This window comes from Castor canadensis, chromosome 5 (genome assembly GCF_047511655.1).
Source record: "Castor canadensis chromosome 5, mCasCan1.hap1v2, whole genome shotgun sequence".
Classification (NCBI taxonomy): Eukaryota; Metazoa; Chordata; class Mammalia; order Rodentia; family Castoridae; genus Castor; species Castor canadensis.
Window position 1 is genome coordinate 96,619,358 of NC_133390.1, and position 72,089 is coordinate 96,691,446.

A 72,089-nucleotide genomic window follows, 5' to 3' on the forward strand; every position below is an offset into this window, starting at 1 on the left:
AATGGAAGGAAGGAAGGAAGGAAACAAGAAAGGAAGGAAGGAAGGAAGGAAGCAAGAAAGGAAGGAAGGAAGGAAGGAAGGAAGGAATGAAGGGCTGATCTCACAATGGGTTGGAAGTTAAATTCTTTTGTCTTTTAAGGAAATTATTATTCTAGAAAAGAAGAAAACAAGAAAATTTTTATTAGATTGCTGAATGTAATCAGATATGATTATTCTCCTTTTAAACTGTTTCATAGGAAACAGAAGAAAGGCAGGTGAGCTGACAGAATGAGAGCTAAGTGCTCACATTAGCTTCCTGGGAGCTCCCAAACAAAAGACAGAAGGGTAAACATGGTGATATTATCATCATGACTGATCATTGTTTGTCAGTCACCTCAGACTTAGTTCAAGTCTCTGTCCTTTAGTGAGGCCCTTCCCCAACTGGGCAGGTTTTATGAGTGCTTCTCCTGTGAATTCAATTACAGTCTGCTTACTCTGGTTTGGCCTGGAATTCATCTTTCTAGGACCGTGATTTACATCTTTTGTGTCTGTTGCTTGGTACTGCCTACCTCGCGGACTGCTTGGCTAATGTCAACAAAAGAGTGTATATTAGCCCAGACTCTAGATTGGAAAAAAAAACAAAAAACAAAACCAAAACTGACTCTGGAGAACTTGGTAAGGAAAAAAAAAAATCACTGGGAGCATCAAAGTCAGAGAGAAGACCAGAGCTCCAGATCCCAGCAGAAAACAAAGGAGGCACAGCAGAGCCAAGACCTTTTCATGAAAGGCCACCATCACCTCTGCTGTCACCATGACCACCCACTGCTGGCCAACTCTGTTCCCAATGTTGCTGATCTGGTGCGGACTCTTCTCCTCTGGGTCCTGGGATCTTAACTGCATGGATGCAGCTACAATGACTAATAGTCAACTGACCATATCCTGACAGACAAGAACTGGGACAGTCATGTGCTCAGCCACTCTACTACTCTAGCTGCTGGCACCAAGGCAATGTAATACTCATCTCCTTTTTTTAACTTTTTTTTTTTTAGGTATTCTGAAATTTTATTTTATTTTATTTTATTTTTCTTTTATTATTCATATGTGCATACAAGGCTTGGTTCATTTCTCCCCCCTGCCCCCACCCCCTCCTCTCATCTCCTTTTTTTAACTTTTTTTCCTGGCAGCACTGGGGTTTGAACTCAGGACCACATACTTGCTAGGCAGGCACTTTTACACTTGAGCCACTCCACCAGCTCCAATATTATAGAAACTAAGCTTCTAACAGGAGCTGAAATGTGACCTCTCACAATTGTTGGGAGTCTCCTCAAATCAGGGTGTTTGAATGGTAGGCAGCCAAAATGTCAAATACCCATTATGAATAGTGATGATGACATATACCATTCCTTGTCACTTGGTGGCAAGTTGATTATAAGCAATCCCTTCACCTTAGAAAGGGCGATTTTCCTTCTAACTGGGTAAGGAATTGTCTTCCTTGCCTATAGTGCCTGAATGAGCATCACTACCCAATGGTTAATTTACCAAAATACAATTCCACAGAGTAGACCAAGGAACCCCATTATAACACAGGAGATGAGTTGGTAGAAAAACAACAATGGAATCCATTGACCCTACCACTTATTGAACCATCCACAAGTGCACCACTGATCATTAACAGTGGTAGAATAAGCTTCTTTTTTTCTTTCTTTCTTTTTCTACCCCCTCCTCAGAGCCAGGGTCCTTCAAAGGTCCCAGGGGTACCATGTCCTCAGGCCAATATCAGAGCCCAGTGCTGGACATCATAGAATGGCTTCTTGAAGGTGTGGCACTAAAGTAGAGCTAATACCCCACAATGGTGGGGAACCAAACTTCAAGGTATAGCACATATATTAAACCAATGGTTGGTATACAGTGCTGAACTTAACAAATAGAATACAGAAGTCTAGGAAGCAAGAGACAATAGTCAAAGTCCCATCAAACATCACATTCAATGGTCCTTTGGAGAACTTATACTTCTTGTTTCCACAACTTTAGCCTTTGTGGGTCTTAATATCCTAGTTCCCAAAATGGGGTTAACCACCATGTACATAGAGCATCACCATATTTAAAGCTATGGGTTCCCTCTAGTAATTTTAGGCTACTTGTGCTAATAGACCCACAAGCACAAAAGGAATTGGCACACTATCAGGACTAATCAACTAATGATCATGAGAAGGTAGAGTTGATGTACAGAATGGGATAGGGAGGCATATATTCAATTCTTGGGTAATCTTCTGAGCATATATTAGCACCCCCATGCTCAGTTTTAGCCATAGATGGGCAATCACAGCTTAATAGCCAGTAGCTCAGAGCTTCCCATAGAAGGATGAAGACGTGGGTGACTTAACGAGGCAAGCCAAGTAAACTAGCCTAAGTACTGATGGAAAGAGATGGCAATTGAGAATGAGTGAGGGGGATGATGATAAGTATCAATCACCACCTCAGGACCAACTGTAGCAATTCATCCTGTAAGAGATGCTTAATCTGCTTTTGCTGAAAAGCACCAAGGGCTCACAAAATAACTAAAAGCAGGAGAAAAATTTGGTATCTCTGCCTTCATTTTGTATTTGTCTTTGCCCTAAGTCATTCTCTTTGCAGAAGTTCAGTGAACCCCAAACCATAAAACCATACAAAACCAATCACTATTTTGTTTAGGAATATATACATACACATACATACATACATACTTACATACATACAAACAGATAGATGATAGATAGATATAAAACAATAAATAGTAAAGGCATAATTTACCAAAATTCAGGATGGTAGTTATATCTGGGGAGAAGGACAAAAAGCTTCAAATGTAGTCATAAATTATTTTATTCAAGTGAGCTAAAGGGTAAATAAGTATTTACTATTCTTTAATTGCATATATACAAAAATGTGTTTACGATGAATATCACATAATAGAAAATTAATGAAGTTCATCCACTCTTTTTCCATTACTTATAATAACACAAGCCATTTCTAATAACTTTTATAGTAACCCTTCCTATACAAGATCATGACCTCTGCAATGGCAGGGGCCTGTTTTGGCCACATTGCTCACTCTGATTCCTTGCCACATCCATTTCTTGACAAGTGATGGGTCACTAACCAGAACTGTCACCTTTCATCCCATCATCTGGCCTAATGGCCCTACCTGCAGAGTTGTGTTTGAGCCGGGGAGGGGGGGCAAAAGATAGAGACCAACCATGGCCCACTGAACCCAAGATGACCTGCTCCATGGAAGGGTTTAGTGCCATCCTGGGAATAAAAAAGATTTTACCAACCCCAGACCTCAGTCCCTGGAGTCAGTGACTAAGTAATAAAGGATCTCTTTGTGTTTATTATTTATTTACATTTTGGGTAGTTCTTGGGTTTGAACTCAGGGCCTCCTGCTTGGTAGGCAGGCCAAATGCAGTCACATTTGAGGCACCAGAAGTTAGGACTTCAACATTTGAATTTGGAGGGAGAGTACATTTCAGTCCATAATAGGTATTAATATGGATCAAATATAATTTGACACATTGCTGTAAGTTCTGTTTTCTGAAAAATGTTCATTAGCCTTGAATGCAAGTCACTGAAAGAGTTGTACCTGGAGAATTCAAGAATTTGGGAAATTATTGCTGAGTTTTTTTCTGCTACAAAAATAAAACCTCTGTTTTTTTATTATTGGAGAACTGATGGTTTTCCAGCATTTTGAATGTAACAATGTTTATAAAGATTCAGTTTAAAGGGATTGTTTGAATTATTTTTCCTCATTTTCTTTCTCTTCAGGGTACATTCTCCTGACAAGTAATTTGTAGCAGTGACTGTGTTGATGCTGGTGTTGGTAGCTATGTTAAAGATGAGCCATTTGGTCTTACTGAAGCCAACCCAGATCTTGTTGCTATTTGCCTTTCAGAGATAAACAAAATATCAGAAAACACTGAAGGAAAAAAGACAAGAAACTTAATATATTAGAAAGGGCATTGGACCTGGAGACAGAAGGGTCTACTGAATATTCTAGGCCACCTAACAGTTCAGACCTGAAAAGAGCACTGAAGCAAAATAGCAGAAGAGTGCTGCCCCTTCCTGAGTCTTTTTAAGTTCTCTGGGTAATAAATACCATTGAATATTTTTGAAGTCTGTGAATGCTTAAGCTCTATTACATTGGCCAGACATCAAGTTTTTTCTAAGCACCACTCTTCATAACATCCTTTAATGTCATCATCCCAGCAACTCTATGAAGTTTGCGTTCTTACAGCTGGTTTACAGACAAGAAACCTGACACTTAGGTTAATTCCTGCCTAGGTTCATGCAGTCAGAAGGGGAGACGGTATGGCACAGCTTGTCAGGCTTCATGTGCAAGTGAATCCCCTGGGATGTAATAAACTGCAGAAGCTCATTAGGAGGCCTGAGGCCTGACAGCCTGCATTTGTGACTGGCCAAGGGCTGCCGGGCTCCCTGTAGCCACCCTGAGCATGGTGGATTCCAGAGTTACACTGCCTGGAACGATGACGCCATCAACTCGTAGTTCTATGTAACAGGACAAAAACATTATTTTTCCTCGTCTTCCTATTTTTATAAATGAGAGAAATAAAGACTTGGATCATAGAGTTGTTGTGATATTTAAAGTTACAATATTCATTCAGTGTTAAGAAGAGTGTCCGGCGTTTAGTTAAGCGTTCAAAATTATTAGTTATTTTTAGAAAACAACACACAGCTATGCTTCTAGTGAGAATTTGTTACTAAAAGGAACTAATAAATTACACCAGAGAGCCATCAGCACAAACATTAACAAAAAATATTGTATAATGCGCAGCAAGGAATACTGCCACTCTCGTTCTTTATGTTGCATTCATATGTCTTGCTTAACGTTACAGAAAAACAGTTGAATTTATATGGAGGAATAACCTCCCATATCTTTTTACAAGCCAGTTGTACTATGTAAGAAGAGAAAAATTTTTTGTAGAAAAACAGCTAAGACTGAGAATCCATTGAATTTTTTAAAACTGCTGATCAAATACAGACTGGTAAATACTTCTGAATAATAGAAGCCATTTTTAATGATTGTTTTCCCCCTTTCCTATGCATTTTGAAGTCAACATGTTATGCTAACAAAGTCATTGGCTGAAGATATTTTGGGGGAATTGTAAATGATAAATCATTGTTTTTTCTTTTTACAGTGCAGGGGATTGAACCCAGGACCTCCTGCATGTCAGGCAAGCGCTCCTTAACCTTTTGTTTGTATTTTTGTTTTTGAGATAGAGTCTCACCAACTTTGCCCTGGCTGACCTTGAAGTAGAAATCCTACTTCCTCCTCCTCCCAGGTAAATGGGATTATAGATGTGAACTACCACATCCGGCTGGGAGATCTTATTACTGCCAAGTTCCTTCTTCCCTAAACCCTGCCACAATATTGCTCTAAGTCTAATCACTGAGGTTAAAGCTACACACAGTCTTTGTGCATCCTCTTTTTAATCCTCTTTCTTTGTCATTTAATCAATCCTAAGATTAAATCCAGTGAGTCTACAAAGGATCTTACATCACTGGTAAGTAACCTTGGCCTTTGGTCTATGGACAAGCTGATTGCAGCAGTCATAAACACACTTTCTAAGAGAATGTATCACCTAGTAGGAATTAGTCTTGTTTCATAAACTATAGTTTCATGAAATCCAATTTTAATTAAAACAAAAGTTTCTCTTAGTAGACATTATTATAATATGCATAAAATAGGGACATTTTATGTCTTTTTTTCATTGGGGACGGGGTTGAGGCAGGGTATTGCCATGTAACTCAGCTTGGTTTTGAATTCAAAATCTTCCTGCCTCAGCTTACCAAGTGTTGGAATTATAGGCATGTACCACCACACCTGGCTATTATTTTTAAAAGAAATTAATATTTATGTACTCTATTTATTCTTTCTTTCTATTTATTTTTACTTATTTTGTAGTACTGTGGATTGAACCCAGGGCCTCACTCATGTTAGGCAAGAGTTCTACCACTAAGCTACCTTCCCAGCTTTATGTACTCTTTAGTGAAAACACAATACAGAAAACTTGAGAATTTTTACCTCTTGTTTTTATACAGCATTATTTTCTTCTACTGAAACTGGGGTGAATTGATTATTTCTGTCTTCATGGTAAATATATTCTGCAGTAATGGCACAGTCTTGATCTTGTGCAAAGAATGGGGTTTTTACCATACTTAGACCTATTTTGTCACCAAATCTAAAAAGATTTGATTTTATAATTACTTTATTATCTGTGTGGATGATAGGTTCATTATAATCCAGTTATATTAAAAAACAATTCTTTTCAAAGGACTCAGTCATCTAATATTAAGGGGATGGCTGACAAGTAATAAAAATCAAACTCAGATATTACAGAATCCTATTCCAATGCTTTCATTGAAAAGTTTACTGCAACCAGGTGAGAGGACAACCCAGTAACAGTCTTGACACTTGTTTTTACCTCTCCCATTGCTAGCAAAGCTCCTGGTGCTGCCACCCTTACGTCTGCTAACAGCCAGGACCACACTATGACATTCATGGGCCCCAGGTACTCTTGCCTCTGAGGCCCTTTCTCCCATGAGAAATGTTAACAATTAAATTTGTGACTACATTGGTAAAAATACAAATATAATTCAAGGTGGATTCATTATCGTATACTTATTATGTTCATGTTTCTTCTAATTTTGAAAGAAATTAAATTTAAAACATTTCCTTGGATCCCTAAGAGTTTTACGAGCCTCAGGTACTTTGCTGTGCCTAATAGGTAGGTTGGCCTTGCCAAAAGCTTTTACTGAGCCCTGTAAGGCATTGTGTTAAGCCACTTTCGTGCATCATCATGACTGACTACCATATAACTCTTAGACATAAACATTAGAATTATTTTCACTTTACAAATGAGGAAACTGTAGTCTGAAGAAGTCTAAAGAACTCACAGAGTAGCTAACCACAAAGCACAGCCCTTACTGATTCCCAAGCCAGGTGGACTTTATCATTGCACCGTGTTGCTTCCAAGCACCAGGAGCTCAATAAGAAACTGGAGAGTGACCTGGATACCTAGATGAACAAGATCTGGGCCTAGATGAGTAGCGGAGACACCAAGTAAGCCATTTATTTCTGAACTACAAAACATTATCATAACTTCTTTACCAGCTAAAAGACCTTACGATAACAAAACACAGATGAATTCCAAAAATGCAGAGAATGGATGTGAGTCCCATGATCATACTGACCATTCACAGCAGAACTCTTCCTTGAGAAATAAAATCTAGAGTTGTTGGAATTTTTTAAATCTAGAATTGTTAGCATCTCATAAATAATTGCTCCTTAAAGACTTTCTTAAGTTCAATTCACTTTGGACAATGAAAACATTGTCAATGTGCAGTCATCATTTCTGGGCATTCTCTTTCCTATCCCACATGTAAGTTCTTCATGTCATCTCTGGCTGAGTGAGTCTAGTCCAGAGACTGACCAGATGACAGAGACACTGAACAGAAGAGTTATCTTACAGGTACAGTCCCGAAAAGGGCAAAAAAAGTGCAGGAAACCACTAGAAAATAATAAAACGGCTCCCATAACTCAAAGGAAAAAGGCCAACAACTCAATTAAGTTCAGGCATGAGAAAAACAACTTAGCCTGAGTACCCCCAGTACAACTGTCAGAATGATTAACTTTAGTCCCAATCAGACACAGTGACCTCCATTAGTTAGATAATGGACGAGCCTTTATTTCCTGGCCAATTATACAGCCCTATTTTCCCCTGAATTCAATAGAAATGACCTAAAAGCTTTAGAGGCACCAGTCAACATGATGTTTAGTACTATAACCCTTCAAAAATTATTTTGTTCTCACATTTCTTTGTGGGGAAAATATTCTGCCACTAAAGGGTTGTGCTCTATACTCTAAGCAGAGGTTTTTAGCTTTACCAGTTATAGGGAGAGAAGGAAAATTAATCTACTTGCTGGCACTTGCAGTTGTACTTCCTCTTTCAAACAATGACTTGGAAGTGAGCCTGGGCTCTTTGGGAGTGGGACTTGGTTGTTTTTTCAGTTAAAATTCTACCTCTTGCAGTTGAACTTCCTCTTTCAAACAATGACTTGGAAATGAGCCTGGGCTCTTTGGGAGTAGGACTTGGTTGTTTTTTCCGTTAAAATTCTACCTGTGAAGGTCCCATGAAGAGGGGACAGGGACATTGTAGCTCCCTACAAAGAAGCCCAGAAGAGAATCTTCTTTCCTGAAGAAAGAAGCCAGGTTGAAAAACCCATAGAAACTTAGGAGAAGCATTTGTGAATTTACAAATTTTACAAATACTGTTAAACACTAGCTTAGTACTCAGATGCTAAGTTACTGAGATAAACAGAAAAGGTCCCTACTCTCCAATATCTAACCCAGACTAGTAGCCACCATGACTTGGTTTTGCTCTTTTTGTGACAACACAAAAAAGAAACAATTTGGGCAAGAGAAGAGATTTAATAATTGAGAAAACTAGGCTAGCCCCAGACTTCCTTCCCTGCACTGGGGTACATATCACCAGCTTAAGAAAAACTCCTACCACTGTTAGATTCGCTCCATATTTGCCTCTGTCACTTGCCAGATAAGTGGCTGTGGTCTCCAGAACCTGGCATAAGTAGCACTGCCCAATGGAATGAGTTATGGGAACCTCCCACCCTCTCTGGCACCACCCCCATTCTCTGGCTTAGACATTTCAGAATTGCCCTAGGGCCAGGGCCTGCCTAGAGGCATCCACCCATGTCCACTCCCTTCCTGTACCAATGCTACTGCATGGGACTCCTGTGAGTCCCCTCCAACATCCTCTCCTTCCATCTCCTCCTACGCACATACCCACATCAAGTGCCAGGAACTCAAGAGCACTAGACATCAGTGCCTGTTAGGAGAGCAGGCCTGTGGGAGAGTACTCCTTATAATAAGATTAATTTTATTATACTGTCACAAGTTTCTTGAAAAAAAAGGGGGGACAAGGAACAAAGTGGTTCAAAGGATAGTGGTGTGAAGAGAATGACAGGAAAATGTCCCCCAAAGTGGTTACACTTGAATTGCTTCTTCCTTCCTCCCTCCAGTAAACTTCCTGGTCTTTTTTTATCATTCCTTTGCTACCTGGCAGCCCTGTGCTAATGACAGAGGGCCTGGAGAAAGGGAAAGATAACTTAGTCTTATCTCATTTGCAGACTATTAGAATTCTTACTTTGTAGAAGAGAAACATAGGATCAGATAAATTTACTGGCCCACCCAAGATCACATAGGTAGCTCAAAGATCTCATGCTGAGACATGCTACAAATCTCAAATGGTCTTACAAGGCTCCTTGATTGTTTTCTACTCTCAAAGCTCTTTTACTCTACCATAGAGGACAATTTCTGAGAAGGGGAGAGAAGGGAGCTGCAGCCAGTGGAGCAGGGCATGAGTCAGTTCCATCTTCTGACAGCAGAGAGCCTCTGGCCAGCATAGGGTCCAGCCTGGGATCTGTACTCTGCTTAGTTGGGAACACATGGCATTTCCTCAGAAGGCCTGATGGCCTCACTTTTATACCACTTCTGCTTGTATCTTTTAAAGGATACTGTATTAAGGTGTAATGTGCTTCCTTAAAATTAGTGTGAAGGTGCCCCTTGCAGAAGCTGTGGTCAGGAAGGGTCACTGTGCTTCCTGTTCCCCATACACATTCCTTTCTGAGCTTGTCTCAACTTACTTCATGCAAAGGAGAAGGATGTCCCCATGTCATCCAGAGCAGAGCAGCTATTAAGGACAGTGAGGGAACGGAGCCTTTCACTAACTCTATTTGTTGTGACCCCAAGAGCTGATACAGGACTGTCTTCATCTCTGTCACACCCCACCCCCATACATCACAATAAAGCACATCTTACTGAAAACAGAGTGCTTGATGTGCAACTGCAGCCACCCGACTGCACTATTCCCATCAGAGGCTGTACAAACCACTCTACAGAAAATCTGTGCCACCTCTACCCTCAATGCCAAGCTTTGTTTCCTTTAAGAAGGCCTTTCTTCTTTTCTTCTTGGTTGAAGTGCTAGCTGGTGGTATCTTCAGGTGTTTCCAATTATTATTTCCACTTAAAAATAAATTCCCATTCATCTCCTCACCCATTTGACCAAGATTATTGGTAGGGAGACCATACATCCTAGCTTACCTAGAATGGTCCTGTTTTACACCAACTGTTCCAGCATAGTGTTAATAATAGCATCTTTTTCATTATCACACATAAAAAAACTAAGTTCAGGAAATAAATTTTATGGTCACTTGGTGAATTAGTCACTGATGAGTGACCTCTGAGAGACGGTTAAATAAAGTTACTTGTAGCTTGTCCCTACCATGAAAGTGGACCACAACAAGAATAAATAGCTGTATTCTGATGCAGTGACTAAGGAAGTAGGCTGGGTAGTAGTAGGGAAGTGATGGGTCCATGTCTTTCTTCATTTTTTTTCTCCTTTTGGAACTACCATAAAGTGAATATTTGTTTACTCCATGTTCTATAGGTCTCATAGGCTTTCTTCATTCTTTTTCATCTTTTCTTCAGTTTTTCTGTGAATGCCTTCAAGTTCAGAAATTCTTTCCTATGCTTGACCAATCTGTTGTGCCTCTCAGTTGTATTTTATATTTCATTCATTGAATTTTTCAGCTGCAAGATTTCTGTTTGGATACTTTTTTATGGTAAATGACTCAACTGAATTTTTCATTCTGATCATGAATTGTTTTTCTGATTTGTTGAATTGTTTGCCTATATTCAAAGTAGTTTTATTTATAATTTCCTCAAATTGAAAATAATGCATTGGCCATCAGTAGGATAATAGTTTGCAAATTACTACTCACTAATAAAAGAGAACAAACTACTAATATATGCCAAACATGTATAAATCTTAAAAACATTATATTAAGACAAAAAAGCTAGGACTGGTGGAGTGGCTCAAGTGGTAGAGCGGCCAGCCTAACAATCATGAGGCCCTGAGTTCAACCCCAGTATGAAAGAAAGAAAGAAAGAAAGGAAGGAAGGAAGAAAGGAAGAAAGAAAAGTGCTAGAAAGTGATTGCCTTGAGAAGGCTACTGGAAAGGTACATAAGGGAACTTTCTGGAGCAATGGAAATATTGTTTATCTTCTTTTGATTAGTAGTTACACAGATGTATACAAATATTCAAAACTTACCTAACTGACCACCTAGATCTGTGCCTTTATTTTAGTCTTATTGACACTACACACAGATACAAAGTCTCTTTCTCTCTCTCTCTCTCTCTCTCTCTCTCTTTCTCACACACACACACACACACACACACACACACACACTCACATACCTTGGCCAAAACAAGCTAATCATAAGAAGAGTACATACTGCAGTACTTAATTTATATAAAGTTCTAAACCAGAATTTAATTTGTGATAATAGAATTTAAAAATTGTTGCCATGGATGTAGGGTAGAGAGTGACTAAAGGAAAGATAACCTTCCAGGGCTATCATGATGGTATACATCTTGATACGAGTGATGATTACAAGATTTTATATGTCAGACTTATCAACCCATATGTGTCAACTTGGCTGGGCCATGATGTCCACTTATTTGGTCACATGTTATTATGAATGCATCTGGGAGCGTGTTTCCAATGAAATTAGCATCTAAATTGGTGGACTTTGAGTAAAGTAGATTATCCTCCACCATCTGGATGGGCCTCATCCAAGCAGCTGATACTCTTAATAGAACAAAGACCAAGCCCCACCACTTCAGGCAAGAACAAAGACTGACCCTCCACCCCATTCCAGTAGATGACCTTCAGACTTGAGCTACAATATCAGCTCTTCCCTGGATCTCCAGCCTGCTGGCCTAACCTATGAACTTCAGACTTGCCTGCCTGCACCATCAGAAGAGCCAATTCCTTAAAAATCAACACCTCTTCGTCCCTCTAATATACACACATACGTTTTGCACATATGCATACTTACACACACATTCTATTGGTTCTGTTTTGCTATAGTTTGGATCTAGAATGTCCCCCAAAGGCCCATGTGTTAAAGGATTGGTCCCCTGCCCATGGTACCACTGGGAGATGGAGGTACCACTAGGGCCTAGTGGGAGTTTTGGGTCATTGGGGACATGCTCTGAAAGGGGATTGTGGGACCCTGGTATCTTCCTCCCCCTCTTTCACATCCTGGCCATGAAGTGTATGTCCTTCCTTCACCACACACTTCTGTCATGATGTCCTTCCTCATTGTAGCCCAAAAGCAATAGGGCCAATCGTGAACTTAACATCCAAAATTGTGACCAATTTTATATGTGGATTTTCTGAGGTGTTCAATAGAATACCAGAAAACTAATTAACATGTTTCTGTCCAGAACTTTAACACAATTCTTATTCTGAAAACTTTCACATTTCAGTATGTGTTAATTTGATTATAAAAGAGAAAAAGAAGTAGGGAAGACTGGGACCATGCCAGAAGAAGCATATCATTCTGACTTTCAGATATGAACAAGAAAGTGTATACTCCAATTTTTTCTGGTGTCAATTGTACTACTTTGAGGTGAGCAGCCTGAAGGTAAGGTTAATCTGTGGAACAAGAGTGTTAGAAGACAAGAATCTGAGCCTGGATGAAACTGGGTTTCCGGGATAAAACAAGTCCTATGTCCAGATCTACCAATTTATGAGCTATTAACTTCCCTTGCTAGTTGAAGTGAGCATTTAAACTTTGTGTTTTTTAGCCTGCATGTAACTTCCTTTCTATATGAGATTTCCCACCTTATAAGACACGGCCCACTTCTCAACAGAGAAGCAAAAAAAAAAAAAAAAAAGTCAGATACTCACTTTCTATTTCTCTAGAACCTAGGGTGTGACATGATCTAGGCTCTGCCTAGAAAAAAAAAACACACATGTGAAAGAGAAGCTAGTGATGAATGATGAAGGTTTATGAATCATGAAATAGAAACAGACACCAGATTCTGCTCTGAAGGTTTTGGTTCATTTCCAGAAACAGCAGTATGACTGGTTCTAGTAAGAACATCTAATGTCTAGGTTAGGAAGTAGCTGTGGTGCAGTTGTGACATATGTATCCTGTGGTACCAGTTATTGCTACCAGAATCACGATGTGGATAGATTTTGGTGCTGTACCTAGGCTTGACAGCTCTGTTTCCAGCAACTTCAGTCCTTACCAAGAATTGACTCCTTTTGATAAACTGCTTTTTTTTTTGTTCCCATTTATCTGAGTTTGGCCTCAGTTGCTCAACACTGAAACACCAATTGAAGTTTTGTTGAAACCATCTTAAGTTGTCTGTTAACTGTAGGTCAAAGTATTATATGCAGTATATAGACCCAGTATGTGGGTCTCTAATTTACCTATTTCCACAATAATGGTGAGAAGCCAATAACTCAGGAGATTAAAAGAACCATTATTTGTTCTTGTGATCTTTGGGTTGCTTGAGAATGAGTTAATCTAGGCTGTGTCTGGTTGACCTGGGCTCCAAAATGTAGCTTGGGTTAAGCTCAGTTCTACCTATCTCTCACCCTCCTTAGAATACCCAGGTTGTGTTCTCATAGAAATTAAGATTTGGCAAGATCAAGTACACAATTTTAATTCAATTCTTCCCATGTTAGGTCCACTGATATCTCAATGGACAAATCACATGACCAAGTTCATCAGCAAAGTGGAGAAATATATCCTGAGAAATATACTATGAGATGAACTGCAAAACCACATGACAAAGAGTATAAGTAGAGAGAGGGGTAAAGAATTGGGAGAAATAATAAAATATACACATCAACTTATACTCCATCCCTATGCCACCATCTAAACAAAGTATTATTTATGGCTGATGATGATATAATTGTTTTTATAACTTTTGAAGCCTTGTCAGAAGAGGTCTTGGACACAATATCTTCAGGTAAAGAAATGGATCTCTATTTCCTTTGCATGATTAGGCAAGAGTAGAATCATAAAATAATTGGACTGTTAGGCATCTTAAAGACACCACCCACGATGAGCCCTGTTGTTTGATTGATAAGGGAACTAAGGCAATGAAAGGTCAATGACTTAGTGAAGGTTGCACAGCTGCAAATGGCAGAACAACTAGGACTTTCATATGCTTGCCTCTGAATCTTACCTATTTTACCCACATCTTATTGGGGCCAAAAGCTTTTTGTATTCCTCAAATCATTTACTCCTTTTTCCTGTCATACTAGATATAAAATTGGATATATTTGGCTATGTGTGCCCATTCATCCACATTCTACCACTGTAATGGCTACTAATTCAGGCTACAAATCTCATAGATTTTGGGAAAACTGAATTTCCAGAATGAAAATGGTGAACTTTTGCAGATGAGTCCTCTTAATCATTGGTCCTTTATTCACAAATGCTTTGGAAATTATAGCTCTGATTATTAAATCCTTACATAGAAAGAAAATTTTTAAAAAATCTTTTCAAATCTTCCCAGGGCACTAGTGATAGCAACAGCTTCTGCTTCTCTCCTCTGTTTAAAGGTAAACAAGACTGACCCATAGCAAAATAAAGGGCTGGAAATACAGAGCTTTCACAGAAATCCCCAGCCCTGCATTCCTGGAAACATTTTACTGCATCTCTCTTTGAGGACTAAAAACTCTTTCCTTTGTCTCCTTTGCTTCCTGGTCTGATCAGGAAAAACAATCTGACCCCAGTCCTGTACTCTGATTAATTAAAGTTATTTCAACATTTACATTTGAAATAGCATCTGAGTCACAGAATGAAAGATTTGTCATTTACTTAAGGGATTTCAGGCACTTAGGAAGCAATTAAGAGATTTCTTTCTAGGCTTTGGAAGGAGGACTTAAAAACCCCACATTTGTGACCATTCTGCAGGTGACACTGCTGCATGCCAGGGAAAGAGCCAGAAGGTTCTGGAGATTTTAAGTGCTCATTCATCCAATCAACATATATAGCATGCACACTGTGCCAGGCTTTGTGCTAGGAACTGGCCCCAAAACGTGGCAAAGTCACCACTCTCATGCAACTTACATTCGTATAAATGGGGTAGTTATTTATAAACTACCTATACATTTATAAATAAATATTTAAATAAATAAGTACTGAAAATTTCCTATACTATTTCCTCTAAATTGACTTACAGTGTTAACCTCAGCTCTCCTCTGCTTCTGCACTACATACAGGCTGACAGGTGAATTCTCCTGGCTTTAAAAGTTACAGAAGAGCTAAAAAATTAAAGTAGATCATAAGCCTGAAGGAATTTTGCAATCAGGTGGCTTCAAAATATTCTTTTTGTTTGTTTGGTTTTGTTTTTTAAGATTGGTCTTTCTCTGTGGCCCAGGCTAACCTGGAACTCTCAACCTGAGCTCCTCCTTCCTCAGCCACCTGAGTGCTAAGATTATAGGTGTGACTCATCACATCCAGAAAAATATATTTTTTAAAGTTCTTATTCTAAAGAAACTGAAGTGCTGACTTAGATCTATGTTAGGCATTGTTCTATTAAAACAAAAATGATTAAAGTATATGTATATATATAAATATATATATATATATTATGACTCAGATTTTAATCACCTTTCTTGACTAACCAATTACTGGTTCTAATTAAATTAGAAGTGAGGCTTTCCTATAGTTCTCTAGGAAGTTACCTACCAGACCATAAGGGTTCTGGCCTGGGGTGATAACAGGGTTGGGGCTGAGGAAGCCAGAGGCCTGTGACACACACAGGCATTGCATGAGATTGTGGTACAGATAGGCCTTGTGGACCTTGTTTGGGCTTGATATTTTATTTGAGGTTGAGAGGAAGGTTTTTGGAGATTTTTAAGGAGAGAACGTCATGATCTTATTCACATCCAGTTCAGGGTTCTTCAGGTTTCCCCAAACACGGAAGAACAGGAGTCTTCCTTCCCAGGCCGGTGACTGGGGTTAGCCTGAGGGCCATGAGGGTCAGGACAGTGTCAGTCTTGAACCCCCCATTCATAAAGGACCTCAAACAGAACTTGCAATGTCATTTCCATATAAATCTAGATAACAGTCCTTCAATTTTCTTTCCTCTTATATATGCTAAGTTATATAATTATTATTTAATATGCACTCCCATTTGTGAAACTCTTTTTAGCCTTAAACGTAAACATAGTTGGTTCACTTACAGCTGGAAAGGCAGGGTGGGAAGTGAGGTTCACTGGTGACCATGGGGCCACCTGACTGAACTCAGGGCAATATGGGGACTCACTCAAAACCAATGTCCAAAATTTAGATCCTGCTGTACTTTGAAATGCAACCCCAAAGATTCTCATGTTAAAGACTGTGGGCACGATTGGAGGTGGTAGACCCTTCAGGAGGTGGAACTTAGTGGAAGGAAGTAGGTCATTGGAGGTGTGCCCCTGAAGAGATATTGAGAACATTGACCCCTCCCCAACCTTTCTCTGCCTCCTGACTGGCATAAGGTGAGCCTTCTCTTCTGCCCTGTGCTCCCACCATGGTGGTCTGCCTTGTTACAGGTCCAAAGGCAATGGGGCCAAGCAGCTATAACCTGAAGCCTCTGAAACTGTGAGCCAAAATAAACCCTTTCTCTTTTTGTTTTTCTTCTTTTTGGTGTTAAGTGGGAGTTAAACTCAGGGCTCTGCATTTGTGCTCTACTGCTTATGCCACATTCCCAGCCCTTTTCGCTTTCATTATTTTAATAGTAGAGACTCGCCTTTATGCTCTGTCTGTTCTGGACCTTGATCTTCCTACTTACACTTTCCTTATAGCTGGGATGACAGGTGTGTACCACCACACTGAGCTTATTGGTTGAGATTGAGCCTCACTACTTTTTCGGACTGGCCTCAAACCTGGATCTTCCCAATCTCCATCCTCCCAAGGATTGAAGGCATGAGCCACCACACCTGGCTACCTTTCTTCCTTATAAGATGTTTACCTCAGGCATGTTGTCATAGTGATGGGAGTAACTAACACAGGCTCCAAAGAATTTCTTGGAATATTAGCTGAAAATGCAGATTCCCATTCCTGCTACCAGAAACTCTGCTTTAATGGGTCTAGAATTGGTCACAAAATGATAAACAAAATATAGAGACTATATATAGCTTGGTTAGCATATGGTCCCTACTAGCTGAGCACTATGGGGCTGAGACCTCAATCTAGGGTAATTACGATGTGATTCTGGACAGGGAAAGGACGAGGGAACTTTCTGGCTTCCCTAGTCTGTAACAGAGAGATAGTTGCACTGAACGTGGTGGGATCAATATTTTTGAAAACATCAGTGGATTTTTCTCCTTTGCCTTTGTTAATATGTTGACTACTTCCTACCTCTCCATCCTTCCCCAAGGGCATATTGGTAAACTGAAAAGCACAGAGAGATAGACAAAGAGTTGTTTCACTGTCAGCATGAGTTTATTTAAGAAAAGACCTGTGGATGAGTCTCCAGCAAGAGAGGTAGAGTCCACTGCCACTTATAGACTGGGGGTTTTATGGAAAGGAAGGACCTGGTAAGGGGTGGGGGAATGTTTTCATTGTGGCTTTTCCATTGTCTGTTGCTAAGGGTAGTCAAGGAACTGGGTCTTGTGTTCTGGCACAAGTGTTAGGAAAGAGGAGTTTCCCTTGGGGAGTCCATCTCTACTGGAGTCAAACAAGTTTATGGGCAAACAGAATTTAAAGTGGCATAAATGATGTCAAATTGAGACCTAACACATATTATATTAGTGTGGGTGTGTAGTGGGAGAGAGATTAGAACTTGTTTCAAATGTTTGCAAAGAGAAAGAAGGAATTGGTATTTAGATTCTACATTGAAAATAGGGTTGTGCCAGGCACCAGTGTCTCACGCCTGTAATCCTAGCTACTCAGGAGACATAGATCAGAAGGATCCTGGTTCCAAGCCAACCCAGGCAAATAGTTCTGCGAGACCCTATCTTGAAAAACCCTTCACAAAAATAGGGCTGGTGGAGTGGCTCAAGGTGAAGGCCCTGAGTTCAAACCCTAGTACCCACCCCTTCCCAAAAAAAGGAAATAGAGTTGTGGTTGTACAGAAGTTTCGTTGCTACAAGAGAGTACTGCTACTTTCTATTATCCACTCCCACACTCATCCTTTTCCTCCACCTCACAGTCATATAAGGAAAGCCATATATGGAAGTTTCAAGTCATAGAAATTTTCTTATAATTTAGAAATAACCCATCTGCTGATGGCAGCCAGGCCTTGAAGCTGGATCTCTGGTTGAACGAGAAGGTGTCAGGAAAATGAAAGACAATCCCACTCTTCTTTGGCTGAGGGAATTGTAAAAAGGAGAGAACGAAAGAGAGGAGATAAAGTGGGGTTGAGTAGAGAAAAGGGGTTCATGGGATAGAGAAGGATCTGTAATTGGTCCTTGTGGTTTGGATGTGAAATGTCCCCCACGGCTCATGTGTTGAAACATTGGTCCTCAGCTGGAGAAATTATTATTATTATTATTTGGGGGTGGGAGGTACTGCAACTTGAACTTAGGGCTTTAGGCTTGCTAGGTAGGCTCTCTGCCACCATAGCCACAACTGTAGCCCACAAACATACATTTAGATACCAATCTCTTTCTTTTTTCTTTCTTTCTTTCTCTCTCTCTCTTCCTTCCTTCCTTCCTTTCTTTTTCTATCTTTCTTTTCCTTCCTTCCTTCCTTTCTTTTTCCTTTCTTTCTCTCTCTCTCTCTCTGTCTCTGTCTCTGTCTCTCTCTGTCTCTCTCCCTCTATCCCTCCCTCCCTCCCTTCTTCCGTCCCTTCCTTCCTTTCTTCTTTTTCCTCCTGATGTTGAGGATTGAACACAGGGCCTTGTACTTACTAGGCAAGTGCTCTACCACTGAACCATATCCAAGTCCCCTGGTGGCACTAGTGAGAGGTTACTGGATCATGAGGGCATTGACTTTATCAACTGATTAACCCATTGATGAATTCATAGCTGAATGAGGAGCATAGAAGGTGGGTCTAGTTGGAGGAAGTAGGTCTCTGGCGGCATACCTTGCTCCTGGTCCCTCTTGGTCTCTGCTCACCCGCCACCCTGAGATGTGCAACTTTCCTCTGTCACATGCTGCCTATGGGATGTTTTACCTTACTATGGGCCCAGAAAAATTGGAACCAAGTGACTATGGGCTGAAATCTCTGAAAACATTAGCCAAAATAAATCTTTCCTCCCTTAAGTTGATTTTCTCAGAGATTTGGTCACAGTGACAAAAAGCTAGCCCCTCTCCTTCCCAATCACCAACTTGAAACAACCTTTATCTCATGCTGTCTTTGGGCCTTGTGGGCATAAAAGAGGGTCAGATACAGACTCAATAGATGTGGGCTGAGCCCAGGCAGCAATACCTTTTAACAGCCTTCCCGTTGATTTTCATGTTTGTTGCAATTGAGAGTTACTGGACTAAGAATTAAACAAAGGCGTCTACTCAGGATCTTGAGTTCGAGGTCAGTCAAGCTTAGCAAGACTTAATAAAGAAAAAGAAAGAAAGAAAGAGAAAGAAAGAAAGAGAGTGAGGAATGAGGGGGATGGAGGGAGGAAGGAAGGAAGGGAAGGAAGGGAGAGAAAGAGAGAGAGAGAGAAAGAACAAGGGCTGTGGCTCAAATGGTGAGGCCCTGGGTTCAATCCCTAGTATGATTTAAAAAAACAAAAAAAGAATTGAATAGAGATCATTCACAGCTTCTTCTTCTTCTTCCCTTTCCTTTTTGGCAGTACTGGTGATAGAACATAGGGCCTCGTGCTTGCTAGGCAAGTGTTCTGCCACTACAGCCAGGCCTTATTCTGTTTTACTTATTTAGGTGAGATGTAATGATTTTGCCCAGGCCAGCCTTGAACTGTGATTCTCTTCCCTCTGCTTCCCAATTAACTGGGATTACAAGTATGCACCACCACACATGGCTTTTTTGAGATAGGATTTCAATAACTTTTGCCCATCCTGACTTCAAACCAAGATCCTCCTAGCTCTTCCTTCTGAGTAGCTAGGATTATATGTAGCCCAACCCTGCTTCTTAATATGAAGCCCTTGTGAGAATATACAGGTTAATTATAGACAAAAGGAAAATGTTCATATTTCTCATAGTACCTGAGCACAGCATATTCATTTGGCACACTAAATAAATGAATAAAAAATACTCTACAAACTGTAAAGAGCTCTTCTTTAAATATTGTTGCTATAGGCAGTTTGCAACCCAGAGTGGAACAGTAGTTCTCTGGCTAAGACTCCAGGACCTGGGAATAGACAGAGAAATGAAATAGATTAACATTGTAATGCTAAATGTACACAATGTATAACAATCAAACTGGTAATTACCATATTCATGATCTCAAACATTTTTTCATTTCTTTGTGATGGGAACAGTCAAAATCTTCTCTACCAGCTACTTTGAAATGTGCCATAAATTATCACTAGCTATAATCACCATACTGTGCTACAAAACATTACAACTTATTCCTCCTTTCTAATTGTATTTTCTTACCCATTATCTAAGCTCCCTTCACCCCTCCTCCCCTTCTGCTCCAGTGACCATTCTTGTACTCTCTACTTCTATGCAATCAGCATTTTTAGTTTCTACATATGGAGTAAGAATACATGGCATTTTCCTTTCCATGCCTGGCTTAGTTCACTTAACCATTCAGGCCTCCAGTTCCACCCATGTTGTCATAAAAGCCAGGATTTCATTCATTTTTATAGTTGAATAATGCCTCACTGTGTATATAGACCACATTTCATGTATCCATTCATTGGCAATGGCCATCCCAATTGATTTAGCTAGGGAACTTTGGATAAAATACAGTACCTGTGTCCTGCTCCCAGAGTTTCTGATTTAACAAGTGAGGGGTAGAACCCAGGCACTGATGTTTTGAAAGGCTACCACAGGATTCCAAAGTATGGTTGGGGTTGAGAATCACTGACATGTGACCACACATAGGTGGTATGTGTGTCAGTTTAAATTACCCCCTAAATCCAGTTGTCCTCACAAGGTACTGACACCCACAGGTGGTCTGTGCGTTCTAATTCCAGGGTTTAGCTTCCACAGGGAGAGCCATCACGATTTCTGTATCTGTCCATGCTAACTATGATTAGCATAATGAAGGTTAGAAAATGGCTTTTCATCAACAAAATTAATGACTTGTCAACCATGAATATGAGAAATGGTGTCTCTTTTTTTCCAAACTGTTGATATTATGTAAACTGCCCACATGATTTTGGAAGAACTCACTTTCTTCCATAAGAGGGTGCAAGAACCCAATGAAGCTGCCAAGCCAGGATTGGCAAACTCTTCCAGGTGTTAAATATTTTCAGTTTTGTGGGCAAAAGCAAATCAAGTGATCATTGCACTACCAAGATGTACAGTGCAGTAGAAAGAAGTGACCAGAAGTGCCACAAGCTATCTCTCTCGCTGCTGCTAAGATTTGCCATTGCTGCAATGCTAAGTTCTCCATATTGCCAAATAGCCATAACCAATAGGTGAGCAAATGAGCAAAGCTATTTGGACTGATATCATTTTTACACATCACAAACATTATTCTTCTTTTGATTTCAGCCATTGAAAAACTGCAAAAAGCAAAATGTAAAAATATTTCTGAACACTACAACAGCTTCCTAACAAATGATGGGGGCCAGACTGCTGAACTGATGGGTGGGGGTCATAGTCCCACCTTTGGGTAAATGCCAAGGGAGGCTTTTTTGGTGCAGCCAGTGTCTCCAGACTGGAGTGATCTCAGGCTGCAGTCAGATCCACTGTCTGTTCCTAGTGACAGGCTGCTGGCCTGACAGATGCCACATGGTGCCTGCGGAGGAGGCCCTCCTTTTAAGAAAACAAAAGCAAGAACAGATGGAAGGTAGGGTGGATCTGGCTGCTGGAGTGGCCCAGATGGAACGCGGAAGTGAAAGCCAAGCTTGCAGAGAGGTTTCCATGCGCACTAGAAATTCAAACCATAGTCGCAGAAAGAGACAACCAATCAGAAGGGAGGGCCCAGGGAGCCAGCCAATCAAAAGTGGCCTGACCAGAGGCGTGAAACCTATTCCTAACCCTATCTCTGCGTTATGCACTTTGCATAGCCACCTGCCATTCGATCCGTTTTTCATGAAGTTCTAATAAATCTTGGCTTTCTCCTACTCTGATTGGGTGAATTCTTCTACCCAAACCGCAGCTACTCAAATCCTAGGCAGTGCTTAGGAGTTGGCATTTTTGCTGGGAGCAGCACATGCGTAGGACCCAGAAGGCCACGCAGGTTGGCAAGGGAAATGTTTGACTTAATCGCCTCACAGTCCTATCCGTGTGAATGGTTTTTAAGGGCGTATTTATCTCCTCACCCTTGACACAGATATTGAATAACACCTCTGGGGACGGTATGCTGATGGACTTCCCTGGCATGCTCACTCGCTGGGTGCTAGGTTTGGTTTGGTTTGCTGTGTGTATGTGTGTGTGGTGCTGGTCATTTCCTCGTTGAGAGGGAAAGAGAAACCAAAGAGGACTCCGCCCCCCTGCTGTGGGCTCCACAGTAACCTGCCAGAGTGACATGGGCAGTCAGACCAGAGAGGACCATGTCCTACACGCAGCCCCCAGGGCGCCCCAGCCCTGGACAGACCTGCAGGTTGATTCTGGTCTTCACCGTGCTCCTGCAGGTGGCCCTGCAGTCCTTCTCCGGGGCTGTGACTTACTTGTACTTCACCCACCAGCTGAAGCAGGTCAGTCTAAGGCAGTCTCAGCAACTGTCAGCTTCTCTGTCTCTCTTTTACCTCTTGGCTTGCTCCTTCTGGAAAGCTTTCCTGTGGACAACTGCTAATGCACACAATACCAAGGACTTCCTGAAACTGTAAGTTCCAAAGCCTGTGGGATCAAGTGCAGCTATAGAACTGAGTCCACAGCTCCTAGCACACGCAGGCAGCAACATTCCTGAGGAATTTAGATTTTTTTCTTACAGTTATCAGTATTTTACAATACTAGCAATTGCTGGCCTTCGTGAATGCGTTTTTGCTAAATGATTTATAGCTCTTGCCTCACGAATGCCTGAGGTTGAGGACAGCTGCGTCTGCTCACTGCACCTCTGCCATCCAGCATCTGGCTCCCACACATGCGGTCTGTAAACACTTGCTGAGTGGACATCACTACTACAAGGCAGCAAGAGCAGAGTCAGGCCTGTACCCGAGTCAAGCTGGAAACCAGTGAGCATTATTGGTCTGAGCGCCAGGTGTGGACTCTAGACACACATGGCAGAAACTTCAGGCTTGGGCTAATGTTTTTTTTGTTTTGTTTTTTTGGCAGTACTGGGGTTTGAACTCAGGGCTTCACACTTGCAAGACAGGTGCTCTACTGCTCGAGCCAAACTTCCAGCTCTTTTTGCTCTGGCTATTTTGCAGGTAGGTTCTCTCTTTTTGCCTAGGCTAGGCTGGATTAGGATCCTCACATGGTATGTACCACCATGCCTAGGTGTTGGTTGAGATGGGGTCTCAGAACTTTTTTGCCCTAGCTGGCCTGGACCCACAGGCGTGAGCCACCAGCTTTAGGTTGCACTAATGTTCTTTATGTCCTACTTTCTTGCCCTCAGACTTCTTGCCTGCCACTTTCTCTCACTACTTTCTTTAAAATATTTTAAATAAGTAGATGAAAAGTCTTCACATAGACAAGTCAGACTTTCAGAAGCCAGCAGGTGGGATAATGTACATTTGGTCTAAAATCAGAACCAAGGTTTGGAATGTCAGGTTTCATGTTCCTCTGAGACTGAGGGCTGGGAAGAGGTAAACCAGGTCTTTGAAATATTGTTTCAGTTTTAGATTTCTGTGTTGACAAGAAGTGAGAACACAAAGTCCTGGCTTTGTGCCTTTTCCTTGGACACAGGCATGCTGTTTATAAAGTTTATAACAATAAAGTTATCAGATGGGCTCAGTATTCCACTGCTCATGGGGAAATAACTGAAAATAGAATTGACACTCTATGCCCCTGGGATAGTACAGGCACCAATGAAGGTATGAATGCAGAGAAAAAGAGTTAGTGTCAGTTTAAGTTACGTATTTCTCAACTATTTGAAACTACGAATGCAAAATTGCTGAAAATAAACCAACTCAGCTTTTTGCTCCTTATGTGTATTTTTGACTAAGCACAAATTGCATAGTATTGAGAGTTGGAAGGGACTTTGGACCCCCAACTCCAAGCCCCATTGCTATTTCATAGGTGAGGAATCTAGAAATCCACAGAAAAATGTGTCGCTCAAGCTCAGGCAAGGATTTGGAGGCACAGTAGAAGCTAGCAGCCAGGGTTCAGGGTTCAGGGTTCAGCGTGAGTAATGTTCTACCTTCCACAGCAAGGCGCCCATAGAGTCCTGAAACGTCAAAGCTGCATACTAGCTAGCTAGGAAATGCAAGGGTCTCAGAAAAATATAAATTGTGCAAAAGCCATAGAGTGTTAATATCTGCTAGAAAAATTCAGTTTGTATGCTTTGTGGAGTATGGATTTAGTTATCTCAATTGCTGAATGATTTTCCTTTGAAAATGGATCGTCATGGATTTGGAAGCCTTGGGTTGGTAATAGAATTTACTGAGACAGGGAGTAGGAGAAAACACCGGACCTGGAGTGTGGAATCCCAGGAGATTTGGCCTGGAGTACAAAACTTCAGCTTCAATATTTTTATGCATAAATATTGATTTCTGAACAAATAACACCCAGAGAGGGAGCCTCAACTACCCGCCTCATCCTCACATGTTTCTTGCATGATGGTGCTTGGCAGTTTCTTCTGCAGACCTTGACATTGCTGGTGACTGACTGTGCGACAGGTTGTGTGCTGAGGTTATTTTAAGAATGATTAATGATGATTAATGTTATGTGTCTCTCCCCCTCCTTCCTTTTCAGCTCAAAGTATGAATTTCCTGCAGTATTTAGTGGGCTGAGATCATTCTCTAGCTGACCAACATGTGGGTGCTGGGGGAGGGGAGTATACAAGTGCTGTTTTCACTTCCATGCTTCTGGAGCATTTCACACTGGGTACTGTTCTTCAGCTCCAGAAGTCCTTGGTTCTGAGACGAGGGTATCCATGGTGACTGTGCTTCATGCTGTCTCAAGTTGTCTAGGCTAAGGCTGACCAGTCCTTGGTGGGGCACTTGATATCAGCAGGGTAGACTCCTTTGGTGACGCAGAGATTTTGGATGACACCACTGACTTTTTCTGCTGCCCAAGCATTAGTCTCTGGCAATCATTTGGTACACGCGTGTAGTGCTGGCATGGAACCCAGGGCCTTGCACATGCTAGACAAGCCTCCTGCTACATCCCCAGCCCTTTCTGACATCATCTTCGGCAAAGCACAAATAGCATATAGGAGCACTTGTGAGGCTTTATGGAGAAGGGTCCCGTTCTTCTTCTTCTCCATCTGTGATGCCACAATGACAGGTCATTTCCTTGTTTGGAAACTTTCTCAGAAAGATGCAGACTTCAGAGTTCATACTTCACGTTTGCTGGCCTACCGGCTTCTTGTGAAGGTTCAGTACACATAACTGAGCCTTTCTTAACCCATCCTCCCTGCAATTCTTACAGTACAGTCTACAAGTTTCCACAAGCCAAAGTAGAACTAGGGTCTGTTTCTGGAAAATATCATCTCTGTTAAACATGCTTTTTCAAACTCCACACAGACAAGGAGACTCCTTATGTGTATTTTTGACTAATCACAAATTGCATAGTATTGATAGTTGGAAGGGACTTTGGACCCCCAACTCCAAGCCCCATTGCTTAGGAAATCTAACTAAGAGGATGACGTCTTCAAATGACCTTTCAATAACAATTTAATAAGCAACTACTGAATACCTGGGTTCAAAATTGGGCTTTATCATTTGCTAGCTTTGCAATCTTGGAAAAATCACTTAACTTTCTCGAGCCTAGTTTGTGCAGCTATAAGACAGTGTAATTATACTGACTTTCTGGGATTGTTATGATGATGAAACAGCAATAGTTACCCAAGTCTCTAGCATATAAGAATTGTGGGGTGTCTGTTAATTCTCCTCCCTTTCTAGTAGTCAGCCAAGACACATGCATAAGTGGGGAGATGTTATTTGAAATTTCCTTTTTTTTTAAGTAGAAGAAAAATACAAAACTTGATTATGTACACAGACAATTACATTAGTCAGCGCAGCAGAGGATCAGTTCAGTCTTAAAATCAGGCCAACTTGTAATGTGTGCAAATTACTGGAACCACTTGTGTATCGAGAAACAGCCTCACTCTGTTTATGCTGCAGAGTTAACAAAGATGAGACTATGCTGGCTCCATGTGAATAAACATAGGAGTGTGCCAATCTCTTACTAAAAGTATGATTATATTTATGTTGATTTTTTCCCTTAGAAATTTTCCTTCTAAACAAAGACCTTACAACAAAGTTTTCTTTACAGGCCATTCAATGGTAGCCATAATTTTCATAATTACTTGTAAATAAAGCAAGAATCTTCCTCCATGTGGAGAAGGCCCCCCATTTTAAGGAAATATGGCAGACAAAAGGATACTAAGGAACAGAAGGAATGGGGGAAGAGGGCGGATACAGCCCCCAGGGGACCCAGATGGCACAGAGATGTTCCAGAGCATAAGATATTCAAACCATGATTCCAGGAAGAGACGACCAGTGAGAAAGGTCCACAAAAATGGAAATAACCAATCAAAAGTGGCCTAACCTGAGGTATAAAATTTACTCTAAACCTGTCTTGAAATGCTATACCCCTTTCCATAGCTGCCTGCCATTCTATCCCCTTTCAGTGGCATCTTATATATGCCAAATAAAGAGACATGGTGAAGGGCAGAAAAAGGAGGTTTATTACACAGTCCAGCACATAGGCCACATCACAGGAAGAGGCAAAGTAAGTAAGCACTCAGTCCATCTTCAGCTATCTTCAGGGTACAGACATGAGCTATCCATTTAAATAGATAAAGAACTGAAAGCAAAGGGAGAGAGGTAAGATATGCATAAACAGTCTCAATCACAGATGTGGTCAGGCTAGTCATTATCTCAGTCTTTATTCTGGAAGAGGTTCAGGTGTTATCCAGAGACATTGTCATCTGGCAGGTGGTCTGTTCTAAGGAGGCTCTGCTGTTAAGGGTAGTCTAGGTCTCTTGTGTAGAAGATAAGTTCTGTCTTTCCTGAACTCCAAGGTGATTGCAAAGTGACTACAGAGAGAATGGCTTAGAGCAAAGAAAGATACAAAATGAAGGAGAGATGCCATGCTTTTCTCCTGCTTTTAGTTAATTTGTGGGCCCAAGTATGGAGTCAGTGCTTTTCAGCAAAAGCAGATTAAACACTTCTTACAATATCTGGAAAGACAAACAGCAGAATGTTGACAATTATGGTATCTAGATGGTAGGATATGGGCACCTTCCTTTTTATTTTTCTACACTTTATAAATTTTCTACAGTGAATGTCATAAAAATATCTATGGTGTCATATATGGTCTCATACAGATTTATGGTAGTGTTGTAGTCTCTGAGAATTCAGATCAGAAGATTTTAGTTCTTGTGCTCTGGTGAGGAAGAATTCAAGCAGAACACATGGACCTAGTGTAGGAAACAATGGACTTGACTTTAGATAAGAGGGGAAGAAGTTACAAAAGGCCATAATGGGCCGGATATGAGGTGGAGGCAGAGAGAAAAGATTTTTGTCTTAAGACATTTTTATAGCATCCTTAACTTGGATGTGGGAGGGACAATATTCTGAAAATATTCTTTTGTGGGATTGTTGAAGGGGGATGGTACTGTCTTCATTATCTGCTTCGGAGCTGACAATGGACTACAGACTTTACCTAATAGGAACATTGTCCCTCTGAAATGGGAGATTTGTATAGGACCGAAAGCCTCTGCTCAGCCCTGCTGGCTTAGGTGTTTAGCTAGAATGAGGGTCGGTATTCTGGGTTTTTGTCTCACAAAGCTGAAGAATAAACTTCACGATCAATGAGAGTCAGTAGAGTGGGAGAGTTTATTGAGATAGAAAAATAGCAGAGTAGAGCCTCCAGAGTTGGGTGTGTGTGTCTCAGGGGTGGGTTGCCACGGGTTGGTCTTTCTCTAGATGTTTATATTGCTGTAGTGGAGGAACTTCTAAGTTAACCCCCATTATTGGCCAACAACAATCCAGGTGGCCCGACAGGCCAGTTAGTTGTGCACTTGTGCTGTCCATGCATTCCTGGCCCAGTGAGGCTTTTAATTATGCACCATGTGTTCACATGAATTTCCTGGAAGGCCTGGTCATGTCTGTCATGTTCTTCTATATTAAGGAAAGGGTTTCCTATCACGCAACTTCCACAGCTGTTGTTTTGCACCAGAACTTGAATGTTCTGTGGGTGCTGTGCTCTAACTGCCTGTGTTTATTCTACCTCCTAACCTTATTTCAGTCCCTCCTTCTGAAGGGTAATGAGTCTCTGGTTCCATTTCCAATATCAATTGAAGTTTCACAGATTTTAGGCGAGAAGAAATAAACTTAACAAATAGGTTAAAGACGCATGGACCTAACAGAAGGATTGTAAGTAGGCCCATAGAGGGTCCAGGAAAGGAAGTAGAAAAGATATTTTCTCATGAAAGTCATCCTCAGGTGGCTCATTCCTGAAGTTGAGAGGCCTGGTGGGTTAGTTTCTGAGTGTTAGTTTGAACTGGTCCTGATTTATTAACCCTAAAACAGCAGTTTTCCCTAAGCATAGTACAGGTTTCCCCTTGGATAGCAGTAAGCATATGTAAGGCCCTTCTGTTTTGCAAAACTTTTGCTGTTAAGGAGTTATCTTATTTCTGTATGTTGATGAGTTTGGGCTAAGGTATCTGAGGCATCAGTCATCTCAAGTGACAGATTTTTGTGGACCAGGGAAAAGGAGATAATCCCTCCCATTCCGTTCCCTATTCCTAAAGTGATGCCTAAGTCTGATAGGACTGGTATGAGTTGAATGGCCCATTTCCTTCTGTAAGATTGTACAAGTTCATACATAGGGAGGAGCATCTGAGTTTCTCCTGTACCTATGGAGATGGCAGGATATAGATATGCAAGAGTGCCTGTCCCTGCCCAGTTGGAAGGTAGACAGATAAGTTTTTCTTTTCCACGTACAAAGTATAGCCCTTTTCGTTATATGCAGGAATATATATACAGAAAGAAATGAGTTCTTTGCCAAAGAAAGACTGATATCCTGTGGAGCTTCCCAGGATTTAGAATTCAGCTGACAGTGTGGTGGTAGCCAAGGGGGCTAAGCATGGAGTCTGAGGATGAATAGGGGAAGCAGTTCCATTTTCCCAGAAAAGCATGGCTCTCCTTTAATCTACCCAAAGGATCTAGGGAAAGGAGGAAAAGTACCCTGAGGTGGATCCTCATATGCATATGTCCTTGCATTTGGGAGATAACAGCAGTTGAATCGCATATGAGGTGGATCCTCATATGCATATGTCCTTGCATTTGGGAGATAACAGCAGTTGAATCGCATATGAGGTGGATCCTCATATGCATATGTCCTTGCATTTGGGAGATAACAGCAGTTGAATTGCATCCTGAAAAGCAACCTAGACAGAGCCGAGCAGTTCCGTGAGTCCGCGAGTGGAGAGTAATATCTAGAGTAAAGGAAAACCTCACTTAGCTAGAGGACTGGTGGTGTGGGTGAAGAATTTTTGATAATTATCTTTAATAGTTATAGTCACATTGTCAAGATTATTAGGTAAGGTTCCCACCTGAGTTCCAGAGGGATGTACAGTCTTGATACAGGTCAGAGCTTGACTTATGAGTTCTACAGAACTAAGTAGAGGGCATAAGATAGGGGGAGCTTCCCATAAAAGGCTCATTTAGTCTGCTGAGGTAGTATAAAACTTCAATAGGGAGCTGATTTGCAGAAGGTCCCCAGTAATAAATAAAGACAATTCAGCTTTAGAGGGGACCCTCTCATGGGGAGTAGCAGGGTATACCTTTCCAGAACCATGAGGGGAAGAGCCCACAGCCTACATTTAGAAGCATATGATGATTTTGCATGTTGTGATAATCTGTGTGCAGTCTTCATAGCTCCAAAACATGGATGTGGGGTGAGAAAATCCTGAATTGGACCCTTCCAACGGAAAGGAGAATGGAGAGAGCGCTAGATAAAAGAGGGGAAATATATTCATGTCTGCTGGTGGGGAAACACTGTAGTGACTGGGATCCAGGTATAAATACATATGGGGTGGCATGAAGTTCACTGGGTCTCCATGAACCCAAAGGTCCATTATAAATTCCAAGCATTGGGGAGGGTCTGGCATAGCTGTTTGATTTTGAGAGGCACACCGCAGATATTCTCTGGAAAAATGTATATAGAGAGCTCATAGGGGCAGAATCTTTTTAGATGAAGAATAGCCCCCCTCCCAAACAGCTAGAACGAAGAAAATAGAAAGGCAAAGAAGGAGTTTTTCTGTAATTGTCCACTCAAGAGGGCTTACAGAATATACTCCTACCCTGAGGACCAGAGATAGAAGGATCCTAAGGAGGCCAGTAACCAGTATAAACTTATAGTCATTACTTATCTTGAGATGGAGAGGTGTCTTTGGTTTAAACAGAAATTTAAGATCTTCTAGTGGCTCACAGGTATAGGAGTCAGGGTTCTTCTCCTTCTCTGCATCTTGATTTTAAGGATTCCTCTCCTTCATTCCATTGTTTGACTCTCAAGTGGTGAATCCAGGAGTCTATTCCCATCCCTTTTATAGCCACTGAGGTGGATGGGATCACAGTTTAAGGTCTGTCCCAGGTGGGACCTGAAGAAGGGAAGAGAGATGGGAGAGAGGTAACCAATACCACATCCATAGAGTGTAATATGGGGCACCTTCACTGTCTCGGGTGGGCCTTTAGTAAATTCTGTAAGGTTTGTTGGATTTTTCTTGGTGACATTATATCCCATATTTGGTCAGAGGAATCTTTGTCTAATAAAAGGTTGTTGTTAAGGAATGGGTATTCGTATAACAACTCATAAAGACTCAGGCCCATAATAAGGCAATGGGGAATAGAGTGGGCCAGGATAGGTGTGTCTCCCAAGTCTCCGAAGATGTGTGTTAAGAAGGTCATTAACCTTTTCTACTTTTCCTGAGGACTGTGATCTCCAGACACAATATAAGTGATATTGGATTCTTAGCGCCTTGGAGACTCCCTGAGTAATAGCAGTTTTGAAGAAGAGACTATTGTCACTCTATAGACTCCTAGGAAGTCTAAATCTAGGAATGATCTCAGAGACTAAAATTCGTGCTACTTCAGAAGCTCTCTCAGTTCTACAAGGGAAAGCTTCCACCCAGTTAGCAAGTGTGTCTATCCATACCAGGAGAAATTGTGTTCCCTTGGTCTTCAGCATGTGAGCAAAGTCTACTTGCCAGTCTTCTACAGGGTGTTTGCCCTTTCTTTGAATACCTGGAGGAAAGAAAACTATATTAATTTAGAGTACTCCAACCACAGGTTGATTTAAAGACAAGAGAGGATCGACCACGTGTCTACCATCCCTAGGGAATGGCAAGATGGCACTGACCATGTGGCTGTCATCCTTATACAATTGTAAAAATGACTGTCACAGGGTAGGACCACCTGAAAAAGGTATGGTGGTTCCATCATGGCAGCAGCATTTCCTGTGACTATATGATCTCTCCAGAAGGGTTTTACATGAAATATACAGCCATGTTATATGCAACATACAAGCTTCACATAGAAATCTGTTATAGGAATAAAAGACATCTCCCACTGACAGACAGATGTTACTGTCCATATAAGGTAGACATTAAGGCACCTCAGGTCATCTTTCTATCTCTGGCAGTCAGGCTACAAACTTTCCCCCTAGAGACTGAGAAAGAGGTAAAGGGGATTTTCCTGGAGGTTTTGGAACTCCCAACAATCCTAGAGAGTGTCTTCAGTTTGGATCTGTAAGGAAGTTTTCTGTATCCAGACATCTTGTCTTTAGAATTGGCTTAGCTACATGTAGCCTTCCTTCTGTATGACATTCCTCTAGCAGTCATGTCTCTGTCCCTGTATAAGGAGGTTTGGGCTGGATTCAGAGTCCAGACTGCCAATGAATGCCCAGGGCAAATTAAGGCGGGATAGGTCTTTGGCTTGGAGAGGTGCCTGGCAGCTGAAGGGGAATTGCCTGAAGAACAGCTAAGAGATGGGGGAAGAGGCTGGTTTGTAAGTACAGCCTCTGCTTCTTGGTTTGTCTGTCCTGCCTCTGAGGTCTGGAGGGAGGGAGCTGTTTCTCCATTGCTGCATGAGAAGCCTTTCTGGGAGGGAGGGAACCATCAAAAGGGAGGCTGCATGGGCTGCTGTAGCTTTACAGAGAGGGAGAAAGAGAGAGAGAGAGAGAGAATGAGCATAAGCATTTCCCAGATGTCTGCAGGCCATCTGGAGGCATGGCTCTCTCTCACAGCAAGAGGCAGTGGAAGGAGGGAAGTGAGGCGTGTTTGAGAGAGGTCAAAGCCTTTGCTTCACCTTGGTTTTCCTCAAGAAGTGTCAGTGGACACCACAGCCTAACTCACACAGCTGGGACATGCAATTTTGGGGTCTTAGGACAGACCCATATGCCAATGTGGTACAAGGTGCCTTTCCTGCCAGCAGAGTGCAGCACAATCAGAGTTGCAAGAGGACAACTGAATCTCAATTTTCCAAGTCCACTGATGGCATTTAACATGGAAAAAAAGAATGAGAAAGAAGGTAAAGAAAACAAATGTTAAAAATGACACTTTTAAAATATAGGGTCTGAAGAACTTCTGGCTCAACTTTGCCAAATGTTGTCACTGACAATGTCACTGACAAACAGAAAATCCAGATTCTTATATCCTACATGCATGCCATCCATGCAGGGTATGTAGAGGTAGTGAGGGTGATGATAAAAGTGTTTGGTTTTTTTGTTTATTTATTTATTTATTTATTTATTTTGTGGTACTGGGCTTTGAATTCTCAGCTTCATACTTACTAGTCAGATGCTCTAACCCTTGAGCCACTCCACTAACCCAAAAGTTTATTAAAGGTTAGGGGAAAAGTTCCAAAGCAGTCATGGTGGGCTACTTCCAAGATAGAAGCAGAGACAGAGGCTGTCTCCAATAGCTTTCAAGCTGTGGGGAGAATCTGGGTGTACTTTCGCTTACACTTAGCTAATTTTCAGGTATGCTAAGTTCATTCAGGAGGAAATTTGCACTCTTTCTAGTTTAACAAAGGATTTGCAATTGAAAAGGAGTTCTCCGGGCTCTGAGGATGGGAGTCTAACCTGAGATTCTCTAAAGTAAGCTACACAGTTTGAAAAGTCTCAAACTTTCCCTAATTCCTATCTGCCTCAGCAGGAGGTGGGGCTAGCTGCTCTACCTTTTCAATTTCTACTTCCTAGTTCCAATGTCTGAGTCTGACCCTTTTATATTTATTAAAATAATAAAATTTCCCTGTCTCTTCATCTATCTGTCTTGTCTCACCCATCAATGATGACTAACTGCTACCTTACTGTATCACTGAGCCATGTTCACAGCTTCATTAACTTTTGAGTTACGATAGAATTACATTGGTTTGTCAGCCTCTCACACTTGTATAACCAGAACCTTACTCAATTTTCAAGATTCCCCCTTCTACCTTCTGAAAATTGCCAGGATATCATAGCCACTAGTCAGCAGTTGGTACTAGTCTGGGCTGCCTGTTGCTGCTAGAGTTCTACTTCCACCTGTCAAACACCACCTCAGGTCATAAGTTGCTGCTAGCTGCCATCACTGCCTGATCCTCCTTTTCTTCTTCTTCTTCTCCTCCTCCTCCTCTTCGTCCTCGTCCTTCTCTTTCTCCTTCTGCTCTTCCTCCTCTTCTTCCTTCTATTTCTTGGGGGGTTGGGGCACAGGGTCTTTCTATGTAGCACAGGCTGACCTGGAACTTGAAATCTCCTCCTCAGCTTCCTGACCACAGGCATGCTTCCTTCTGCTATGGCCAGCGTGACTCTGCTCAGAACCTCTCATAAACATGAGGTTGCTTTTATTCAAAATGAGATCTTTTTCCATAGGAAATAATTGATTGTGATTAAATATGATCCCTCCTTCAAGCTTGAGAGTACCCTAAGTGCAAATAACACATAAAAATTATTATTTTCCCATTTATTTCCCCAGATAAAGGCACTTTAACAGATTTTTTTTGGCAAGGAGGAAGCTAATCTTCCTGTTCAATAGAATGTCCTAAATCCCAGGTGTTAGGAAAACAAAAGCAAATGAGAAAGAAAAGAAAAACAAAAACAAAAACCTGTCCTGTGGGGACTTACTCATTTTTTTTCTTAATTTAATAACATCCTGACTATTCTGGATTGTTCAGGGTATCTAAATGTGTGTGTGTTTAAACCATTAAGCAAGGATTTGTTGACAAGGGTGAGGACTTGTTGGCTAGTACACGTTTACTTTCAACCAGGAGCAAACATTTTCAAATGGTGTTTCTGAAGTCTCTGCAGTAAGTTCCTAGGTAGCATGACAAATGAGGCACCATGCGAATTTTTAGTGGCAACATGGCCAGATGCTGCCATCCAGATGAGGAGAAAGCAGTCAAAAACTAGAATCTACTCAGCTGCCAGTCTGATGAAGAAACGAACTCTACCCCTACAGCAAAGGGTTTGGCTAGTTGGTATTAAGGATCTCTATTTAAACTGACTCCATTGCCTAATTTGTATCTAGGGAGTTTCCACACTCATCAGAGCTGGAAGGGACCTCAGACATTGCCACAGGAACCTTCTCAAAATGCAGAAGAAGACAAGCAAGGGGAACACACCTGTTTAGTGACAGGGGCAGGAAAGTTACCTTACGTCAGGATACCTGACCCACACCTAGTCCTTTCCATCAAACTTAACTGCTTACTTCTAGTCAAGCAGTAAAGGACAGCATGTCTACTTTTATTTAAAGCAGGAACTTACCCAAGGTGCCAAGATATCTCTGAATTTGTCATCAGTTTTGTTTTGACTTCCAGATGGGTAAATACCAAACACTCTCATGCATAATTCTCTTGTCCGTACCCAGATGCAGGACAAGTACTCCAAAAGTGGCATTGCTTGCTTCTTAGAGAAAGATGACATTTCCTGGGACCCCAGTGATGAAGAGGCTCTGAACAACCCTTGCTGGCAGGTCAGACGGCAAGTACGGCAACTCATTAGAAAGGTAAGTGGTTTCAAAGGCAGGTTAAATCTCGGAGGAGAAAGAGTTTTTAAAATCTCCCCCATTCTGCTCATGCACATCCTGTTGGGGCCCAGAGTGTGTAAGTAATTTTCCACAATTTCATAGGCCTGCACAGTGGCAAATGGCAGGTCCTGATTTCGAGTCCACTCCTGTACCCCAGACAGCCTCCTCCTCTAGTCTGACCTTTTCACCTTATTTTGTGGAAACTGAGGCACAGACAGGGCAATGTGTTCAAGGTTTCACAGTAATAAAAGACATGTGTGATTTTCACTTTCACTCAGAAGACAAGAGGACAAACTGATGTTTTATATTCATATTCTTTCTACTTTGTTGATCTCTGGAATTAAGTGTATACTTATTTTGGTATATGCACAGAGATGAAGAAAGGGGAAAGATGAGGAAAAAAGATAACTTTGAGAAACTGAAGGAGATGGTTTCTCAGTTCACAGTCAATAGATGACAAATTATAAAAATGTATTGGTGTATGGAAGCTGCTTAAGCAGGATCTCTGGCAAAAACTCTGCATTGGATCACAGATCATTTTGCCCAATGTAATTAACTAATTGTACTTTTAGATCAAATAAAATCAGTTTCTTCTCCAGCTGCTTCCTTCTTTGTAAAATGAAATTTTTACATATTTGCCTTTTACCAGTCTGAAAAGACAGCTCAGATATTAAAAATACTCTGTAAACTAAGATGCCCAGTATATATCATCATTGTTTAAAGATGTACTAGGGGAACTCCCAGGTAGGGAGAGGCTGTTTTTAGCACGTTTATAAAGTTCATTGTTTGGTGCTCAGCTTGTCCACTAGAAAGGGAAATAAACTCCAGTGTAGAACTTTGAGTGGCCTCCAAGTAGAGCTAAGACTTTACCCGTGATGCTGTTTCTATGGAAAATGAACTTGAACACAGTTGCTCCAGGGCTGCCCTAGAAGTGGGGCCAGGGCTCTGGTGCACAGTTATACTGAAGCAGCTATGGCAGTTACTGTGTGTGAACAGCCCAGGCTTTCTGAGGAAGGTCAGACAACAGAGCTCTGAAGTCCTTGTGCTAGGGGTGAGGACTGGGAACAGCAGGTAGAAGACATGGAACTAGGGTAGACATCTGGAGGCTGAGGAGTGAACCAAATGCTAGGCCTCAAGGTGGGAGATAAGAGACATAGGGGGGATGGATTTTACAAAGCACTTACCGCAATATTTCTCTCCTTCTTTTCACATTGTGGCCAACTAGATAGGCTGGGAGAGGACATGCAGGGGTTGCATGAGTCTGGGTACAAATTCTCCCATTCTGCTCCTAAATATCTCATGCCTGTGTGTACATCATCTCAGCGAATCCTCACAGCAGCTTCAGGAGGGAGGAGTCATTGCTATCCTCATAGATACTCTGTTAAGCACATGAAGAAACTGAAGTTCAGATCAGGTAGTAATCTGAGCAGTCTCACAGAGCTAGTATCTGTCTAGTAGTCTCTCTTTCATTCTGCTTCCCATTCTGTAGGAATGCCCTTTCTTTCCCTCCCTCCCTTCCTTTTCCCCTTCTTCCTTTTCTCCTTCCCTCCCTCCTCTTTCCCTCCCTCCCTCCCTTCTTCAGGCTGTCCCTTCCTCCCTCCCACTTTCCCTCCCTCCCTCCTTTCTTTCCTTCCTGTCTCAAAATAAGAGAAAAAAAAAAGGAAAAAAGAGGAAGAAAGAGAGAAAGAGAAATGAGAGACAGGGAGAGAAGGAATACTCACTTCCATTCTCACTTTCTTTCTCACCTCCAGAGTCCATGGAACTGACACTAGCCAGTGCCCCCACCCTCAGGGCATGAGACAGAGTAAGAAGGAGAGTATTTCTACTTTAGGGTGGGAGTACAGAAGAGGCACATTTCTGACACTTACAAAATTAGTATATTGATGGGGAAAGGAGGCCAGTGACGGCCCAAGCCCTCAGCAGTGACCAAGCTGAATGTGGGGGTTTAGAAGTCATGAATATACCAAGACAGACTCTGCTCCCTTACTGGCTTACTAGATGCTTAGTAAAGGTATGGAACTTACGTTGAAGCAGGCCTCAGCCACATTCTCACAAGTGGTGAATGACACAGTGTCGCCAGCATTGTCAGACTTTGATGGCTGTGTATGACTATGGGTGTCATCAGGCAGAGGAAGTGTACCTTTTATCTTAAGGCTTGGATCTGTCCAACAATTTCAAACTGCCATGCACTGTTACACCCCACATGCACAAACTCACACATATTCACACACTTACAGACCCCTCACAGAGAGGATGATGTGGTGTGGCTGTCACATCACCAGCCACTGACCTAATTTGGCAGGTGGCCCCTTCATTCTGTGTTGCTCATAGTCTGACCTTTCAAAGACTTCATCCAGAGACAGAATTTCTCCAGATCGAGGACTATCCCTTGATCATAATGTAGAGACAGCCATCTCGAAATTCACCCCAGCTCCCACCTTACCCCATGTGAACCCATGCTTGGACATCTTAGAACTTTCCAGGTTGATATCTTTGTGGAAGTGACTGTTAGACAGCAGCAAGAAGAGGTATAAGCATACCATTGTGAGTTAAAATTTTTAGGGACTTTTAACAAGCTTTTTTCAATATTATTTGCAGATGACTTTGAGAATCTTTGAGGAATCCACTCCAACAGCTCAAGGTAATAATTTTTTGGTGTTACTTCAATCTGCTACAATCAACTTTATGATAGGATGAATAGCTCTCCATTCCCCTGCCTGATCCCTCCCATGCATCTCACCTCTTACCGATTCTATTCCACACATGCGTGAGAGCTGAAAGGTTCAGAATCAAACGTGATCACAACCTTATTTCTTCTTAATCTTCTTTTTTCCTATTTGAATTTTCCTTTTACTTCAATTTCTTCCCTTATTTATTTTTTACTTATAATGTGTTGTAAAGAAGCCATCTTAAGTCTTTTCTGGAACATGACAGGAAATAAAGAAAATGAGATCCTCCAATTTACCCATCTTCCTGCTCTGACCACAGCCAGACTAAGGCTTTCCTTACCCAAAAGCCCCTTGCTCTGTCATCCCTTCCCCAATGATCTTTGTACCTGCATGTATGTGACCTCATTCTATGGTTCCCACCAATGCTCAGCTTCCTATTTGTGGATAGCAGCCTATTCCATCCACACTGTTGCCCAGGCTGGCTTCTCTAGCCCTCCATCTGGCTTCTTGTGTTCTGGTTTCTCCCATTTCTTCCTGGTTCATCTTGTCAGCACCTTGTCATGGAGGCCTTTCCTGGACACCCTCCTAAGATAAGTTCCCCTGCATCCCATTATTTCTATCACAACTTATTCATCTCTTTATATTTTTATTTATTGTCTTACCTGTGTGATGCCTGCTTCCCTTCTAGATCGAAGGCTTGCAAAGACAGAAACTTGTCTGATGTGCCTCAGGCCTAGTACATTCTGACTTTCTCCCCCACTTCCTTACTTGCAGTAATTTTAGTGTTTCATGGGGATGGGGTAGAGAGGATAAAGGAGAATGATAGAAGGGGTGAATTTAACTAAGATGTATGGTAAGCACTATTGTAAATGTTTGTAAATGTCACAATGCACTCCCACTACAACAATAATATGATAATAAAAATCTGTGTGTATATGTGTATTTTTGTGGAGTTATAATTCATGAAACAAGTAATGAAGCATTTAAAAGTACATGATTTGCTGAGTGTTGTGGTACATGCCTATAATCCCAGCACTTCAGAGGCTGAGATAGAAAGATCAAAAGTTCAAGGTCAGCCTAGGGAACATAGTAAGTTCAAGTCCAGCTTGAACTACATGGTGAAGCACAGTCTCAAATAAACAAATTAAAAAAAAAAATCAATGTGAACAATTTGATATATGTGGTGCATACACAATGTTGTGCCCAAACCACCTCTCTACTCAAAAGATTCTAAATGCATATTTTTGACTAAATAAATGATTAAGAAAATAAAATTACTGAATTAAATTTGTCGCTTCTTTGGCAAATGTAATTTTTTGGTATTTGGCTCAGCAAATACTCCTTTCCCCATCCTAATGGCCAAATATACACAGCAGCCTGGCAGGAAAGAAACTTTTTTTTAATCCCTTCATCACTTGACAACCCCCATTTTCCTGTACTACACATGAAATACAAAACCTGGTCCTGGGATCTGAGAGGTAATCAGAATGTTTGACATACCACATGTTCTGATAAGGCCTGCCATATCCATGGACTGCAGTAGATATACAATGGTTTACAGTGTTGGAAGAACACATCCCAGCCCCTACTCTGTACACTAGAATGTATCCATGACATCCAAATGCATATATTCACAAGTTTCTTTCCAGGGAGGCATTAGCTGTAGCCAGTAGGAAATTTCCTCTCTTTAAATTTTGCTTTCAAAACTATGCTTTCCCATATCCTTGCAATGACCTCAAATGCAAATTAGATTCAGGTATTGAATATTTAAAAACAAAGTGTTAAGGGTTGGGGGCAGGGAAGTCATAAGTAATTTAATAGTCAAGGTTAAAGGTGAATGGACATCAACCTTGAAATCACAGCCTTGTGAGCTAATGTGCAATTGACTATGCATCTCCATACCACCTTTGGTATCCAGTATCCTGTAAGTTTCACACCTCCTTAACAGTTGATTAATTAATATGCTTGTTTTGGTAGCACATATACTAAAATTGGAATGATATAAAGATTAGCATGGCCTCTGTACAAGGATGACAAGCAAATTCATGAAAGGAAGCCTCTTCCACAAATGGTGCTGGGAAACTGGATATCCAGATATAGAAGACTGAAACTAGATTGTTCTCTGTCACCCTGTTCAGAAATCAACTCAAAATGGATGATAGACCTTAGTGTAAGATCTCTGAAACTACTAGAGAAAAACACAGGGAAAACATTTCAAGATATGGCATAGACAACGGCTTCCTCAATGGTACTGCAATAGCTCAGGGAATAAGAGCAAGAATTGACAATGAAATTGCATCAAATTAAAAAGCTTCTGAACAGCAAAGGAAACAATTGCTGTAAAAATACAGTAAAAACAAACAACAAAAAAACCCCAGCAAAAACACAGCCTGAAGAATGGGATAAAATCTTTGCTAGATATTCATTCTAGAAGGGATTAATATCCAGAATACATAAAGAGCTCAAAAAATTAAGTACCCAAAGAACTAATAATCCACTCAATAAATGGGAAAATGAACTGAAGAGATATTTCCCAAGAGAAGTACAACAGCCAATAAATGCATTTCTTAAATGTTTAACATTTTAAATGCAAATCAAAACTACAATGGGATTCTATCTCACCCTAGTCAGAATGGCTACCATTAAGAAAATTAAAAAACAAAACAAAACAATAAAGACTGGCTGACAGGGATGCAAGGAAAAAGAATCTTTATTCATTGTTGGTAGGAATATAAGTTAGTGCAGCTACTATGGAAATTAGTATAGAGGTTCCTCAAGAAACTTAAAATAGAACTACCATATGAACTATCTATGCTACTCCTGGTACATATCTGAAGGAATCTGAAGTCAGCATACAATAGAGACAACTGTATACCCATGTTTATCATGGCATTATTCACAATAGTCAAGTTATGGAATTAGCTTAGGTGCCCATCAATAGCTGAATGGATAAGGAAAATGTGGTATATTACACAATGGTGTATTGTTTATTCATAAAAAAGAATGAAATTATGTCACTTGCATGAAAATAGATGGAACTGGAGATCTTGGTGTTAACCAAAATAAGCCAGACTCAGAAACACAAACACTACATTTTTTTTCTCTTGTATGACATCCAAATTTTTTAAAAAGACATGAAATTAGAAAGGACTATTTGGGAAGAAGAAGGGGATTTGTAGGAGAGGGAAATTGGCTAGAGAGGGTGATGATTAGAGTACATTGTATATATGCATGAAATGTCATAAAAACTATTTTGTACAATTATACATCAATAAAAATCTTAAAAACAGGTTTTGCGCTATTCATGGTCTTCTAGAATCTGAATAAGTAAGAACACTGAAGGGCCAAAAGAATAATTTTTTTCACCTTCTCAGAAGAATCTTCTATGCATTGATTTTCTATCCATTCATCTATCCATCCTTCCACCCATCTATCATCTATCTATCATTCATCTCTCTCCATCTTCCTCATCTCCCCCCATACAGTTTTACCAAGTTTCTCAGTTGCATTTTCAGGAGATTACTGGTTTTTTTAGTGCATTCATTTTTTAAAAAATTAATAATATGAATGTTAATTTATAACCAACACCAGATAGATTAAAGAGATTTCTCATTTTCTATTGATTCCTCTTCTATGAAATCTCATTTCTTTTGATTCCTCGTGCTGCCAGTCTAGATGGAGGCCTACTGTTGTCATCCTGATCAATTAGAATCACCTGGCAACCTGCTTGCTAGCCTCCAGCCCTCTCACCCTCTATCCAGCACACCTTACTGTCACATAAGTGGGCTTAGCGCACAACATGTGTCTCTTTGTTTTCCTGAACAATACTTTTCAGTCTCTCTGTGTCCTGTAATAGTACAAATCTCCTACCCGAATATCAGATCTTCTATGCTTTGGCTCCTCCCTCAAACCTGAAACTGAACTCCTTTTGGACCATGTCCCAGGAGTGTTTTGTTCATCTGCTTTCTGGCCTCTGTTTTAGCTGTCTTGCAATGTCTCTCTTCCACCTCTGTAAGTTCAATCCTGCCCTTCTTCATCTTATTTAAACATTTATCCTTGCACCTCTGACTGCCTTGAATTTGTCTATAATCTTTGTTCTTCTTCCTAGAAGGGTGCCTGGACATGATGGGCATTTTGGTTTATTGGAGTTAAGTGATTGAAAGGATCTTAGCACCATTTCCTCCACAAATCCTTCCCTGATCTCATCTCCCCCAATAAATAAGAATCTTTTCCTCCTCTGCATATCTGGTACCCCTGATTGCTATTTCTCACAGGTAAATTTTCACGTTTGAGTTTGTATCTTCCATGAAATAATGTAAGTTCCTTAAGAGCTTGGTTAGTGGAATCAACAGTTAATCTATGTAGCCCTGTAAGGCATAGGGTAATGTCTTGTCTTTGCCAATATTTGGGGGAGTTTTTATTCTTTTTGTGTGTGTGTGATTCATTGTTGCCAGTATATGTTTGCTGAAAGAATATAATTTATTTTAACAATCAATGGACGCATACTTGGGAAGTTTAAGTTGACTTTTTTAAAGACAGCAGTTTATTGGATTTTAGGTTGTTCTAAAATACTTTGGGTATTGGTCAATAATTTATTTTTTAGTGTAATCTAGTAAATCAGCGACATATATACTCACATACTGAATATTGTGACTGATGTCAATTCCTATTCCTTTTGTGGGAGTGGAGGGGAGGGTGTGGGAATGACTGTGGGAACAAGTTGTAGCATCCATGGACAATTGTTAGCATTGCTGCTCCTTTAAAAACCGTAGTAACTAGTAAAGAAGAAAAGATAATTAAGATGACAAAAATCGGTCCCATTTCAGTTTTTTTCTATATTATAAGTAACTCAAAGTGGAAATTTGCCAATACGTGGTTATTTGCCCACTGAACATCACTCAACAGGATTATTACAAATCCACAGTCTTTAAATTTTTGTTTTCTTTTTTCTTTCTCTTCTTGAAAGAGGCCAGAATCTTTACTTTTGTTATATTCTATTTGGACCATACCTCCAAGATGCTGATAAATTATAATCCATGTTACTGCTATTCTTTCTATCTAAGGTACTTTTCAGATTAAATGTAATTTGAAGTAGATTGATTGTCATACTAAGATATGGACTGTTTTTATGAAGCCCATAGAATCAACTTTGGAAGCCCTGGGTGCTTCCAATGTGTGATGGGAACAGCAGTGTTTTTGAGAACAGAATTTGACAAATGCTGATGATTTTTTTTGTCACCTCTCTTTTAGAAAAACGACAAAGTAGCTCTTTCCCAGCAAGAGAAACAAGACCTCAGAGAATAGCAGCTCACATAACCGGGACCATTTCAGGAAGCAATTTATCCATGGTTTCATGTAAGACAAATAACAAACATGACTTAGGGTTGCGGATGTAGCAGTCAGTGACAAGAGTACTTGCCTAGCATGCACAAGGCCCTGGATTTGATCTCCAGTACTGGAAAAAAAAAAAAAGTCTGATTTAAAGGAAGCCAAATGAAGAATTATTTCAAATAATGTTTTTAACATTTCTATGGCTATCTACAAAATTCTTTTTTTTTTGAAATAGAACACTCTCTTTATTCCTAAAGTACTTACTGAAATATCATTGATTAATAATACAATAATAATGACAATAATAAAGGTAATCACTGTGAAAAGCCAATATTTATTGAAAGCTATGTGCCACATTTTGGCTAAGTAAAATCTCACTAGACCTTTCAAATATTTAAATATTTAAAATATATTTAAAATATTTAAAATATTATGAGATATATACCATTTTCATCCTCAACTTATAAATGAGGAAAACACACCTCACAAAAGTCTAATATTTTTCCAAAGAATACCGTTGATAGAGATGAGTGATAAGTGATGATCTTTTAATTTTAGAATGCCAAAGTGCTTTGCCAAAGCTTTCCATTCTTTCTTGAGTTGTTCCCTTCATTACCTTTTCTAGAAAATATCATTTATGAAGCACCCTCACCTTACACATAACATCTTAATTGTCTAAAAAATATGTTGTTACATTAGTTAACCATAGATAGACAACAAGAAATTCCAAAGAGCCAGTGGTAAGGAATAGTAAGGATTTTTTTTTCCTTGCCCACAGGTTTGTGGATTGGGCTGAGAGTCAGCTGACATAGTTTGGGCTAATTTGGTGTTGGTTTCTAGTCAGAAGTCCTCCAGATAATGTTTTGCATGCCTTCCATTCTCTTCTTTTTGGTGTACTAGGCTACTTTGAGTAAGCATTTCACATGAGAATGACAGAAAGAGAAGAGAGCAAGCCTCCAGGCAAACAAAGATCAAACCTTTGCTATCATCAGGCCTAATAAAATTCCTCTGGCCAAAGTAAATTACATTTCTATGTCCGACACTAGAGGGTGAAGGCAATTATAAAGGAATGTGATGAAGGATGTGGATATAAAAAAAATAACAATTTAATGACATCGATGTGATCCATCACAGTTAACTATACTATTATTACAGATGGGGAATCAGAAGCTCACTTTGCTCATGAGCCTTGATTTTGGTTAACTGAAACAAGATTTTCTGTTTTGTCTCAAACAAAAAAGGCTGTCTAGTACTGGGAGATGTTAAGAAAGAAAAAAAAAAGGAACTTGAGAGAGTTTATGGTGCATGCCCCTAATCTTTCTCTGAATCTTTTGTTCTACCTCTTCTTGCTTTTACATACAGTACATATTCAGTAAATGTGCGATGATCATGAAACAGCCATCAAAAGCCCCAATTAAAAAGAGGCAAATGCACAAAAATGATAGTGTTGAGCGGGACATTTTTTATAGGCTTCTTTTCTCTACTAGTGGTGTTTATATAAAAGGAATTTTTTTTTCTTTTATTATTCATATGTGCATACAAGGCTTGGGTCATTTCTCCCCCCTGCCCCCACCCCCTCCCTTACCACCCACTTCACCCCCTCCCTCTACCCCCACCCCCTCAATACCCAGCAGAACCTATTTTGCCCTTATTTCTAATTTTGTTGTAGAGAGAGTATAAAAAATAATAGGAAGGAACAAGGGTTTTTGCTGGTTGAGATAAGGATAGCTATACAGGGCATTGACTCACATTGATTTCCTATGCGTGTGTGTTACCTTCTAGGTTAATTCTTTTTGATCTCACCTTTTCTCTAGTTCCTGGTCCCCTTTTCCTGTTGGCCTCAGTTGCTTTTAAGGTATCTGCTTTAGTTTCTTTGCGTTAAGGGCAACAAATGCTAGCTAATGTTCTAGGTGTCTTACCTATCCTCACCCCTCCCTTGTGTGCTCTCGCTTTTATCATGTGCTCCAAGTCCAATCCACTTGTCGTGTTTGCCCTTGATCTAATGTCCACATAGGAGGGAGAACATACAATTTTTGGTCTTCTGGGCCAGGCTAACCTCACTCAAAATGATGTTCTTCAATTCCATCCATTTACCAGCGAATGATAACATTTTGTTCTTCTTCACGGCTGCATAAAATTCCATTGTGTATAGATACCACATTTTCTTAATCCATTCGTCAGTGGTGGGGCATCTTGGCTGTTTCCATAACTTGGCTATTGTGAATAGTGCCGCAATAAACATGGGTGTGCAGGTGCCTCTGGAGTAACCTGTGTCACAGTCTTTTGGGTATATCCCCAAGAGTGGTATTGCTGGATCATATGGTAGATCAATGTCCAGCTTTTTAAGTATCCTCCAAATTCTTTTCCAGAGTGGTTGTACTAGTTTACATTCCCACCAACAGTGTAAGAGGGTTCCTTTTTCCCGCATCCTCACTAACACCTGTTGTTGGTGGTGTTGCTGATGATGGCTATTCTAACAGGGGTGAGGTGGAATCTTAGCGTGGTTTTAATTTACATTTCCTTTATTGCTAGAGATGGTGAGCATTTTTTCATGTGTTTTTGGCCATTTGAATTTCTTCTTTTGAGAAAGTTCTGTTTAGTTCACTTGCCCATTTCTTTATTGGTTCATTAGTTTTGGGAGAATTTAGTTTTTTAAGTTCCCTATATATTCTGGTTATCAGTCCTTTGTCTGATGTGTAGCTGGCAAATATTTTCTCCCACTCTGTGGGTGTTCTCTTCAGTTTAGAGACTATTTCTTTTGATGAACAGAAGCTTTTTAGCTTTATGAGGTCCCATTTATCTATGCTATCTCTTAGTTGCTGTGCTGCTGGGGTTTCGTTGAGAAAGTTCTTACCTATACCTACTAATTCCAGAGTATTTCCTACTCTTTCTGGTATCAACTTTAGAATTTGTGGACTGACATTAAGTTCCTTGATCCATTTTGAGTTAATCTTGGTATAGGGTGATATACATGGATCTAGTTTCAGTTTTTTGCAGACTGCTAACCAGTTTTCCCAGCAGTTTTTGTTGAAGAGGCTGCTATTTCTCCATCATATATTTTTAGCTCCTTTGTCAAAGACAAGTTGGTTATAGTTGTGTGGCTTCATATCTGGGTCCTCTATTCTGTTCCACTGGTCTTCATGTCTGTTTTTGTGCCAGTACCATGCTGTTTTTATTGTTATTGCTTTGTAATATAGTTTGAAGTCAGGTATTGTGTTACCTCCTGCATTGTTCTTTTGACTGAGTATTGCCTTGGCTATTCGTTGTCTCTTGTGTTTCCATATAAATTTAACAGTAGATTTTTTAATCTCTTTAATGAATGTCATTGGGATTTTGATGGGAATTGCATTAAACATGTAGATTACTTTTGAGAGTATTGAAATTTTTACTATGTTGATTCTACCAATCCATGAGCATGGGAGATCTCTCCACTTTCTATAGTCTTCCTCAATCTCTTTCTTCAGAAGTGTATAGTTTTCCTTGTAGAGGTCTTTCACATCTTTTGTTAGGTTTACACCTAGGTATTTGATTTTTTTTGAGGAATTGTTTTCATACATTCTTTTTCAGTTTGCTCATTGTTAGTGTATAGAAATGCTAATGATTTTTCTATGTTGATTTTATATCCTACTACCTTGCTGTAGCTATTGATGATGTCTAGAAGCTTCTGAGTAGAGTTTTTTGGGTCTTTAAGGTATAGGATCATGTCATCTGCAAATAGGGATATTTTGACAGTTTCTTTACCTATTTGTATTCCTTTTATTCCTTCTTCTTGCCTAATTGCTCTGGCTAGGAATTCCAGTACTATGTTGAAGAGGAGTGGAGATAGTGGGCATCCTTGTCTGGTTCCTGATTTTAGAGGGAATGGTTTCAGTTTTTCTCCATTAAGTATAATGCTGGCTGTAGGTATGTCATATATAGCTTTTATAATGTTGAAGTACTTTCCTTCTATTCCTAGTTTTCTTAGAGCTTTTATCATGAAATAATGTTGGATCTTATCAAAGGCTTTTTCTGCATCTATTGAGATGATCAAGTGGTTTTTGTCTTTGCTTCTGTTAATGTGGTTTATTACATTTATTGATTTTCGTATGTTGAACCACCCCTGCATCCCTGGGATGACGCCTACTTGGTCATGGTGAATGATCTTTTTTGATGTGTTGTTGAATTCAGTTTGCCATTAGTTTGTTGAGGATTTTTGCATCAATGTTCATTAAGGAGATTGGCCTGTAGTTCTCCTTTTTGGAGGTGTCTTTGCCTGGTTTTGGGATAAGTGTAATACTGGCTTCATAAAATGTGTTTGGCAGTTTTCCTTCCCTTTCTATTTCGTGGAACAGTTTAAGGAGGGTTGGTATCAGTTCTTCTTTAAAGGTCTGATAGAATTCAGCAGAGAATCCATCAGGCCCTGGACTTTTCTTTTTGGGGAGACTCTTGGTTGCTGCTTCAATTTCATTTTGTGTTATAGATCTATTCAGATGATTAATTTCCTCTTGGTTCAGTTTTGGATGATCATATGTATCTAGAAATCTGTCCATTTCTTTAAGATTTCCAAATTTATTTGAATATAGGTTCTCAAAGTAGTCTCTGACGATTTCCTGGACTTCCATGGTGTTTGTTGTTATCTCCCCTTTTGCATTCCTAATTGTACTAATTTGGGTTTTTTCTCTCCTCATTTTAGTCAGGTTTGCCAGGGGTCTATTGATCTTGTTTATTTTTTCAAAGAACCAACTTTTTGTTTCATTAATTCTTTGTATGGTTTTTTTGGTTTCTATTTCATTGATTTCAGCTCTTATTTTTATTATTTCTCTCCTTCTATTTGTTTTGGGATATGCTTGTTCTTGTTTTTCTACGAGTTTGAGATGTATCATTAGGTCATTGATTTGGGATCTTTCAGTCTTTTTAATATATGCACTCATGGCTATAAACTTTCCTCTCAGGACTGCCTTAGCTGTGTCCCAGAGGTTCCAGTAGGTTGTGTTTTCATTTTCATTGACTTCCAGGAACTTTTTAATTTCCTCTTTTATTTCATCGATGATCCATTCTTCATTAAGTAATGAGTTATTTAGTTTCCAGCTGTTTGCATGTTTTTTGTCTTTACTTTTGTTGTTGAGTTCTACTTTTACTGCATTGTGATCAGATAGTATGCACAGTATTATTTCTATTTTCTTATATTTGCTGAGACTTGCTTTGTGCCCTAGGATATGATCTATTTTGGGGAAGGTTCCATGGGCTGCTGAGAAGAATGTATATTGTGTAGGAGTTGGATGAAATGTTCTGTAGACATCTACTAGGTCCATTTATTGGATATTATAGATCTTGGATTTCTTTGTTGATTTTTTGTTTGGACAACCTATCTATTGATAATGGGGTATTAAAGTCTCCCACAACCACTGTGTTGACGTTTATACATGCTTTTAGGTCTTTCAGGGTATGTTTGATGAAATTGGGTGCATTGACATTGGGTGCATACAGGTTGATGATTATTATTTCCTTTTGGTCTATTTCCCCTTTTATTAGTATGGAACGTCCTTCTTTATCTCATTTGATCAATGTAGGTTTGAAGTCTACTTTGTCAGAGATAAGTATTGCTACTCCTGCCTGTTTTCGGGGGCCATTGGCTTGGTAAATCTTCTTCCAGCCTTTCATCCTAAGCCTATGCTTATTTCTGTCAGTGAGATGGGTCTCCTGTAAGTAACAAATTGTTGGATCTTCCTTTTTAATCCACTTCGTCAAGCAGTGCCTTTTGATGGGTGAATTAAGTCCATTAACATTAAGCGTTAGTACTGATAGGTATGTGGTGATTCCTGTCATTTAGTTGTCTTAGTTGTTTGAAGGTTTGATTTTGTGTACCTAAGTTGAGGTTACTCTCTACTGTTTGCTTTTTCTTTTCCTGTGGTTTGGTGCTGGCTGTCTTTTCATGGTTAAGTTGGGTTTCACTTTCTGTGTGCATAATCTTTTGTAGTGGTGGCTTTGTGGTCACATATTGTTTTAGTTTCTGCTTATCATGGACGACTTTTATTGCTCCATCTATTTTTAATGATAGTTTTTCTGGGTAGAGTATCCTGGGGTTGAAGTTATTTTCATTCAGTGCCCGGAAGATCTCACCCCATGCTCTTCTTGCTTTTAATGTTTCTGTTGAGAAGTCTGCTGTGATTTTGATGGGTTTACCTTTGTATGTTACTTGTTTTTTCTCTCTTACAGCCTTCAATATTCTTTCCTTAGTTTCTGAACTTGTTGTTTTAATGATGATATGTCGTGAAGTAGTTCTATTTTGATCTGGTCTGTTTGGTGTCCTGGAGGCCTCTTGCATCTGTATGGGAATATCTTTCTCTAGATTTGGGAAATTTCCCGTTATTATTTTGTTGAATAGATTACGCATTCCCTTCGCTTGCACCTCTTCTCCTTCTTCAATGCCCATGATTCTCAAGTTTGGTCTTTTGATGGAGTCGGTGATTTCTTGCAAATTCTTTTCACAGGTCTTGAGTTGTTTAATTAATAGTTCTTTGGTTTTTCCTTTAATTACCATTTCATCTTCAAGTTCTGAGATTGTCTTCTGTTTGTTCTATTCTGCTGGATTGGCCTTCTGTTTTGTTTTGCAGTTCTGTTTTGTTCTTTTTTCTGAGGTTTTCCATATCCTGGATGGTTTCCTCTTTAATGTTGTCTATTTTTGCCCTGAGTTCACTTATCTGTTTATTCATCATGTTCTCTCTTTCAGTTTGGTGTTTATACAGTGATTCTATGGTTTCCTTTATTTCTTCTTTTGCTTTTTCAAATTCTCTATTTTTGTTGTCTTGGAATTTCTTGAGTGTCTCCCGTACATTTTGGTTGACCCTATCCAGTATCATCTCTATAAAATTCTCATTGAGTACTTGTAGTATGTCTTCTTTTAAATTATTCTTGTTGGCTTCATTGGGTCCTTTGGCATGGTTTATCTTCATTTTGTTGGAGTGTGGATCTGAGTTTCTGCTTTCTTCATTCCCCTCTGGTTCCTGTACTAATTTTTTTGCTGTGGGGTAACTGGTTTCCTGTTTTTACTGTCTTCCCATCATTGTCTTTGGTGTTGTTACTGTCCCTGTACTGTGTGTAATTAAGTATTTTCTAGCTTGTAATAATAACAATGGTAATATTTAGAATGGAAGGGTGAGCTGAGATGGAAAGCAAGAAGTTAAAGAAAAGGGGAAAACAAATACACAGACAAGAGGGAGAAAGCAGAACAAGGTTTCAGACAAGAAAGTTTCAAATGTATAAACAGGGAGCATTAGTGTACTAATTGACAGTAAGCTGAACAGACATTAGAGGGACAGAGATAGGATTGAAAATCAAAAATAAAAAAAATAAAGATAAGAATAAAAATAAAAAATAAGTAAATGAAAGAAATATCTCTATATAAAAATGAATTAAAATAAAATGTAAAAAAGAAAATTTAAAAAAACCTCAAAAAACCAAAAAACCTCCAAGTTCAAATGCAATGAAGTTTCAGTCTTAATAATTTGGGTGTCCGTCTCAGTCTCCAATCCTGGAGATGGTGCCTCAGATGTTGTTCTGTAGTTGTCTCATCAAAGGGGAAGCATAAAGTAGAACAAAACTACATGCACACACACACACACACACACACACACACACACAAAAACAAAAAAACAACAACAAAAAAACAACTCCACCAAGTGTCCCAAGTTCAAATGCAATACAGTTTCAGTAAGTTTTTCAGCTTGCAAGTGTAATTCAGTTGTTCTCTCATCAAAGGTAGGGAGAAAAAAAAAAAAGAGTCTGGAGACAGTTCTGAGAATGGTATCTGTGGCTGTGGCTTGCCTGCCCGCTGCTGTCAGCCTGCTGCTGCTGGAGGCGTTATTTATGCAGATCTCAGGGGTGAGCTTAGCACTCACCTGGCCCCACAGGCTTTGTTTGTTCAGCGTTCTCCTGTGTGGGAGTTCTCCTGTAGCAGAGTTCTCCTCTGCTACAGGCTTTCCCCTTTCCAAGCACTGGGAAAGGTGACACTGCACCCACGTTCTCAGGCCTGGGTGTTTATTTACAGTTCATGTGGGAGGTGGATCTTCCCCCCCCCCCCCCCCCCGTGAAGTTTTCCTTCCACTACCACTTTCACAAGCTTTCCTGCTCCTGCTTACTGGGCGGTGCTGCTGCTCCTGCCAGCTGCCATGTTTATTTACAGTTCATGTGGGAAGTGGTTCTTCCCTCCTCTCCTATGGACTTTTCCTCCCTCCGCCACTCTCGCCAGCTTTCCCGCTCCTGGTTGCTGGGCACGCACCCCACCTCCGCTCCCACCAGAGCCTCTCTGGCCCGCCCGGCTTGTTTATTTACAATCCCAGGAAGGATTCCCTTACCCCAATTTTCAGCACTCAGTGTACCCCACCCTCTTTCCTGTGTCTTTATTGCTCTTATTGCTTATTACTCAGTTTCTCTTTTTTCCCCGGGTGGAGGTCAGTCTGTCCAGGGGGCTATGCTGCTCTGACCCAGGCTTGTCTGTGGGAGTACCATGGTACCGCGAATCTCACCTGGTCCGTGTCTTCCCAAGCCATCTGGGCGCCCGCGACTGGCGGCCTGGGGGCCCTCCTTGTTTCTCTGTTTAACATGAAGTGGAGATTCTCTGCACTGGCTAGAGGTGTGGAGGGGTCAAAGTTATGCCTCTTCTCAGTGATTATGCCCGCAAAGTGTGTCTCCAGCGTCTCTCCAAGATTTCACTATAGGAGGGTCACTTTCTGCTTCCTACCTCTAGCCGCCATCTTGGAATCCACAAAATTCTTATAATAATTAAGCCTCAAATAAGTTGTTTCCCAAAGCAAAGTTACACAAAAGTAGCTCAAAAGCTTTCATGGCACAGCTGGCCTCAACAAGAATATGAAGTGGGAGAATTTTGTCTTTGATGTACCCAGGCTCCCATCTGGACTTCTCCTTCTCTTTCCCTTTCCCCTTCTTCTCCTCTCCCCTCTCCTCTGTCTTCTCTCTCTTTTCTCTCTTCCCTCTCCCCCCACCACTTGCATCAACTCTTCCTTTTCTTTCAAGGTTCTAAATAATTTACTTTCACTGTGAATCACTAGGTGCTCCTAGTGGCAGTTATATAAAATTAAACATTAGGAAATTGCCAACATTTGACCAGTTTTCCCTTACAAAAATGTCAGTTTCACGGAGTTAACCAAATACATGAAGTCTCATTTTTGTAGAACGAGGTGTCACTATCGCACTGTGACACAGTCCATGGGTCTGTGGTGTAAACACTCAAGTTGGAACTCCAGCTCCTCCTCACCTAGATGCAAGTGTACAATAAATTATTTAAGGAAGCCAAGGTTCAGTTTCTTCACATGCAGAAATAATCATAAAATGGAATGATGATCAGTAACATACGCAGATTGTCTGGCCCATTGTAATGTACTCAGTAGTCAACTATATTATTATGAAGGGTAGTGTCCCAAGTTAAAGAAACTTCAGGCATTGGGCTAGCAGAGTGGCTCAAGTGGTAGAGTGCAAGCCTAGCAAGCATAAGGCCCTGAGATCAAAACCCACGCACTGCCAAAAAAACCAAACAAAAACAAAAAAAAAAACAGAGAGAGAGAAAGAAATTTCAGGCATCAGTTAAAATAGATCAAAAGGTTATTTTATGTTTGTTTTTTTTGTTTTGTTTTTCTGGGAAGTCACTATCTTGGTATTCCTGAGCTCTTGTTCAGGAATAATTGCTATGCTCTTATTACTGCATTACTGTTTTCTATTCAGCAAATTTTGACAATTGTTCTAAGTTCTTCAAAAGCTATGTTTTGCACCAATCCTGGAGATGAATGAATTCAAAATTTATCATATTTTTAGGGCCCTTTTTCATTCAAAATCTTTGAGAGTTAAAGATTGAAGGATCTGGGGATTTATAAATCTGGGTGTCTTTGTCAAACTTTGTTCCTCTCAGTTTTGGACTATGAGTACCTTCTGCTTGGATGATACCTTTCAGTCTGGAGAGCTGAGGAAAACCATGGACGAACTCAAAAAGTCCCAAAGAAATAGCAAGAAGTCTTGAACTCTGAGCTTAAGAAAAATGATAACAGTTCTTTGATTTCCTTCAAAATTTTTCTGTTTGTGTTCACCAGTGCAGGGAGGAAGGAATGGGTTCAGGATAGAAGCTCCACCAAGGAGTGAAACTTGTCATCTAAGAAGACTGGGACCTGTGCTGCCATTCAGAGGGGAGTGGGGCAGGTATGACAGAAATAGCAGATGAGGCAAGCAAGGCCTGTTTACAAGAGTCTGCCCATTTCTGTATGATGAAATTTGTCATCCACATAAGATTGGAAGAATGGGAAGTTTGATATTAGAAAGAAATTCTTTGCAAGCCCAGCAAAAATATGGGCTGCTAACAGTTGCCAGGGAACTCCTTGCTTTGCTATAAACTCTGTTAACTTGTTCTCTAATCTTCATGCAGGCTCAGAGAATGGAACATCCTTGGGTCAGAAAATGCAATCCTGGGAGTCATCAAGGAAAGGATATTCATTCCTGAGCAATTTGCACTTGAGAAATGGCGAGCTCGTCATCCATCAAACAGGGCTTTATTACATCTACTCCCAAATATACTTCCGATTTCAAGAATTAGAAAAAAGTTCCAAAAAAACTTCAAAAGAAGAGAACAGAAAGAAAAACAAACAAATGGTCCAATATATCTACAAATGCACAAGTTATCCTGATCCTATACTGCTGATGAAGAGTGCTAGAAGTAGTTGTTGGTCCACGAATTTAGAATATGGACTCTATTCCATCTACCAAGGGGGAGTATTTGAGCTTAAGGAAAATGACAGAATTTTTGTTTCTGTAACTAATAAGGATTTGGTTAACTTGGACCAAGAAGCCAGTTTTTTCGGGGCCTTTTTAGTTGGATAAATAACCTGCAAAGAGAAAAAAAAAACAGTACTTTAAAAAAAAAACAACTATGAAAATGTTACAACAAATCTCACAAAGAAAGACACTCTGAGTAGAGCAGCTCCAACCAAATAAATTTCCATATCATACGCTTTCATTATCTCTGAAAGTGACTCGTTTATCCTAAGAACATGAAGGCCAAAAGACCTTTCAGAGCTCTGCCTAATATCAGTTTGCTAGCAGAAATCGATAATATTCTCAGCTTCAAACATTGATGCAACAATTAATATCTCTGTCTTTATCATCTACTCCTACTCCTTAGAAAAATTTCAGGAGAAATAGCAAAGATCCATCTCCCTCCCCTCCTCCCCTTCCCCAGCACACTTGCCAGTCTTGCACTTGAGAGGCAGGTACTCTACCATTTGAGCCATCTACCACCAGCATCCCCCCCTTTTTTTTTTCTTTTTCTTTTCTTTTCTTTCTGCACTGGTGTTGGAACTCAGGGCCTCATGCTTGCTAGGCAGGCATCTAGTACTTGAGCTACTCTCAGCAGCTCTCTCTTTCTCTCTCTCCTGCCAACCAGGAGAGTGTTTCTGCCAGGCAGGTACTCCACCACTTGAGTCATAACTCCAGTCCAGGATCCATCTCTTAAGACATACCTCACAGTGGTTGTTGCAGTTTGTCTTAAAAACCAGTGATGGTTAATCTTGATTGTCAACTTGATTGGATTGAGAAATGCCTAGGAGATTAGGGATGTCTGTGAGGGAATTTCCCAAGCTGCAACCAGCAAGGCTATAGCAGTCAGACTGCCCAAGTCTGTTGGAGCTCAGATCTCATCATTACCTGCCCTAGGTATGAAACATGGGGCTACAGGGTTTGATGGTTGACCAGCTGGGCTTCAGTCTTGGTTTGGTACCATCTTCCTTTCTATGATTCCGTTCCTCCCTTTCTAAAATGGAAGTATTCAATCTGTGTCATTGCATGTTGGGAGAATTTAACTTATTTTTGATTTTACAGGGACTCATAGCTAAGAGTTCACCTTGAGTCTCAGAGGAGATTTTGAACTTGGGAGTTTTGAGCAGTGTTGAAACTGCTAATGCTGGGACTCTTGGGGATAGACTAAGTGCATTTTGCATTGCGAGATAGCCAAGAGCCTTTAGGGGCTGGAGCAGAATGAATGGTTTCAATATGAAATGCTCCTAGCAGGCTAATGTGTCCCCACCTGGTGCAGTATCTTTGGAAGTGGTGGAAACTTTATTAAGTGGTTTCTAGCTGTGGGAATTAGGTCACTACAGCTATGCCTCTGAAGGTTATACCTGCTTCCCAGTCCCTTCTCTTTGTTTTCTGTTGCCACCAGCTATATACTCCCACCTCCATGATGTTCTGCCTCACCATGGACTGAGCGAAGGACCATGGACTGAAATGTAAAAACTTTGACCTAATGTAAATAGTCCTTTCCTTTAAATTATTCTCTCAGGTATTTTGGTTACAGCTACAGAATGCTAACTAACACACCTGGATTTGGTGGTAATAAGAAAATTGCACTTAAGTGCTATCATTTCATTAAAAACAAACAAATAAATAAAGAAGTTATGTTCAGTAAACAGACAGCCAGCAGGTACTACCTCTGAATGGATTGTGCTTCTCACTTTTAACAGTCAGGATAAAGCACTGAAGATATTTTTTGTAAAGTACTCTATAATGAGTAGTCAACTAATTAAAAATCCAGTTGGGTCTCATGAGCAAGAGAAGAAATGATAAAATGGAAATGACCAACACAGGCAAATCAGCAGAAAAGAACCAAATGAATGTCATCATTCCTGTATCTTCCCCCACACCAAATGTCAATATTTCATTCACCTGTTTAAGGTTGCTTCATTTGTTTTAACCCTACCTAAAGAGCATTAAATACTTTTATCTTCCTAAATCATAACACATAACATTTCATTTTCCTGTTTAATGTTAATTCCCCTAGTTTAATTTTCCTACTCAATTGAGTTGGGGAAATTAAATTGCAGAAAAACAGTTAGTATATTCATCTAATGTTCTCTAATTGCTATGCCTAAATAGCATAATTTACAATATGATTGTATTAATGAATATTTACTTAAATATGCATTATGATTTGGGTGAATATTCCCAAAAGGTCCATATATGAAGACTTGGTCCCCAGGGTAGAGGTTTTGCAAGAAGCTGTAGACTTTTTACAAATCAGACAAGAAAGGTGGTCCTTAGTCACTGGGTGATGTCCTCTTGAAAGGGGTTGTAGGACCCCAGTCTCTCTCTTCCTGCCTTTCATGGGACATGGCTCAAGAACACCTGCCTAGCAAGTGCAAAGCCCTAAGCACCCCGCACAACCAAAAAAAAAAGATTTAAAACTCAGAGAAAAACTGCTATTTTTGATAATATAATTGGAGGATGAAAAGGAATTAATTTTTATTCTATTTTTGATAATATAATTGGAGGATAAAAAGGAATTTTTATTCTACTTTTATACTGGAATTTGTATGCATTACTTTTTCAGTAAAATAATTTTCAATAAAAATAATAAAATAATGTTAAAAGTGTATTGCTTCTGTTTGTTATGTGCTTACATTTGTTTTAGAGTACTATGATTACTGAATGTGGAAAGGACTTTGAATCTTTTCCATGGTCACTAAATAGCTAAAAAGCTATTTATTTGTATGCATTACTTTTTCAGTAAAATAATTTTCAGTACAAATGATAAAATAATGTTAAAAGTGTATTGCTTTTGTTTGTTATGTGCTTACATTTGTTTTAGAGTACTATCATTACTAAATGTGGAAAGGACTTTGAATCTTTTCCATGGTAGCTAAATAGCTAAAAAGCTCTACTGTGCAACATTTTTCCTCACAAAACATCAAACCCCACTGCCTAAGAGGAATGGATATAACAAAGCCAAAATGAGGGCAAATATCTATCAGGTCCGACACAGATTCACACACACACCCCCATTCCTCTCCATCATCACCAGCAGCAACCATTGCAACCAATAACAACTTCAACAGCCTTCCTCACATCTTTTCCCAACATTCTTGGTGGGACTAGGATTTGAATTTTCCCAACTTTCTTTTGCTTTCAATTTCCACTTCATATTATACTATATAAGCTACTTTGTTTCACTTGTGTATTTTATCTGTATTTTTTCAAAAAACTTATTTTGTGTCTTATTTATTGAGCCATTTTGAAAGCACATTTTTTGGTCTAGTGTAAAAGAGATGCATGTTTTCACATACAAAAATCACGGTTTTTAACAATTGCATTAATTGCTTTGTAATCCAGGCTTTAAGTTACATCCTTTCTTGTTTTTGTTAAATCCCATTCACCAAAAGCATGAGGAACATGAAGTGAGGGTCCCATCTTCCGGAGGGGCCATCACAGTGCCCCCTGGTGGACACACTCCTTCTTAAGCACTAAAACCCTGGTCAATATTCCTCTTCTTATCTGTAGTTAAGAATCACCTGAAGAGCTTGTTAAAACAATCAAGTTTTTGATCCATTAGGTCTGGGTTGTGACCTGAGAACTTGCATTTCTAACAGGTTTCTGGGTAGTGCTGATGCTGCTGGTCTGGAGAACACCTTTTTCATTATTTAAGAAATTATTTTGCAAATCAAAATAATTATAGTTGTATATATTTATGGGTAAAAAGTGATGTTATTAAACAATACAATGTGGAATAATTAAACCAAGATAGTTAACATAGCTATCCTCTCAACACCATTTTGGGGGTGAGAACAACGGAAATTCTCTCTTAGTGGTTTTAAAATGCATGATACAATGTATTAACTATATTCACCAGGTTGTATAATGTATATTTAAAAACAAAACAAAACAAAACCCAAATTCCTCTTATTTAACTGAGACTTTGTACCTTTTGACAACCATCTTCCCACTTCTCCCTCCCCAGCCTCTGGTAATCACCATTCTGTTCTCTGTTTCTGTTAGTTCTCATTTTCAATTCCACGTGTAAGTAAAAATATGTGCTATTTATCTTTCTGTGCCTGGTTTATCTCACTTAGTACAATGTTCTCCGATTTCATCTATGTTGTCACAAAGATGGAATTTCCTGGCTTTTTAAGGCTGAATAGAATTCCCATTGTGTATATTTATCATACTGTTTTAATCCATTTGTGTGTTGATGAACACTTAGGTTGACTCCATATCTTGGCTGTTGTGAATAGAGTATGGACTCAGTTTGAATATGAAATGTCCCCATAAACTACTGTGCTGAGCTCTTGGTCCCTAGCCCGTTGTGCTACTTTTGGAGACATTGAAAACTTTAGGAGAAGGAGCCAACCTAGAGGGAGCAGGTCACCAGTGGATATCCTTGCGTGCTATACCTTTCTCTGCTCCCTTCCTGTATTCCCTCTTTGCTTTCTGGCAACCATCAGGACAGGAATTTCCCACACCACATGCTTCTGCCACCAAATGAACGGAAACCTCTCAAACCATGAGCTAAAATAAATCTTTCCTCAAGTTGTTTGTTAGGCATCTGTCACAACAAGGAGAAAGAAATTAACACAGGTACATACCTAGAAATAGGATTGCTGGGTCACACGTACTTCTATTTTCAGTTTTCTGAGAAAGAGCCTCGTGGCTTTCCACAATGGCTGTGCTATGTTACATTTACCACCACCACCAAGAGTCCTCACATTTCTATGTACTCACCAGCACTTGTTATCTTTTGCCCAGGCCACATTTTGAATAACAAAAATGTACATCACTATACAGGGATAGCAAGCAAGACATTTGGGAATGCATAATGATTGCACACACACACATGCACAACTTATTTAAACATGCAAAAAGCTTAAGCAATGAAGTAAAAGCAAGTTCAATGACATTACAATTAAGAACTTAAGTTTATATAAAATAATAAACAAAATGAGAAGCAAGACCCTGTCTCAAAAACCAAACGAAACAAACAGACAAATAAGGAAAAACGCCTTCTTCCCTTATTTTCTGCACATTCCTAGTTTCCCTCCTCCCTCTCAGAACTTTGCCTCATCAGTCTTCTTTGGTGTTTTCTTCTCATACATCGTCTCTTTAAAGTGGGGTAACATAGGACTTCTGGTTTTTAAAGATTATGTTAAAATGCATTTTTTTAATTGTTTTATTATTCATATGTGCATACAAGGCTTGGGTCATTTCTCCCCCCTGCCCCCACCCCCCCCTTACCACCCACTCCGCCCCCTCCCTTCCCCCTACCCCCTCAATACCCAGCAGAAACTATTTTGCCCTTATCTCTAATTTTGTTGAAGAGAGAGTATAAAAAATAATAGGAAGGAACAAGGGTTTTTGCTGGTTGAGATAAGGATAGCTGTACAGGGCACTGACTCACATTGATATCCTGTGCGTGTGTGTTACCTTCTAGGTTAATTCTTTTTGATCTCACCTTTTCTCTAGTTCCTGGTCCCCTTTTCCTATTGGCCTCAGTTGCTTTTAAGGTATTTGCTTTAGTTTCTCTGCGTTAAGGGCATCAAATGATAGCTAATTTTTTAGGTGTCTTACCTATCCTCACCCCTCCCTTGTGTGCTCTCGCTTTTATCATGTGCTCAAAGTCCAATCCCATTGTTGTGTTTGCCCTTGATCTAATGTCCACATAGGAGGGAGAACATACAATTTTTGGTCTTCTGGGCCAGGCTAACCTCACTCAGAATGATGTTCTCCAATTCCATCCATTTACCAGTGAATGATAACATTTTGTTCTTCTTCATGGCTGCATAAAATTCCATTGTGTATAGATACCACATTTTCTTAATCCATTCGTCAGTGGTGGGGCATCTTGGCTGTTTCCATAACTTGGCTATTGTGAATAGTGCCGCAATAAACATGGGTGTGCAGGTGCCTCTGGAGTAACCTGTGTCACAGTCTTTTGGGTATATCCCCAAGAGTGGTATTGCTGGATCAAATGGTAGATCAATGTCTAGCTTTTTAAGTATCCTCCAAATTTTTTTCCAGAGTGGTTGTACTAGTTTACATTCCCACCAACAGTGTAAGAGGGTTCCTTTTTCCCCGCATCCTCACCAACACCTGTTGTTGGTGGTGTTGCTGATGATGGCTATTCTAACAGGGGTGAGGTGGAATCTTAGTGTGGTTTTAATTTGCATTTCCTTTATTGCTAGAGATGGTGAGCATTTTTTCATGTGTTTTTTGGCCATTTGAATTTCTTCTTTTGAGAAAGTTCTGTTTAGTTCACTTGCCCATTTCTTTATTGGTTCATTAGTTTTGGGAGAATTTAGTTTTTTAAGTTCCCTATATATTCTGGTTATCAGTCCTTTGTCTGATGTGTAGCTGGCAAATATTTTCTCCCACTCTGTGGGTGTTCTCTTCAGTTTAGAGACTATTTCTTTTGATGAACAGAAGCTTTTTAGCTTTATGAGGTCCCATTTATCTATGCTATCTCTTAGTTGCTGTGCTGCTGGGGTTTCGTTGAGAAAGTTCTTACCTATACCTACTAATTCCAGAGTATTTCCTACTCTTTCTGGTATCAACTTTAGAGTTTGTGGACTGATATTAAGTTCCTTGATCCATTTTGAGTTAATCTTGGTATAGGGTGATATACATGGATCTAGTTTCAGTTTTTTGCAGACTGCTAACCAGTTTTCCCAGCAGTTTTTGTTGAAGAGGCTGCTATTTCTCCATCATATATTTTTAGCTCCTTTGTCAAAGACAAGTTGGTTATAGTTGTGTGGCTTCATATCTGGGTCCTCTATTCTGTTCCACTGGTCTTCATGTCTGTTTTTGTGCCAGTACCATGCTGTTTTTATTGTTATTGCTTTGTAATATAGTTTGAAGTCAGGTATTGTGTTACCTCCTGCATTGTTCTTTTGACTGAGTATTGCCTTGGCTATTCGTTGTCTCTTGTGTTTCCATATAAATTTAACAGTAGATTTTTTAATCTCTTTAATGAATGTCATTGGGATTTTGATGGGAATTGCATTAAACATGTAGATTACTTTTGAGAGTATTGAAATTTTTACTATGTTGATTCTACCAATCCATGAGCATGGGAGATCTCTCCACTTTCTATAGTCTTCCTCAATCTCTTTCTTCAGAAGTGTATAGTTTTCCTTGTAGAGGTCTTTCACATCTTTTGTTAGGTTTACACCTAGGTATTTGATTTTTTTTGAGGAATTGTTTTCATACATTCTTTTTCAGTTTGCTCATTGTTAGTGTATAGAAATGCTAATGATTTTTCTATGTTGATTTTATATCCTACTACCTTGCTGTAGCTATTGATGATGTCTAGAAGCTTCTGAGTAGAGTTTTTTGGGTCTTTAAGGTATAGGATCATGTCATCTGCAAATAGGGATATTTTGACAGTTTCTTTACCTATTTGTATTCCTTTTATTCCTTCTTCTTGCCTAATTGCTCTGGCTAGGAATTCCAGTACTATGTTGAAGAGGAGTGGAGATAGTGGGCATCCTTGTCTGGTTCCTGATTTTAGAGGGAATGGTTTCAGTTTTTCTCCATTAAGTATAATGCTGGCTGTAGGTATGTCATATATAGCTTTTATAATGTTGAAGTACTTTCCTTCTATTCCTAGTTTTCTTAGAGCTTTTATCATGAAATAATGTTGGATCTTATCAAAGGCTTTTTCTGCATCTATTGAGATGATCAAGTGGTTTTTGTCTTTGCTTCTGTTAATGTGGTTTATTACATTTATTGATTTTCGTATGTTGAACCACCCCTGCATCCCTGGGATGACGCCTACTTGGTCATGGTGAATGATCTTTTTTGATGTGTTGTTGAATTCAGTTTGCCATTAGTTTGTTGAGGATTTTTGCATCAATGTTCATTAAGGAGATTGGCCTGTAGTTCTCCTTTTTGGAGGTGTCTTTGCCTGGTTTTGGGATAAGTGTAATACTGGCTTCATAAAATGTGTTTGGCAGTTTTCCTTCCCTTTCTATTTCGTGGAACAGTTTAAGGAGGGTTGGTATCAGTTCTTCTTTAAAGGTCTGATAGAATTCAGCAGAGAATCCATCAGGCCCTGGACTTTTCTTTTTGGGGAGACTCTTGGTTGCTGCTTCAATTTCATTTTGTGTTATAGATCTATTCAGATGATTAATTTCCTCTTGGTTCAGTTTTGGATGATCATATGTATCTAGAAATCTGTCCATTTCTTTAAGATTTCCAAATTTATTTGAATATAGGTTCTCAAAGTAGTCTCTGATGATTTCCTGGACTTCCATGGTGTTTGTTGTTATCTAAAATGCATTTTATTTAAAAATGTTACTAGCATAAATTAACTGTACAAAGTTAATTTCATTGTGATATTTACAACATGCATATAACATGCTTTGATCAAATTCACCCTCTGTTTGATATGCTTTTGTGTGCTAGGCATTTCATCTCAATTCATGGCTTTAAAACTGTCTCCATATGCTGAGTACCAATTTTATATCTCTTGTCCAGACATCAGAACTCCAGATTCATCCCACAGCCTACACTTGTACTTCAAACATGGCTCTCAGGGTTAGTATGTCCAAAAATGATCCCTTAATACTGTCTTTGAAATCTGCTCCCTGCTGTCCCTGTGTCTTCTCATGTCTATCCCAACTTTCCATTTGCTTCAGCCAAACCTGGGCTTCTCTCTGCCCTCATACCCTAAATCTGAACCATTTGCCAATCTTGACCCTAACTTCACCACATGGCTAGACTTAGGTCATTGCTCACCATTTCCACTACCACCAACCTGGCCAGTGCCCTATGATCTCTCACCTGGATCATGGTGATACCTCTCAACTGATCTGACTGCTTTTCCTCTATGCAATCAAATCTCAGCCAGGTAGCTTCTGTTAAGACCTAAATCATGTCATTCTTCCACTTACCCCTTCAGGGGATTCATTCTTTCTCCTGCAAGATGAAAACCCTTACTTTGAATTACAATTACTTTTCCAAAATCCTTCCTTTGATTCTAAGCGTCTTCACACTGTGCCCTCATTTCCTCTCTGACCTCCCCTTCCCTTAGTCCTCTCCTGCAACCCAAACTTCTTTGCTGTCTCATCCACAAGCAAAGCATTCTCCATCCACATTTTCCAATTTCCTTTCTTCTCTTCCAGGGAAGCTCTTCTGCAAACATCTGCATGGCTCATTCCTCGATTCCTTTAGGTACTCACTCAGAAGGCAGCATCTTAGTCTTACCTTCTCAGCGAGGCCATCATCCTTGGCCAACATAGGTAGAGTTCCAAACCCTCCTCAATGTGCAGATGCTTTCTTTCCTTTCTTTTCTTCTTCTTCCTTACACATCACTTTATTTACTTATTTTATTTATGGTCTTCCCCCCCTTAGAAGTTTTTTATATGGGCAGTAATTTTTCTTTATTTATTGCTGTATCCTCTATACCTAGAACATTGCCTAGCATTGTTGAATGAGTGAATAAATGAGTGTTATTTTTAAAAGCTTTATACTCAAGGGTGTGTGACAGTGTGTAGCATCCAATCCTTTAAAACTGAGGGGACAGAAAGTTGGTATAATCCCTTTGGTAAGCCATGTACCATCAGTTAATAATGCTGATCATTTACATGCCCACAGACTAGTGAGTCCTCTCCTAAAGAGATCCCATGAAGAAACTCTTGCCTGGAGCAATAGGAATCATGAGACTGTCCACTGAAGTGATATTTGGGGAAAAAACTTTAAAGATCATTAGTAATAAAATGATAGCTAAAATGTAGATTGTTCATTTATGGAATATTATGCAGCAGAAAAAATGAAACTATTGCTCCATATCAATATGATGAATGCCATGATCATAAGAGTGAATAAAGTTTTAGAATAATGTATAAAATGATTCCATTTATGTAAAGTTTGGGAACATTAAAAAATCACCAGTTATTCATGGATAAGTTTGTATGATAGTGTATAAAGAAAGTCATGAGCATGATAAATGCACAATTCCAGGATAAAGGGGCTGGGAAGGTTCTGCTCCTCTGTGGTTGTTCTGAAGTTTTAGCAAAGATTTGTTTTGGCATAACAGGATAAAGTAGGAGAAGTGGGGGAAGAAATGAGAGAGATACTTCCTGTTTCCCATGCAAGAAGTGGGAATAAAGACCCTGGGTCCTTTTTCCTTTGTCTGGAGGGGGCTTACAGGGTTGCTCCCCTTTCATGCCATTTTTATACCTTACACATGTATTATTACTATATTTATAGTTTGAACATTATCTGAATGCTGTTGGTAATCTTTCCAAATCAGACATGATGACATAGTTTTAAAACTTTATTGGATCTAAATTGCAAAAGAAATTCATGCTGTTTATGATGAGTGAAAAGTAGAACTATATGAAGAAAAAACTAAAACTGAATGATTTTCCCACACCCCTCCCCCATGATGTCAAAATATCCCTGTCAAAATAGCGTGCCCTTTAATATCTTTCTCTTTGCTCTCAGTGCTCCAGCTTTTATTTTTTTCATTTTACAAATGGGAATACATATACATTATGTGTATAAAATTTAGCAACTCTTGATTTAATTCTACATAGACCCCTTTCCAGATCATAATATATAGAATTAATTGATTTTTGTGTGTGTGTGTGTGTGTGGTACTAAGGCTTGAATTCAGGGCCTCACGCTTGCTAGGCAAGTGCTCTACCACTTAAACTATTCTGCCAGCCCAATTGATTCTTTTTAAATACTGCATAATACCTTTTTGAATGGATAGGTCATAAAACTCCACCAGTACTTTGTTCCCAGTTGTTTTGCTACTAGAAATAATGCTACAATAAACTTCTTTGTCATCGATCCTTACATTCTGGGTCCTAAATTGGAATTGTTGTGCCAATTTAGGATTTTGTTATTGTTATTGTTTTTTTTGATAGCCTTAGGGGCTTGAACCCTGGGAATTGAACCCAGGGTCTTGCACACGCTAACCACTGCTCCACCCCTGAGCTACACCTTAGCCTTAGTTTTAGACACTAAAAATAACTGGTTACTTTTCTAACCTTTTAATAGTTTACATTCTCAGAGTGACAATACCCTGGTCCCCACACCATCACTAGACAGAAATATTTACTATATTTCTTCTTGTTTGCCAACCTGATGAATGTGTCACCACCAAGATTCTTTCATTTGCTGTTTTGAAAGTCGGCAAAAGTGGTACAGGGCAGTGGTTTTCTCAGGGCATTGGGTATTGCTATCACCCAGGGAGCATCTTCAAAAAGTAACACCTGGCGTTCAACCCCAAACCTACTAAATCAGAGTCTTGGAGCAGGGCCCACAGATCTGTGTTTGCTTTTTAATGTTCACCAGTGACCCTGATACAGCTATCAGGACACAGATTCACCAAAATTTCAAAAGCTGTGATCTATGAATTTAACTTTTATGAAACCAATGCACCCTGGTGATCATTAGGATTAGATGCTCAATAATTCAACTCACATGCAACATTTTAATTTCATAACTTGTTTAAACAATGGATGTCTATTTGCCCCGGCTGGCTTTGAACTGTGATCCTCCTGATCTCCCAAGTAGATAGGATTACAGGAGTGAGCCACTGGCGCCCAGCTAAATACTAATCTGGGCCAAAAAGGAAATAAGTCAGGGGAGTTATTGCTTTTCCTTGCTGGACTTTGGAGCAACAAACATCCTTACTTGAGGAGTAGAAAAAAATCTGCTCCAGGTTTTGTCCTGGTAGATCTGAGCAAAGCAAGGTTTTTCTTTTTTTAATTTGTTTTGTTTATTAAGACAATGAAGTCAGAGGAGATGTCCGTACAGCTGGTTCAGAGGTGATGTGTCTTGACAAGTTCCAATACCAAGCAGAAACTTGCCTCCTCTTGGAGTTTCTGCAGACCAGAACCAGGCCAATTTACTGTCACACACCATGAGCAGCCACCAGGTGGCGAGGTCCCCTTAGTTTCCTCAAAACCCAAAGTGATTTAAAGATGAGAGAGGATAAATGTCTTCAAATTTTGTGTTTGGTTAAAATAAAAGTGTAGATGAGTGATTTACATCCAGACCATAACTAATCAGAGTTACAGACAAGATAATGAAATATGTGCCCTATTAAGTTCTTGTAGGCTAAGGGGCAAGGTTTGGGTGTTAAGGTGGCAGCCTGTCTGTGTTTCATTGCCTTACTCACTAAATGGGGACAATAATAGAACCACATTGCAGGGGGGAGGGCTGCAAGGAAATGACTCATACATGTGAAGGGACAAGACACTGCCTGAAAAATTCTAAGCACCCAGTAAGCTTTTATATTTATTTATTTTGCCATACTGGGGTTTGAACTCAGGGCCTATACCTTGAGCCACTCCACCAGCCCTTTTTTTGTGATGTTTTTTTCCTAGATGCAGTCTCACAAACTATTTGTCCAAGCTGACTTCGAGCCACAGTCTTCCTGATTTCTGCCTCCTGAGTAGCTAGGATTACAGGCATGAGCCACTGATGCCCAGCAAGCTTTTATTTTTTTAGATTAAAATTAAGACCCCCTGCTTTTATGACTTAGGCTGAATTCCACTTCAGATTCCCCTTTATTTTTAAAATCTCCTAGAAAGCCATATTTATATCAAAACTGAAAATAATGTAGTTATAATAGAAACATAAGTAGGAAATAGGGTTCAAATACTTCCTGTTTTGCAAAAAATCAATATACAAAATCCTCAACTTTACAAAACATAGAAATTTAAGGTTTTGCAAAAGAGTGTTTTATTTTAATTTTATTTTTTATTTTGGGGGAAGTAATGGGAGTTGAACTCAGGGTCTCAAACTGGCTAGGAGAGCTCTCTATCACTTGAGCCACTTTGCCAAAAGTATTTTAAAAAGAGATTCATCACAATCTTCGTGAAAAAGTAAGTTTCCTTTTGGTATTCAGAACTTGATTAAACTTATTAAATTCGCCTTGCCTCTAACTGCTCCTTGAAGTGAGATGATAGCATCCTTAAGACCGATGGTGAAGCAGGTGCCTTGGTTTCTGCACCCTCTGTCCCTCTTTCTTGAAGATTTCCCCTTTCCCCACACAAGCTCCCCATGCTGCTTGGCTACAGTCCACTCTCCCTGACTCTCAATGCCCTCCCTCATGGTGGGGCACAAGCAGTGGATGGAGATCAGGAGGAAACACAAAACATTCCATTGGGATGAAGGTGTGGCATGGAGCCCCCTCTCACCAGCCTGTGAGCTCTTGATCCTACCAACCTAACTGGGGGTGACTAGAGATGCAGAAAGGACAAAGGATAAAAAACAAACATAAAGAAAATTGGGATCAGAAGTGCTGGGCACTTGGTTGGAGACACACAAAAGCCTTGTTGCTTTTTTACTTCTCTTCTTTTACTTTGTTTCTTTTCTCTATTCTTTAAAACCTTTCTTCTTTTCTATTGTTTAAAGTCTCTTTACTTAGATTTGCACTGTCCCTTGTTTTCTTTTGTCTCTCTTAAAGTCTTGGCCCTCAGACTTTCACTGTCCCATGTTCTCTCTTAAAGTCTCAGTCCTTAGACTCGCAGACACACAACAGAAGCCATGACTAAAAACTGCATTAGCATAACTCTTCAAGTCTTGGTCGTTAGACTTGCACTGTCCCATGTTTTCTTTAATCTCTCTTAAAGTCTTGGCCCTCAGACTTGAAGACACACCACAGCCAGCAGCAGCAGCAGCATTCTCACAAGCAACCCACCTTGAAAGCTGTCCCAGCAGTAGCTTCCACCTCTCCCAAGCAGCCAATCAATCAATCACTTCCTCAACCCTTTCAGCAAGTCTTTTATGTCCAGTGGTAAACAAGGAAGTGGAGCAACAGTTCTTGGGGAGGGGCATGACACTGTAACAAGAGAAACCTGCTCTCTCTCTGAAAGTAAACAACTTAGGAAAAGCAGCTGTGCTGCATTTTGCCCTCACACTCTTCTGTGGCTGGGGCTGTGCCAAACTCAGCCTGCAGATTATTTGACACAGCTGTGTTTATGTCAAGTTCTCATAGGCTTCTCATAATCCACTCCCCACAAGCCCCTCTCCCTCCTCTTCCTCCTCCCACACCAACAGTGACCTGGGTGCCATGCTCTTTGCACCTTGGTAGCCTTCCGGTTGGGTACATCTTTGACTCTTAAGGAGCTAATGGTGTGGAAGAAGAGGAGGAGCCATTTATTGAGTTCTTATTCTATTCCACATGCTCTTGTTTGAATACTCACTTGCCCCCACAAAAACTCTGACATAGGGATGGGGACAGTCATTCATTTAAAGAAACTGAGTTCACGGAACTAGTAGATGAACAAGGGAGGAACTTAGTGAGGCTCAAGTGTTGGGGTGGAACATATCAGAAAAGAAGAAGGGGTCAGGTGAGATGAAGGTTTCAATTTAATTTTGGAGTAAAGTACAAAAACAGTCCTAGCAATAGCTCTACCAACACAACCAGGAATATAACCTACTTGTGGGACATCTGTGTCCCTCATCAAAATAATTCTCTTCACCACTTAAAATCTGAGTAATTCAGGGAAAATGCTACATATCTCTGAGCCTCAACTTCTTCAGTTATAGAATGAGAAGCTAATTATCTATTTCTTGGTGTTGCTGTAGGAATTCAATGTTAACATACACCACCTAATTTACATCAGCCCAGCCTTAGCCTCCATGTCATAGTCAAATGAATATCCCATAGTGATTCCAATAGCTATATTCATCTCTCATAGAATATAATGTGAGAACTAATTCCAAACCCACATCTCTTAAATTCTCCCTCATTCCTTTGCTCTGTCTGACTCCCATTCTGCAGCCCTCCCAAAGCATTGCTCCCCTTCCCAAAGTTTCCCTGGAAACCTGAGCTCATTTTCCTCCTGGCTCCCCCTTTTCTTCCCATATTGAGTCTTCCTTCTCTCTCCTGAGGAGAACTTGGCCACTTTGACAACATACCCATCTCCAATTCTATTTCTTTCTGACCCCTACCATGATTCTGCATCACAAAAGCCAGCAAAAGAGATAAATGTAGGGAGAGGCAGTGATGCCTATAGCCAAAGATGGAATTTTCTTAAAATTTGATATCATTTAAAAATAATTACCATACATATGCAAAGCCATGACCACCACCTGATATAAGAGCTAGTACACAAATAATATTAGTTCCTGTACCTCCTATGTTACTGACTTGCACATGTTATATTCTCTTCCCTTGGCAAGGTGTCTGTAGAAATATTTGTTTCCTCCTGCAAGGCCACATTGCCCACCAGGTTCTGAAAGGACCTCTTTTCTATGAAATCATATTCCTTCATAAAGACAGTGATTGGTGGGATAAAGTCTGGACTAGAAGCCAGACAGTGGGACTCCTGGACCAGTCACTAACTTGTCCTCACTGACAGCCTGTTGGCATATTGGGAAAACTATTCTTGGCCATATAGGACTGTCCTCCCACTGTGAGAGTTTTAGCATCCTTAGCCCCAGGTACTATATATTCCTGGAGCTATTCCTTAGGCAGATGGCTCTGTTTACTAACAGTGGGCTTTTGTGCACTTGCCTTAGTAATTTGAAGATTTCTTTCTATACAAAAGTTGTTACTCCTTGGGATGTTTCTTATTTGGGAGACTGTCTTTGTTCTTAAACAACAGCAAGGATTGTGGGGTTTGCTGATAATTTAAAATATTATATTGAGATGAGGATGTAGCTCACTGGTAGAGCACTTTCCTAACATGCTCAAGACCTTGGGTTTGGTTTCTAGCAACCCACCTACCTCCCAAAAGAAATATATATGTAATCTTGGAAATGACTGATAGCTATAGAGAACACTGGTGAAAAGACATTTATACATGAAACTTACTTACAAAGCACATAGCCAGATTCCACATAATATGATTAACTTTTGTCATTAGCTGAACATTAGAAACTCACAGATTTTTTATTTTATTTACTTGCCTCTTCTACCATTTTACTTTGCTTGCTTTGCCACAGTTTTCTCTACCTCATTAGTCATTTTAACAACAAGACTTTGGTTCTAGTAATCATTTAAATTGTTTCTCTGTTCTCTACATCATTATTTTCTTTCCTTATCCATATTTTTTCTCCCTATTGCCTTTTCCTACAACTTATTCGATCTTCTTGAAAAGAACTGTTAACTCATCTATGTAAAAAACTGATTTTTAGCAGATAAATTCAATTCTGTCATTTTCCTCTGGGTATTACTTTAACTTTTTACTATACATTTTGACCTATAATACTTCATTATGAATGAGTCCTAAATTTTATGTAATCTGTTTATGATTTACTCTTGAAATTAAGGTTATTTAGATACTTTAGTTGTGAGACATATGAAAATTTTAAAGTTTTCCTTCTTTCTCTTTCCCTTTTTTTTTTGTTTTTGCTATTTCTTAAATTTAACTTCTAAATTGATTACCCTAAAACCAGAAAACATATTCTGTATGGGGATGATTATTTCAAATTTATTGAGGCCCTTTTTTTTGAGGTAGAGTCATACTATATCACCCAGACTAACTTCAAATTCCCAACCTCCTACCTCAGCCTCTTGAGTAGCCAGGATTATAGACATGCACCACCACATCCAGCTATTAAGGTCTCTTCTGTGGGCTGATATAATGTTACATTTTGTGAATGCTAAAAGTGTTTATGTGAATTGTAGCTCAATAAAAGATGAAGATGAAGAAGAAAGAGGAAGAAGAAGAGAAGAAAGAGAAGGTAAAGAAAATGGAGGAGGAAGAGGGATAGGGGATAGTTCTGGGCTAAGGTGGCAGATTGCAAGTTTATTCCATGGGACTTCATGAATAAGAAGAGTTAGGGTAGCAAAAAAGACAGAATGGGCCAAGGACAGAAAGAGAGGAAGAGTCTCAGGAATCAACAAAGGGGTGACTGGACAGCTAAAAAGCATGGAGAAACAGAAAGGTGACACACAGGAGAGTCAGAACCTGTCTATAGCTTAAACCCTCACTCCTCATTGTGGAAGGGAAGCCAAATTCACACCACAAGGTTAATCAGGCATCCCTGGTGATAAAAAGTTGGTAGTCTGGGCACAGGAGAAACTCTCAGTTCTTACAAGCCTTAAATCCAGTGCATGCATATCTGTGGTGTCAGCTACTTGAAGGTAGAGGTGGAAAAGTTGAGGCATGAGGTGAGCCTGGGCAAAATTATCATGAGACTCTCTCAGGTAAAAAAACTAAAAGCAAAATGACTGGGGCAGTAGCTCAAGTACAGATGGCTTGCCTAGCAAGAGTGAATTCTTGAGTTTAAATCCTCAGGACTTCAAGGAAAAAAAAGAGGAAATGAAAATCTCAATAAATCAAAATTTAAAACTCTATGGAAAGTATCACCAATAAACTAGACCAGATGGAAGAAACAATATTAGGGAATGAACACCAAGGGTGAAGGATTATTGCATTGAGATAGCAATAAAGAAATAATTAGCAATCATCACTTCAACATTCAAGATCTTTGGGACACAATTAAGAGATCAAACTATGGTTTGAAAGAGGGAACTGAGATGCAGAGTAAAGGCAAAGAAAATGTATTCAATGAGATTATAGCAAAAATGTTCCCATATCTAGAGAGAGAAATAGGCACCCAAGAACAGAAGTCACTTAGAGCTCCAAACATACATGACCAGAAGATATCATAATATGTTTAAAATACCAAGAGGACAGAACAAAGAAAATTGAAAGCTTCAAGGGAGAAGTGCCAAGTTCCTTGCAAAGGTAAACCTATCAGAATAACAATAGGTCTCTAGGGGGAAACTAAAAGCCTAGGCAGAATGGACTGACATCTTTCAAGCATTTAAACAAAATAACTGCCAACCAAGATTACTGGATCCAGCAAAGTTGCACTTTAAAATTGAAGAAGAAACACTTTCTACAATAAGCATAACAAACAATTTATGGCCTCTCCTAAGCCAGCATTGCAGAAGGTACCTAAAGGAATACTACAGACAGAAGAGGAAGAAAGATACACATGAACACGAAAGCCCAGCAACGAATAAATCTAGAAGAATATATAGACAAATGAGAATTAATAAAGAACCAAATGTTATTAACTCAGTAAGCCAGCAAACCTCTGAGATGAAGAAGGGAGAAATTAGCACATACTTTTAAATAATTGCCCTACATGAAAACAGTCTTAACTCTCCAATTAAAAATGCAGATTGGATGAATAGATTTTTAAAACTCCAATTGCTTGCTGTCTGCAAGAAACTGACCTTACTGGCAAAGACACACAGATTGAATGTGAAAGGATGGAAAGTGATAGTCCAAGTAAATAGAATTTGAAAGAAACCAGGA

At 39.8% G+C, this 72,089-nt stretch overlaps 1 protein-coding gene and 2 non-coding genes across 7 annotated transcripts; 2 read left to right on the forward strand and 1 right to left on the reverse strand.

Annotated features, from left to right (window-relative positions):
- Positions 1-1,695: 1,695 nt before the first annotated feature.
- On the reverse strand, positions 1,696-1,787 carry LOC141423786 (small nucleolar RNA SNORD88). Its single transcript, XR_012448594.1, has one exon. It is a non-coding gene; the product is annotated as a small nucleolar RNA SNORD88 (small nucleolar RNA).
- Positions 1,788-22,330: 20,543 nt separating this feature from the next.
- Positions 22,331-56,439, forward strand: Tnfsf10 (TNF superfamily member 10). 5 transcript variants are annotated; one of them, XM_074073766.1, is made up of 7 exons: positions 22,331-22,625; positions 23,203-23,297; positions 34,886-35,023; positions 37,643-37,685; positions 42,964-43,068; positions 53,124-53,229; positions 53,453-53,848. In XM_074073766.1, the coding sequence occupies exons 1-7, from the start codon at positions 22,457-22,459 to the stop codon at positions 53,709-53,711; spliced, it is 915 nt and encodes a 304-aa protein (XP_073929867.1). In that variant the 5' UTR covers positions 22,331-22,456; the 3' UTR covers positions 53,712-53,848. The 5 variants fall into 5 exon arrangements, with proteins under 5 accessions (XP_073929867.1, XP_073929866.1, XP_073929868.1 ...); XM_074073765.1 differs by lacking the exon at positions 53,124-53,229 and having other exon boundaries at positions 22,344-22,625; positions 53,453-56,439; XM_074073768.1 differs by lacking the exons at positions 23,203-23,297; positions 53,124-53,229 and adding an exon at positions 32,475-32,570 and having other exon boundaries at positions 22,485-22,625; positions 53,453-56,439.
- LOC141423626 (U6 spliceosomal RNA) lies at positions 39,675-39,778 on the forward strand. The gene has a single exon (XR_012448468.1). It is a non-coding gene; the product is annotated as a U6 spliceosomal RNA (small nuclear RNA).
- Positions 56,440-72,089: the final 15,650 nt, after the last annotated feature.

Coding starts and splice junctions, on each gene's coding strand:
- Tnfsf10 (XM_074073765.1), top strand. CDS start 22,457: ATGGGCAGTCAGACCAGAGAGGACCATGTCCTACACGCAGCCCCCAGG. Junction 22,626..23,202: donor TCACCCACCAGCTGAAGCAG/GTCAGTCTAAGG, acceptor TTTTTTTGGCAG/TACTGGGGTTTGAACTCAGG. Junction 35,024..37,642: donor TACGGCAACTCATTAGAAAG/GTAAGTGGTTTC, acceptor TATTATTTGCAG/ATGACTTTGAGAATCTTTGA.